We start from the raw sequence: 51,699 nt of genomic DNA, 5'->3' as shown, positions 1-51,699 counted from the left end.
ACAGACTGCTGATCAGTGCGGCAGAACATCTTCATCACCTCATCATGACGAGAGCAGATGTTGTCCTGGAGGTTCTTGGAGGGCTCCACCAGCTTGTGTTTCTTCAGTCGAGGCACATCATAATGAAGCTGCAGGTGTTTCTTACAGTATGAAGCCAAACACTGCATGCAGGATTTGAAGGCTTTCAGTTTTCTTCCAGTGCAGACATCACAGGCCACATCTTCAGGTCCAGCATAGCAGTGATCAGCGGGAGCAGCTTGGAGTCCAGCCTTCTTCAGCTGCTCCACTAAATGTGCTAACATGGTGTTTTTCACCAGGACAGGCCTCGGTGTGAAAGTCTTCCTGCACTGAGGGCAGCTGTGGATTCTTCTCTCGTCCTCTCTGTTCCAGTGGCTTTGAATACAGTTCATGCAGTAGCTGTGTCCACAGGGAATCGTCACCGGATCCTTCAGTAGATCCAGACAGATGGAGCAGCAGAAAGCTTCCCGCTCCAGACAAACACTGTTGTGGTTCATGTCAGCTCTTGATAGCAGGGACACAGATGAAGAACTGTACTTAAACCAGCACCTGCAGAAGACAGCAGAATAAATCGATTATTTCAGTGAGTCATGATGTAGAATTTAACCTGGTGCACCTGGAACAGTGTGGGAAGTTCTGACCCTCAATTCACAGTAATGTACCACATTTAGCTGCCATCAGCTCCCTGCACAAGCTACCTGTGAGGGAGGGAACTACGGAAGCCCAGCAAGATCAGAACTACACGCTATTTCTTTTCATGTTTTATTGTCAGTTAGTAAAGGGACAAAATAAAGGAAGTGTAACCGCCTCCAGCTGCTGCGGAGGCTGACTCCTCTGTTACTGACAATACAAACAGTCAGAACATGCTGAGTTCAGCTTTTTCATAATCAATAATCATAAATACATCGTGATAAACTCGGGTAAGAACGTGAATAATGGATTGGTCCAACTGTAGCTAACATGTGAACAAAGTGGTGAACTTACAGAGCACTTGTAGCAGCAACAGCTTCACTGTCCGAGTCCTCTTACTCTTCTTTGACCGCAGAGATGAAGAAAGGCGCGATAAAGAGTCTGCTGACGACCTGATTGAGACCGTCGCGCTGTTGATGACGTCAAAAATCACAAAACAAACATTTTGTGATGAAGTACATGCAACACGGTTACATTCATATATAAACGCGAACAATCTAAAACACTTTAATTCCAGTATGGACACTGGAGAGCGGCCTTTTACTGCAGCACGTCCAGCTGCTGTCACTTCCTGCAAAGGTTCCACGTGACGGAGGGAACTACGGAAGCCCGTGGAGTACAGAGGGCGCAGCTCTGCAGGCGCCTCTTTCAAGAAGGAGGTCCAACACACTGATCCAGCCTCCTCATGGCCTTTGATAAAAGAACATGTCGATGTCATTATTCACTCAGTCTCCACAAAATGTGCCTGATAAGACGTGAACGAATGAGCAAGTGAACCGGTGACTTTAAAAGTGGGGGAGTCAGAGACAAACGGGGTTTATTGAAGAAAACCTGCTCCAGACCAGGTTATGTTTAGACTTAGGCACCGTGGCAACAGACACATCTGAACAACACGAACATCTCGGCCTCATTCAGTCGGTGTCTGGTCTGTTGATGGTTAAACACACAACATGTATTTACATCCACAGCTTCACAGTAAACAGAGGCTTCAGTGCAGCAAGGTGTCATACACAGTACAACCACTAGGGGCAGAAGAGTTCCACTGAAACTTCTTTTTATAACAAAATCACTTGTGAAGTCTCTCAAGCTCATTAAAAATAACAAACAGATGTGTTTAGTTTGGTTTTAATGTCTCTTGTCCTGTAATATCGAATGTAGATCTGTAGTTTATTATTGTTGTTCTTATTTTGGATGATCTCAGTGCAGTTTTTTTATGTCTTGGAAAGTTTTCAATAAAACTTTATGGATAAAACAATGAATGTGAGACTGACACATGGAATAATGATGTAAACCATCCTTTATCACAGTGATGAAAAACAATTTTAGATTCTTTGTGATTGAAACATCTGGAATCATGAAAACAAACTCGTCCTCTGTATCTACAGAAAAATCAATACATACAAAAAACCAAATAATCACATTGATAAACTGATCATGTGTCAATCAAAGGAAGGTTTAAGGCTCAAAATACACTCAAATATCCATGTGTAAGAGCTCAGACAGACCTCCATGTTGGATTTCATGTAGACATGTTTCTATGTACTCACACATGGTGTTTACAGTGTGGTGAACATCAGAGAAAATACAAGTTATGAAGCCAGCTTGTGATGAATCTGAACCTCCAACATTTCTGAAGCATCAAGAGAAGAGTTCCACCTGAACTCATGACCTCTACGATTGATCTGTTCTACTCCACACTGCACAACTCACCTGAGGAGAAAAGGCTGACCCAGAGTCCAGCATAGAGCGGCTCAGTGAATGTGGTCTGGACTCTGTGGAGGAGAGTCATGGTTTCAGAGATGCTGTAGAAGGACAGAATACCTGCTCTGTGATCCAGGTACACTCCTACTCTGGGAAGGAGGACCTGAGACCTCAGTGTCCATGCTGTTGTGATAAAACCTGTACCTGTTTTGGTGACAATCTAATGCCCAAGATTTGTCATTGTATCCAAATCCACATTCAATCCCACTCCCTGCTCTGCTGATACTTTTGTATGCAACTGCTACATAAACTCCTCCATTCCACTCCACCTCCCAGTAACAACGTCCAGTCAGACTCTCTCTACTCAGGACCTGAGCCCGCTTAGTGAATCTGTCTGGATGATCAGAATAAGGCTGTTGTTGTGTCACAAGTGTTACTTTTCTGTTCCCCTCTGATAGTTCCAGATGTCTGTATGCTGTGTTTGGATCCAGTGTGAGTTCACATGAATACTGTAAGAATCCAGCTCTGGTCTGTAGCTCTGACAGTAAAACATCCACCTCACTCAGTGAGATGTTTGTCCATGTCTGTCTCAGAGTGTCCTGTAGTTTGTCTCTGAGCTCTGACACAGCTGCTGTCACATCCTCAAAGTACCGCAGAGGACGGATGTTGATGCTGGATGAGTGTGTGGACTCACTGAGTGCTGACAGTGGGCGGTAGTTGTGTAGAAAGTGGATGTGGTCCTCTGTGTGTGAGAGTTGCTCCAGCTCAGCAGCTTTCCTCTTCAGCTCAGTGATCTCCTGCTCCAGCTCCTCCTGACGCTCTCTGACTCGACTCACTTCAGCTTCCTGCTGGGATCTGACCTGCTGCTTCACATCAGAGCTTCTTTTCTGGATCAGACGGATCAGCTCAGTGAAGATTTTCTCACTGTTCTCCACTGTTTATCAGCAGAGCGACTGATGGCCTCCACCTGCTGTTGGAGCAGCTTCACATCTCCCTCTCTGTCCTGGACTCTCTGCAGGATTGTTGGAGATTCTCCTGGAGCTCTCTCTGCCTCTCAGTCCTCTCTGCTGCAGCTGAGACTGTATCGTGGCCTTTATGTCCATCCACAGAGCAGAGGATAACAGACAGAATGCTGATCAGTGCGGCAGAACATCTTCATCACCTCATCATGACGAGAGCAGATGTTGTCCTGGATGTTCTTGGAGGGCTCCACCAGCTTGTGTTTCTTCAGTCGAGGCACATCATAATGAAGCTGCAGGTGTTTCTTACAGTATGAAGCCAAACACTGCATGCAGGATTTGAAGGCTTTCAGTTTTTCTTCCAGTGCAGACATCACAGGCCACATCTTCAGGTCCAGCATAACAGTGATCAGCGGGAGCAGCTTGGAGTCCAGCCTTCTTCAGCTGCTCCACTAAATGTGCTAACATGGTGTTTTTCACCAGGACAGGCCTCGGTGTGAAAGTCTTCCTGCACTGAGGGCAGCTGTGGATTCTTCTCTCGTCCTCTCTGTTCCAGTGGCTTTGAATACAGTTCATGCAGTAGCTGTGTCCACAGGGATCGTCACCGGATCCTTCAGTAGATCCAGACAGATGGAGCAGCAGAAAGCTTCCCGCTCCAGACAAACACTGTTGTGGTTCATGTCAGCTCTTGATAGCAGGGACACAGATGAAGAACTGTACTTAAACCAGCACCTGCAGAAGACAGCAGAATAAATCGATTATTTCAGTGAGTCATGATGTAGAATTTAACCTGGTGCACCTGGAACAGTGTGGGAAGTTCTGACCCTCCGTTCACAGTAATGTACCACATTTAGCTGCCATCAGCTCCCTGCACAAGCTACCTGTGAGGGAGGGAACTACGGAAGCCCAGCAAGATCAGAACTACACGCTATTTCTTTTCAGGTTTTATTGTCAGTTAGTAAAGGGACAAAATAAAGGAAGTGTAACCGCCTCCAGCTGCTGCAGAGTCTGACTCCTCTGTTACTGACAATACAAACAGTCAGAATATGCTGCAGAGTTCAGCTTTTTCATAATCAATAAGTCATAAATACATCGTGATAAACTCGGGTAAGAACGTGAATAATGGATTGGTCCAACTGTAGCTAACATGTGAACAAAGTGGTGAACTTACAGAGCACTTGTAGCAGCAACAGCTTCACTGTCCGAGTCCTCTTACTCTTCTTTGACCGCAGAGAAATGAAGAAAAGGCGCGATAAAGAGGTCTGCTGACGACCTGATTGAGAACCGTCGCGCTGTTGATGACGTCAAAAATCACAAAACAAACATTTTGTGATGAAGTACATGCAACACGGTTACATTCATATATAAACGCAAACGATCTAAAACATTTTAATTCCAGTATGGACACTGGAGAGCGGCCTTTTACTGCAGCACGTTCAGCTGCTGTCACTTCCTGCAAAGGTTCCACGTGACGGAGGGAACTACGGAAGCCCGTGGAGTACAGAGGGCGCAGCTCTGCAGGCGCCTCTTTCAAGAAGGAGGTCCAACACACTGATCCAGCCTCCTCATGGCCTTTGATAAAAGAACATGTCAGCTGATCATTATTCACTCAGTCTCCACAAAATGTGCCTGATAAGACGTGAACGAATGAGCAAGTGAACCGGTGTCTTTAGAAGGGGGGGGGGGGTCACAGACATGTTGGGACATGTCTATGTTCAGATTTAGTTATCATGGCAACAGTCAACATCTGAACATAACGGAACATCTCGGCCTCATTCAGTCGGTGTCTGGTCTGTTGATGGTCAAACACACAACATGTATTTACATCCACAACTTCACAGTAAACAGAGGCTTCCGTACATCAAGGTGTCATACACAGTACAACCACTGGGAGGCAGAAGAGTACAGAACCCTGTGGAACACCATGATTAGCCCTTTTACCTGTGGAAGAAACATCGTTAGCATGAACAAAGTGAAATCTGTCAGATAAATATGATTCATAGACTGAAAAACTAATCAGGAAGGCTGGCTCTGTCATTGGCTGCAGACAAGAGACATTTGAAGCAGTGGTGGAGAGGAGCACCTGGATAACCCTGACCACACTCTCCTCCCTGTACCGGACAGACAACGGAGCGTCTTTTCCAAAAGAGTCAGACAGCTTCGTTGTCACACAGAACGCTACAAGAAATCTTTCCTGCCTCATGCCGTAAGACTGTAAAACACCTCATCTCTGTGCCAGAGATAACACGGACTCACTGCTGTAAGGAACAGGTTTTGCACAAGATTTTCAAATTGCACACTGTTGTTCTTGTATATCATATCATTTCACACCAAACTGCACAATCCGATTGGAGACATGGTTCTGCACCTATGTTTATTTTTTTATCTTGCTGTAAATGATGTTTATACTGTTTAATTTTTACCATTAGAGGTATATTTTTTTATTTTTTGGTATGCTTGAGTGACTGTTTATTGCTGCTGCAACAGTGAAATTTCCCAGCTTGGGATGAATAAAGTATTTTCTATTCTATTCTATTCTATTCTAATTGCCTTTTATTATGATCCATTTAGCAGCCTCTCTCTACACATGATGCCCACAGCCTGCACCATCACACAGTTATCACACATTAATTCTAGTGTACAAGCCTTCTATTATTTTATAAAATAAATAATAATGGGGAATTTTTCTTTACCATTTGTTATCATCCATTTAGCAGCCTTTCTCTTCACTTTCTCAGTCTGCCCCATGACACAGACTTGACTAGTTGGCCATAAGTGGTTGTGGGTATACTGCATTTAGTGCTCAGAGGGAGGTCTCATGGGGGAGTAATTAGGGCCTGAGCATGGCTCTACAGCCCCCCCTAAAGTGTGAAAATATTCACCGCAAGTGCTACAGACCTGAAACTCGGTACACTGATGTATCGCCTCGTGACAAGAAAATAAGCCTCTTGGACAAAAATTCAACAAGTAATACATTTAAATCAGTCCTCACCTATTTGTAAGGCCTGTGCATTATTCATCACAGCTACCATTTCCAGTCCTTCAGACCTACGGTAGATGTGCAATTGGTTTTGACATTTGTTTGCATGTGTTTGTGCAGGTTGTGTGTGTCTATTAAGCGTGCTTATTTAGATGGATATTCATGTTTGAGCAGTTCTGCAAAACCCCCACATCATGAAAAACATTCTGTTCCTGAATGGATGCTACATTACCGTGCACTCCATTTGGAATCAAAATGAATTTGTGCCAGTGCCCTTGAATGCACCATAATGAAATAAATATTGTTTTCTGAATGGGAACTGCAAAGGCTTCCCAGAATTCCTTCTAAGCAAAACAGATTTCCAATATTAATTTATTGATCATATATAGGATAGCAGTGTTTTTCTTAATGATACTGTATTGTCATAATGCCCCTTTAACAACAACAATGTGCAGGGTGCCCAATTTACACAGACTAAGATCACCAGAATGAACCCACAGTCATCACTAATGAATTGGCCTCACTAAATTCAAGCTGCAGCTAATTTCACTCTCATCATGAGGAAATCAGTGAACCAATGCTGCTGGCTCACTCATCGCTTCGGACAAATGTCAGCTAATTGCTTGAAATGTCATGTATATGAGTATTGCAATTTTTAATTTGCAAAACATTGTCTCAGCTTTGCTAACTCACAAGACTGCACAGACTGACAACAGGTCTTTTAATTTAGCTTTATCTTACCTAACTAATGAGTAATAAGTGGATAAAGTAGATACAGTATGACTTTAAATCAGCCTTTGAGATATGTCAAAACAGTTTATTGACTGATCAGTTAATTTACTCTTGAAAAGGTGGAGAAGTCTTTATCCTTGATGAGATAAGGAACATCCTTGAGGATAAGAAAGGCGAGAAGGTTAAAGCAAATATGGGTTGTAGTAGCTCTGGCTGATCCAGTTTAGTGGCTGTGTTTATCGTGATCTTCCAGACCTTGTAGCTGTTCACAAGGAAAGCCTTGGGAATGCATGTGTGTGGGAGCAAAGAAATTGAGGCCAGTGAGAAAGGAGGGTAAGCCAGGTTTTTAGGCTACGTTTCTCTTGGGACACACTGCTTGTGAACAGCACTGTGAAAATTACTATTCATTCACAAGGGAACACTACAGTACTCATGCACCAGTCTCGTATACTAGTGTTGGTATTTATACTAACCTTATTACAAACACTGGGAATTGGCCACATATTACTGATCACAATCTTGTTTCTTAGCCACTGACAAATTACATTTTCACAAGCCTAAACAGAATATGAATATTTTGCTAAAGTTATGACAACGACTTGGCCTTTGTGACTAGCTCTGTGGTTCCCTCCCTTGGGTTGGTTTATAATATTGTTTTAAGATTTACATAAAGAGAACTCATGTAAAGTATTACAACAACCTGGCTTCTGTCCCTCCTTTTGGATTCACCTTACCTGCCTTTTATAGAAGAAGAATGCCGCGGCCACAACATTTTTGAGAGAAGTCCAAAATGTCTCTGGCTCCTGACCTGTCTTCTGAAGTCTTTCAGATGTTGTGGTGGTTCGTCTGAGTGTGTTTGATATGTTTACGCACATCAAAAGTCTTCCTGCATCACAGCAAGGGAGCTCAACTCAGTAATCTGAGCACAGCATTTTTCTCTTTGCTGCTCATATTTATTGTTTCTTTACTATTGATAGTGATCGACTGGGTATACAAGCAAGTTATAGGACCCACACATTGACCCTTGTCACACTTTCTTTGTTCCTTCTCTGAATTACTGGTTATTATTATTATTATTCTGTACGTTCTTTGGCTCAGCATATCTTCAGAATGCATGGGCCGATTCAAACCATTCAAACATCAACAGATTCAGCTCATTCAGGACATTCCCGGAAACCGTCAATAATAACTGCAAATATTATATTAAAGATATTAAACATTTTCCATGTCTTCTGCAAAATGCTACTCCTCCTACAAATTACAAGATGGAGAAACCATTCGAAGCTTAAAATACTTCCAACATCTTGGTCTTCAAAACTTGCATACAGAATTTGGAAATTCAGCTCCGTCTTCAAATGGCCGGGGACTTTGAGGTCTCCTCTTCTGTTACCATGGTGACAGACTGATGCTACTTTCAGCTCCATCTTCAAATGGCAGGGGATTTTTGAGGTCTCCTCTGCTGTTACCATGGTGACAGCAGAGTTTGTTTTTTGGTAAAAACAAACTTGCTGTGGCAACCAAACTAATAATTCTTTATACATTTGACCAGGTTGGTTTACAGTCTGCAATCTCATTCTGTTTTTTTCTCCTACTCATCATTTCATTGAGCTCTAATTAACACAACAAGGGTTCAGTGTCCTCCAATGACATCACTCAGAGGGCATTTTCACACTCTCTAACTCTCAATAACTTTCAAGGCAAAAACAAAGCCGGCCCGTCCACAGTTTAGGGATATGCGTGAGCTGGTGTGTCTAGTTATATAATTATTATCTTAAACTTAAACTTGATGTATAGTTTAGAAGTCATCAGTGAATTATATAATGTTACAGCAATCAGATTTAGATCTTTAACTAGACTGTTGAATAAAGTAACCCAACTCCACCAGTGACTTAGTGACTAATTTTAGTGTCTGTTTAAAAACTGAAATGCATCAAAGTGGTGTATAATGTTGTGGAACTTTTTCTGTGTCTTTCAGAGCTCTCTTCACACGTTCGTCTGAAGCTGACAAGAAAGTCTTCAGTATTCCTGACCTCTCCTCAGACATGATGGAGCTCATCCTTGAGTTTGCATACACCGGCTCTGTTAACGTGACAGAGTCCAATGCACGGAGGCTTTTCATGGAAGCTGATTGCCTTAATATAGTGAAGCTGGTGCAAATATGCTGCAACTTTTTTGAAAAGACGCTCTGCCCACACAACTGCACCGGCATCTGGCAGTTCACAAAAAACTACCACGTCCCTGAACTGCACCTCAAGGCTTTCCACTATGTCCTCAGTCACTTTTCGGCGAAGAGTTCCTGCAGCTCTCTGCCCAAGATGTCATTGACATCATCAGCAGTGACGACCTCAATGTGAGACAGGAGGCAGCTGTGTTTGAGGCCATCATTCGGTGGATCACACATGAACCTCAGGAACGAGAAGGATACGCAGATCTTCTCTTGTCAGAGGTACTGTATATCATACATTATAATTTTCATATTATAGGTTAATCTATTTCAAGAGAGTGACTGAAGCCAACCTCAGCCCAATTGAGGGTTATCAGTTATTAGATGTGCTCCATGTCATGATGATGGCCAGTACAACCATCCTTTACCCTTTTATAGGCCAGAAGGTGCAACATCATCTATTCTGATGAGTGATAAATAGAAAGCAACACAGACTACCTGAGTGACGCATTGTGCTCATGTGAATGCTGGTCTTCTGGGTGACTCTGAAAATTGAGAATTTATGCAAATCATCATCCTTTCCAAAACCTTACCAAGCATTTGTGGTGTGACAACCTACCTATGAAAGAGCAACAATGAAAATATGAGAAAATGAAACAAAAGTTACTAAACCTCCTGTTAAAGCTGGACGCTGGCACAAGCATTTATAATGATTTATTATTATTAGTACAAGTACATAAGCTAACAAGTTTGATTGCTGCAGCTGAAGCATTGCTTTGAATGCATACAATTAACAAATGCATGTACAGTCAGGGTTGTGTTTCAGTGTGGACACAGATGCAGAGAGCAGTGCAGGTAAAGCAAACAGTCTTTTATTTTACGACACCCGCAGGGCAAAAACCAAAAATACCAACAAACTAAGGATCACACGAAGCGTGGAAAAAAGTTCTTAGCATAGATTCACAATAATACAAAACCAAAGCAAGGCTTAGTCACCAGGAGATCTCTGAAGTCAAGGCTGGCAAGGCACAAGCACAATCCCAAAGTGACTAGCACCGAGTGCAGGGAGGACAGACTAAATACCAAAGGGTACAAAGGGATCAGGGAGGACAATTGGACACAGGTGGGACACATGATGGAGGAGCAGGTAATCACCGGGAGGAGGAGGGAGAACACAAGGAGGGGGAAGTCAAGACACCTGAAACGAGGGGAGAGTCAGTGAACAACAAAACAGGAAATGCCAAAATACAGGAAACAGGAAATAACACAAGCAAAACCAAAACACAAAACAAAAAACCTGAAACCCTGACATGTACACTATGAAAAGTGTGCCTAAAAGAATGTCTGATAATTTAATTAGACTTTTTTTCTCCAGTCTCATCAAATGTTAATTATTTGTTTTCTCTGTTTCTTTCAGTTGCAGGCAAAGCCATGTAAGACTTTGGTCTTTTGCATTTTGCATCACCAGTTTGCTACAGTGCTGATACTGTTATGCACTTTTTCTTCGTGCTGAGGTTTTTTGTTGTTTTTGTGGACAATTAAACATTTCGATTAACTGATTAATCAATAAATTAGTCCATAGATTAATTGATATAGAAATAATTGTTAGTGACCTTAGTTCTGTTTTCTGACTTCTGCTCCGTCTTTCCAGTTAATCAGCTAGTATATGAGACCGTTTAAACTCTTAAATCTGAGCTTTAACCCATATTGTAGTGCAGGTTGTTTACTATGGAAAGCTGTATGTTCGCTGTATTCATGTATTTACTAATTTAGACATTTATTTCCAAATAGTTTTTATTTCTCACTGTTTTGTATTTATTTTCATTCCTAATATGCCAATGAGGGGCTGTCTTTAGACCAGAGCAGCTGTTGCGCCCCTCTCATTGTAGAAGTCCGACAATAGCATTAGCTAACCTGCTGTGCTGGTTTTGCCAACTACCAGGCTAATAAGGATAAGGGGTCGCAAATGTTTTGCTACAGGATGTAGTGATGAAGTTTACAGTTCCACTTCCAAGCTCTGTGGTGGTGAATGCTTCATTGGCTAGCAGAGCTGTAAGTAGTTGTTGTAATGCTCCCGTGCTTTTTTCATTTACAATTGATTGTTTATTGTTTTTTTCTTAACAATGCAAGGTACAGGAAGAGCAAGAAGAAAAGTATCATCATCAATATGGTGCATGTGAAAGCCAAATGAAGACATAGAAAAAGCATCACAACAATACTCAGTATGTTCCACATTTTACACATGAATCATAGCATGTAAATGTATGTGAAAAACAAGGTGACATTCTTCTGGTGTTTCTGCACTGTTAAGAATAAAGGAGCTGAAATCCTCTAATAGATCATCTATGAAAACCCTGTTGGTTAAAATGTGAACCTGAAAAATATGATGCTTCACTCTGAGGTGACTCTTTTAAAGACTCTCTCTGCATCTTCAGCAAGCTCATTAGGGAAAAACTGCAGAGCTCTGTAGGTTGTGAAGGAAGAGAGGCCCATTGCTAATGGGATTCCAACTAATGGAATGAATCGTGTTCCTTCCTCTATTGCCAGCAATGCAGCTGTGCCTGCTAATGAGGCCAACACCTTCAGGACAAGATCTTCGGTTATTTGTTTTGCTGACAGATGAGAATGAACAACTTTAACCAGATCATCATATGGCACACCTGACCTGGCAGCGAGTTTTTTCATTGTTGAGACATCAAGACCAAACCCAAAGACATACTGTGTGATAGTAGCAACCAGTATGCCTACATCAACAGCAAGTGAAAGACCAGGAACAGGAACAGTTGCTCCAGCTGCAGATCCAAGGGCATAGTATTTAATTTGGGACATAAAAGCCTTTTTCTTTTTCTCAATGACCCTCAGATTGACAATGGGCATGGCAAACAGCAGAGCTTTCCTCTTGTGTTCAGGAAGTTCTCTCTCTAATGTCTCCTGTAGCAGAGAGAAGTCAAACTCATGGAGTTGAAAGCTGGACACCAGGAAGACCTGTGGAGACTCAAAACCTTCTTTCTGAAGACCTGTGAAAAAAGTGTAGTATGTTAACAAGGTTGCCACATGAAGAAACAGATGTAAATACAAATGATGAGGTTGAGAGATGTCCTCAGTGTTTCCGTTACTTCAGATTAACTGCCTGTGACATCGCACACTGCCACATTGGCAGCACTTTAAGAATAGCTCAGCAGCTGTGCTCTTATCTAAACTCCTGTGCAACTCACATCTCCCTTCAAGGACAACTGATGAACTGGCCTGTAAACAGCTTGGCAGTCTCAGTCATATAATCGCAATCACTCTTCATGAACTGACGCACATACATTCCCCTTCATACCTCCACCCTCCCTTCACATCTGCCTTCGTATCTTTGTTTTCCTCCCTCACCCTCTGTATTCATGAAAAAATTCCAGCACGTTACCACATGTACTGTGTTCAAGTGTCATGTCATTATGTGATTGTGTTAAATGTATGTATTGCAACTACAAACCATTTTTTGTGTGGCACGCCTTGCATGTCATTGTATGACATTGCATAGCAGCAGCCATAAAAGCAATTTCCCTCCAAGGATTAATAAAGTATTTCTGATTCTGATTCCCAAACTTTAAAGACCTGGCTGCATATTACCTAATGAGGAGTTGCAGGATTGTCTCATGCATAGAAGTGAAGAGCACTAAACAATGAAAACGATCATTTCATAATAATTAATTTGCTGCTTGTTTGTATCTAATGTTTGAACTGATTTTAATGTATTGGTGCACTCTTACCTTGAATGCAGTTCTCTCTGATTTTTATCAGAGTCTTCTCTCTGTCAAACTCTCTCTGACTCCTTTCTTCATTTTGTAAATCACTGTCGATCTTTGAGCGGACAAAGTAGAACCTCTTCCCCATCTTCTGAATCTCCTGAGCAAGTTTGACGTCATTTTCTCTGAAGCGAGTGGCTGAGACAATGATGAAGAAGTCAAACTTCTCCAGTCCAACATGCTCCAGATACTTGTCAGCTGGAAACTTGGTGGTGCCGATACCAGGGAGATCCCATAAGGTCACATTAGGATAGTTTGGATTGGGGTATTCTGTAACTTCTCTGGTGGTTTCTACACAACCAGTGGGTGCAGCTCCCTCATCTCTGTTGTCTAGGCCCCTGAAGGCATTAACAAAACTGGATTTACCAGAGCCAGACTCTCCAGTGACAGCAATGTTGACAGGTGTGTTGTTCTGCTTGTCCAAAAGCTTCTTAATCATTTCAACAGCCAGGATTTGATCACTGTTATGGAGTGCTTCTTTAATTTCAGGATCAAGGTCAGCATCCATGATGAATCTTGATATCTGCAGTAAAAGAGAGGTAAAAATAATAATTACCTTCCATGACATAGTGAAAAGTCTATGTCATTTAATGTCTTGCAGATATTGTTTTCTTAAATTTGTTGATCAGTGATAATGGAAAAAGAACTTGTGTGAACTAGTGAATAATGAGTGGTATACTAAAATATAAAATGAATGATTAAAAAAATATAAAACCAAAATGAAAAAAACTTACAGCTGCCTCACAACATTAAAGGTTTGCATTTTTAAAATACTTGCCTTGATCTCAGCCTTTGAGCCCTTCCACACCGGTGGATTTGTCTGGTTTGAAACAGTAGTTTCACTTTGTGACATATAATGTGGGATACAGGGGCGGTGTCTTTTTTGTGGGTGGAGAGGAAGGAAATTAGTTATTTATTGTTTTGGGTGAGATAAAGACAGACTAATGATGGAAAATATGTTGCTAACAGGCAGTAAAAATGTGACCATTCAGCAGGGGTGTCCAACCTTTTTTGGGGAGGGTCACATTTGATAATGTGAAAGTCTCCGAGGGCCAACAGTCGCCAATGACATTATTTTATTATTTTAAAAATGTGTATGCTGTTATGTAATATATTTCATTTCACACAACAAACAAAATAACATCGTAGCATTCAGATCAACAGATCAGAACATGTTATATGAATTTACAGCATAAATTTAAAACTTTCAGAAACTGTGTGGTTGTGATAACAGAGCAACAGGCAAGTTATCGACTCTACTGTGCAGGTGAGATCTGATCATATGTGGCAGGTCTGGTTTAGGAGCAGCAGACATCAATAAAATGTCTGGTAGACTAGGTGGGAGTCATTTAGTGCTGATCTCAAAGGGTCTGGTAATTTAATGTTTACACAGGTTTGCAGTGCATGCCAACGAGACGTAAAAACGTGATGACATGCCTTACGACAGATGCGTACTGAATGACCGCATCTACACTCACTGTACATCTGACAGTATAACAACAGATATTGTTAACAAGCAAAGAAGGACTGCTCATTGCTGCACCAATAAAACATCACAGTTTATAACAGACAGTCTGCTCCCATGACACTAACTAATTAATTGTTTACAAATGTTCGCATTTCTGGAGAATTGCTTTTATCCAGCTGCAGGTACAAAGACACTAACAGGCTCCCCGGCCAGGACGCAGCCTCCCGTGCAGCAGGGAGCGATGAGCGTCCCTCTTCCTCTCCATCGTGTTGCTTTGACTCCTCTTATGGCAGGGAGCTCCGCTCCACTCCCCTGCCTTCCTGGAGCTCCCCAGTGCTTCAGCACATTCCCCAGGGAGGGATGCTCATTGCTGCATGGGGAGGTTGCTCCCTGGCCGGGCAGCCCGCTCCCAGACCATGAATTATAATAGGGCTACTACTACTACAACTAAAAAAACAATATTTCGTGCGCATGTTATACATCATTTGTGGCCACAATTTATTTATTTTTCAACCATGTCACAGAGGGGCTCCGTAGTTTTGGAGAACTGCACTTGTACAGATGCAGAAGCATGTTTAGTCTCGGGGTGAATTGTGTCGAAGTGCTGAACTGGTGTTTTGCACCATCAGAGCCCTCTGCGTAGCTGTAACCAACAACCAAGCCCTACAGCACTGTGACGCTCTGTGACGATGCAGACAGAGAGAGAGTGATAATGTTCTGCTCAGAGAATCATGCAAATGTTACACAATGAGTTAGAATGAAAATAAGAATTGTTGATTTTGTATGATTTACTGTGTTTGGCTGGCGGGCCAAAAATAACACATTTTAAGATAGAAGCTGTCTAATCCTACCGTGGGCTGCAGTTGGCCCGCGGGCCGTAGTCTGGACACCCCTGCCATAGAGGGAAGGATTTAGTGAAGTTTTAATAATTGAAAACACTCAGGTAAGTCCAAAAACAGAGAATAATCCTAAGCAAAAATGTTGTGACGCAAAAACGGCGTGGCTGGCTGGAGGCTGGTTGGAGTGGTTTGCTACAGCATCTAGGGAAAAAGAACAAAAACACAGAGTCATTAGTTGAATCACAAAAAGTATTCACAGCAAATACGTCACAAAAGTGGTTTCTAGGTGGAGTGAAAGTTACCAGACAGACACACACTTATATTGAGAAAGAGCACAGATGGAGCGGAGGTGTGCCAGCCTCCAACCAACTGGAAACCATGCCCAGCCTTCCTGAAAAGAAAAGAACTGCCCATAGGGGGCAGAGCAAACCCAAAAAACAACCAACATACAGCCCAAAGTACATCATAACAACTAACCTGGTATATGCAAATTATCGATTCATTCATTAATCGTTTATTAAATGACCTTATCGTTAGATTAACAATTCATTGATAAGCTGTGATTTTCCTGAGAGCCTAAATTTCCCTCAGGGATGCCTGCCTTCCTGTATTAATCCATCCATCCATCTTCAACCGCTTATCCGGGGCCGGGTCGCAGGGGCAGCAGTCTAAGCAGGGACACCCAGACTTCCCTCTCACCGGACACACACAGATGCCTGGAACACCTCCCCAAAGAGGCATCCAGGAGGCATCCGAAACAGATGCCCGAGCCACCTCAGCTGACTCCTGATGTGGAGGAGCAGCGGTAATCCTACCATTTAGTGTAAATGTTGCACACTGTCCTCAAATTGTTCTACCATAGTCAGCATCCATCCATCCATCCTCTTCCCTGAATCCGCTTCCTCCTGCAGTGCAGGGTCATGGGGGGCTGGAACCTATCCCAGCCTATCAACCTATCTACAGGTCACCAGTCTATAATAGGGCAAACATGAACAAACAAACTTAATTCACACTTACGGGCAATTTAAATTAAACTAACAAGTCTTTGGTATGTAGGAGGAGGCCAGAGCAAACCAGAGAAAACCCACACAGGCACAGGGAGAATGTGCAAACTCCACAAAGTAAGGCTGCAGCTGGAATTGAACCAGGAACCTTTTTGCGACATGGCTAACCGCTGCACCACAGTGCTGATACTCAGCATTCATATTTCTGCAAATTTGCAAAAACCTCCACACTTCCTGTTGATTTATCCACCATGTCTGTTAGTAACAGGGAACTTCATAGTTTCATATTAAGTCACAGCAGAATCTTACTAGTAAACTTTTGAAGCATCACAACTGAAGTGATGAAGTGAAATGATGATCTATTCCACAAGTCCGGGGAATACAACACAGCCCAGAATAGTGGAAGGAAGGAAAAGTCTGAATATTTGCTTTGACTCCTCACTATGTCAACAACATTATGTTATGAAGAGCATGCCCTTATCGCTTATTTCACTTTTCCACATTAACATATTAAAAACTGCTCTGAATTGCTAAAGAAGCTGAAATTTGTTGGCAGGAGACAGAAGAGAGGACATTGTCTCCATTGGCTTTACTGCTTTACTTGCCAATGCAAACATCCTTTCCAATTCTATGTTGACTTTCCATTTTAATTGATGGCTTGGACAGACAAAACTGTACACTGATGATTGATTGTTTTTTTCTGCACTTAAAGTGATGATTTCCCATTATCAGTGACCTTACTTAGTTTTTTAATAAATGGACTGATAGGTAAGAATAATTTGATTTAAGAAAATGTGAATGTTCCTGTTGCATGATTCAAAGCTATCTATTCCATTAATGGATGGATTCACAAGTTAAAACAGCCAGCAGGTGGCAGTGGAGACTCTCCAAGGCAACAAAAAAGGTTCCTGACGAGAGCATATAGTTGAATTTCACTTCATGTTTGTAAATCATTCCACATTGTTTTCTGGTTATATTTTATTAAAAAAAATGAACTGTCTAAAAAATATGTTTGTGATCTGAGGATCAAACAAATGAATTCATACGTTTTATTTGACCCCACCCAAACTTCACAGGATGAGTAAAAGGCAGACTTCTGTGCGCTCACATAGCTGTCTGGAATTAGCGACATATCGACCAATCAGAAAATAGAATTCCTTGTTGCCAGGTGAGGTCTGAGGTTCAGGCAGAGGCTCAGCTGCAAGCACACGTTCCGTGAACATGCGTGTCATCTATGCTTGGAATGCAAAGTGTGGACAAGCTGGAGGTGGAAGAGAACCATCAGGAGAGGGACAGAACAGCTGCCATTATATTTGTAATGGGACGTCAGGACGCAAGGCTAACTAGTTGTATATTTTTTCATAGATAACTCGCACCTGAGTATACCCCTGAGTATAAGTCGCATACCCAGCCAAAGGATGAAAAAAAAGTGCGACTTATAGTCTGGATAATACGGTAAACAAATTCTGGGATTTTGAAACATTACTATTGCACAATGGGTGTGGTGAGTCGTAGCCCCCTGTACAATATGCCCCCTAGGTAGCTATGAGGGGCCGTACAAGACATAATGCAGTCTGACACTCTCACACACACATATTCTCCCTCTCACATACATATATTCTCCCTCTCACATACATATATTCTTATTTTACATTCATATATGTGTGTGAGAGTAAGAATATATGTGAGTGAGAGAGAAAGAATAGTGGAAACGGATGTAGGTAAGAATATATGTGTGTGAGAGAAGAATATATGTGCTGGGAATGGATGGAATCACTGCATTATAAGTGGTAGAAAGACGATGTCTGAGGCCACCACCTCTGTTAAGGGAAGGTTTTTCCAGCTTAATGTGGCGACACGCTGGCGAGATGACCAGCTTACTAACACGTGACAAATACGCCACCTCGGGAGAGTGCCCGAGGACTCCAGTACTCCAGTGAGGAAATCACAATTTTTAAAGAGAAACGTACTCAGGTTCAGTACCCAGGCAGGCAAGGCACAAGGTTCCAAATCCAAGAATACAATTTTATTACAAATGGACAATAAAAATCAGTGGTTTAAAAGGCTAAAAGTTTCTCAATTTAAAAGGATAAGAGCAGGTGGGGGCTTTCTGGCTGTGGGTAGGAGAAGGACCAAAGCATCAACCGCAAGCTCTACTTCCGACTGTATCCTGGGGAAGCCACTCCACGCCTGTATGGACTCCCCAAGATACACAAGTCCCCCTCAGACCCATCATCAGCAGCACAAACTCAGTCACATACAATGTGGCTAAGCACTTGGCTGAACTCCTGACACCACTGGTGTCACCTCCCTGTTCACCTGAATCTCTACATCAGAAGCCACAGAGGAGATGCCTCACACAAGACAACACACTCAAGGAAAGAACTTGGTCAGAAAACACATTACATAACTGAGGTAGAAAGTGAGTGTGATACAACATGAGTTGAAGGAGACAAACAGAGGTCTGTCAATATTGGAGTGTGCTGTGTAATATCAAAACAATGTGAGAGTCAATAAGGGAGAGGCAAGTTCAGTTTTATTCAAGGTTTCTATGAGAATGAGTAGAGGTCCAAAACCAGAAAGGCAAAAAATGAATAAGTAATAATGCTGGAGGATGTTGCAGGCAGCAGAATGTTCTCGATGGTGTCTCCAGACTCACGTCTAACACATGCTCAGTGTGAACCTGCTCTCATCCGTGAAGAACACAGGGCGCCAACGGTGAATATGCCAGTCTTGGTGTTCTCTGGCAAATGCCAATCACCCTGCATGGTGTTGGGCTTAATCTGAATAGATTCTTATATTATTTTTTAAAGATCGATTTATATGTTAATATGATTAATTAATCATATTAATACATTTTCCCCAGTGAACTTTTTTTCTGTCTCAGAGTGTCCTGTAGTTTGTCTCTGAGCTCTGACACAGCTGCTGTCACATCCTCAAAGTACCTCAGAGGACGGATGTTGATGCTGGATGAGTGTGTTGACGCACTGAGTGCTGACAGTGAGCCGTAGTTGTGTAGAAAGTGGATGTGGTGAGGTGACTTGTCGCCACCTTGTGGACTCTTATCTGTTGTTGGTTTCTTTGTGTGTGTTTTAGGTGCACTGATGAGGCTGCTGTGGTTGCTGGGCAGAATGCTCTCTCTCACTCTCACTCTCACCGAGTATTAGAAGCAAGTTTAAGTCCAACCAGGTTAAACCTACCCTCATCTGTTACCTCCTGCACTTACAGCTGTCATGTTTTATTCAAAAATATTTTGAGCCATTTGTCCAGTTTGAACAAGTGAGTTGCTGAATAACTGAGAGAAATCACTGTGTGGAATCACATCAGTAATTGTTGCAGTTTCAGTCATGAAAACAGAATAAAAAGAGCAGGAAAGTTGAAGAAAAGACTTGAATTTGACATTGAATATATTAGCAATAGATTGATGTGACTGCTTCATACACATGATATATGCCTCTATCCTCACTCTTGTCCTGGCTGCAGTGTGACACCCTGATATGTTGACAGCAGCATTCTGCAGTTCATCCAGAAGAAAGGTGATGGAGGTGTGCTCTAAGGGCAGCAGGTTGAGGTCAGCTTTGAAGCCATGATGCAGCATCCTGCAGCACCTCCACTGTTAGAGCTGAGTCAGATGTTGTAATTGTACCTACTGAATGTGAAAGTGTAGAACTTCACCTAGTGTTAGAATATGTTATAGGGTGCATTGATTGTTTGATTAAAAAATCAAATATGGTTATAAAAATAATTTTTTGACATCTATGATCAAAAAATGTCCATATGACATTTTTTGTATCTGTTGTAGTTTCTCACAGTCACCACTGGAGGCCAGTAAACTCACCACATTGTTACAGTCAACAATATCCAAACAGTTGAACATTTTGCTCACATCCACATGAATTCAAAGTTTATTTTTAATATTAAGATAAATGTTGCATATTGATTAAAATAATAACTAGAAAAATAATTTCCTGAAGAAAATGCAAGTTTGATTGCAGGAGCTGAAGCATTGCTTTAAAAGCTTATTTGAACGATTGCTTTGAATTCTTAAAATATGAAAAAACACATCAGAATGCATATGAATAGAAGCTGAATGGCAGAACAAGAGTTGAATTACTCTGAACAAAAGCTGAAATTATTATACAAGCTGAATCATTCCTAAAATCCTCATTTTACTCCTCTCAGGGCAGATCCCATGTATTTTAATGGGGGTTGCACCCTCCAAACAATCACTTTGTGTGTCCAAACACAAGTTTATGTAGTTTATATGTGTGTAGTTTATAAACTGAAAGCTGACCTGTCTGAAGTGAAGATTCAGACAGTGCTGCTGTGTAGTTGTCAGTTGCTTATTTGGGTCTTTAAGGAAATGATGTGTATATTTTAACTAATACTATGCCTCTTTGTCCCTTGAAATAATGCTGCAAATTAATTTTTATGGCATATTAACTCAACAGTATGAAGCCGATCCACACAGGACACACAGAAACTAAATATGACATGCTTTGTGGCATGTATCTATATTAGAGCTGCTCAAAGGAGGAGCTAACCACCAGCAAACTGTTAAGATAGATCTAGCCTGTTATTATCTGAGTGGAGGTTATGGCAGCGCCAGTGAAGAGGAACATGTGTGGCAAACAAACAACAGGAAGCTAGAAAGTGACCAAACTATAGTAAATATTGGACAATGTTACACTTGTTGTGATAGCTGAAAGAAGAAAACGGATGCAAGACTGATGGCAGTGTGGCTTTGTTGCTGTTGGATATGTACGTGATAAAGTGTTGGTGTTTTGTCATTGACTTTAATGTAGTGAAGTTCTCCACTTTAAGTTCACATGTTACGCCATTCCCTGGCAGTAATTGCAATAATGGCATTGTGCTTCCTTTTTTTTTCCAAAAGGGGGAATGCCCTCACATTCTCTCAGTGTTGACCTCCAACTACTTGTGCATATAAAGACCATAGATATGGTGTACCCCTCCATGGACCGCCACCTTACTGTGGTGGAGGGGTTTGAGTGCCCAGATGATCCTAGGAGCTATGTTGTCGGGGGCTTAATGCCCCCAGCAGGGTCTCCCAAGGCAAACAGGTCCTGGGTGATGGGCCAGACTAAGAGCGGTCCAAAAACCCCCTTATGAGGCAAGCAAAATCAAGGACCGTGACGTCGCCCGGTATGGCGCAGCCGGGGCCCCACCCTGGAGCCAGGCCCGGGGTTGGGGCTCGAATGCGAGCGCCTGGTGGCCGGGCCTTTCCCCACCAGGCCCGGCCGGGCTTAGCCCGAAGGAGCGACGTGGGGCCGACCTCCCATGGGCCCACCACCGGTGGGAGGAACCGTAAGGGGCCGGTGCAGAGTGGATTGGGTGGCAGTCGAAGGCGGGGGCCTCGGCGACCTGATCACCGGACACAGAAACTGGCTCTGGGGACATGGAATGTCACCTCGCTGGGGGGGAAGGAGCCTGAGCTTGTGCGGGAGGCCGAGCGGTACCGACTAGATATAGTCGGGCTCGCCTCCACGCACAGCTTGGGTTCTGGAACTCAACTCCTTGAGAGGGGTTGGACTCTCTTCTATTCTGGAGTTGCCCATGGTGAGAGGCGGCGGGCTGGTGTGGGCTTGCTTATAGCCCCACAGCTTAGCTGCCATGTGTTGGAGTTTTCCCCAGTATGTGAGAGGGTCGCCTCCCTGCGCCTCCGGGTTGGGGAGAGGTCTCTCACTGTGGTTTCGGCGTATGCGCCGAACAGCAGTGTAGAGTACTTGACCTTCTTACAGTCTCTGGGAGGGGTGCTGGATGGCACCCCAACCGGGGACTCTGTCATCTTGCTGGGAGACTTCAACGCCCACGTGGGCAGTGACAGTAACACCTGGAGAGGCGTGATTGGGAGGAACGGCCTCCCCGATCTGAACCCGAGTGGTGTTTTGTTATTGGACTTCTGTGCTGGGCATTGTTTGTCCATAACGAACACCATGTTCGAGCACAAGGTTGTCCATCGGTGCACCTGGCACCAGGACACCCTAGGCCGGAGGTCGATGATCGATTTTGTAATCGTGTCAGCCGACCTTCGACCTTGTGTTTTGGACACTCGGGTGAAGAGAGGGGCTGAGCTGTCAACTGATCACTACCTGGTGGTGAGTTGGATCCGTTGGCGGGGGAAGAGGCTGGACGGGTCCGGCAGGCCCAAACGTACTGTGCGGGTCTGCTGGGAGCGTTTGGCCGAACCCTCCGCTAGGGAGATCTTCAACTCCCACCTCCGGGAGAGCTTCACCCAGATTCCGAGGGAGGCTGGAGACATTGAGTCGGAGTGGACTATGTTTTCCACCTCCATTGTCGATGCAGCAGTCCGAAGCTGCGGCCGCAAGGCCTCTGGTGCCTGTCGTGGCGGCAATCCCCGGACCCGGTGGTGGACACCGGAGGTCAGGGATGCCGTCAAGCTGAAGAAGGAGTCCTATCGGGCCTGGTTGGCTTGTGGGACTCCTGAAGCAGCTGATAGGTATCGGCAGGCCAAGCGTGCTGCAGCAAGGGCAGTTGTAGAGGCAAAAACTCGGGCCTGGGAGGAGTTCGGGGAGGCCATGGAGGAGGACTATCGGTCAGCCTCAAAGAGATTCTGGCAAACCGTCCGGCGCCTCAGGAGGGGGAAGCAGTACTCTGCCAACACTGTATTCAGTGGAGGTGGGGAGCTGTTGACCTCGACTGAGGGGGTGGTTGGACGGTGGAAAGAGTACTTTGAGGGCCTCCTCAATCCCACCAACACGCCTTCCATTATGGAAGCGGAGGCTGATGACTCAGTGGTGGACTCGTTCATCACCTGTGCTGAAGTTGCCGAGGTAGTCAAAAAGCTCCCCGGCGGCAAGGCACCGGGGGTGGATGAGATTCGCCCTGGGTACCTTAAGTCTCTGGATGTTGTGGGGCTGTCTTGGTTGACACGCCTCTGCAACATCGCGTGGCAATCGGGGGCAGTGCCGCTGGACTGGCAGACCGGGGTGGTGGTCCCTCTTTTTAAAAAAGGGGGACCGGAGGGTGTGCTCCAACTACAGGGGGATCACACTCCTCAGCCTCCCTGGGAAAGTCTACACCAGGGTACTGGAGAGGAGAATTAGGCCTATAGTCGAACCTCGGATTAAGGAGGAGCAATGTGGTTTTCGTCCTGGCCGCGGAACACTGGACCAGCTCTATACCCTCCGCAGGGTGCTGGAGGGTTCATGGTTTTGTGGACTTGGAGAAGGCGTTCGACCGTGTCCCTCGCGGCGTCTTGTGGGAGGTGCTCTGGGAGTATGGGGTCCGTGGCCCTCTGTTGAGGGCCGTTAGGTCCCTGTATGGCCGGAGCAGGAGTTTGGTTCGTATTGCCGGCAGTAAGTCAGACCTGTTCCCAGTGCATGTTGGACTCCGGCAGGGCTGCCCTTTGTCACCGGTTCTGTTCATAATTTTATGGACAGAATTTCTAGGCGCAGCGAGGGACCGGAGGGGATCTGGTTCGGGAACCATAGGATTTCATCTCTGCTTTTTGCAGATGATGTTGTCCTGTTGGCTTCATCGAGCCGGGACCTCCAGTGTGCACTGGGACGGTTTGCAGCCGAGTGTGAAGCGGCTGGGATGAGAATCAGCACCTCCAAGTCTGAGGCCATGGTTCTCGACCGGAAAAAGGTAGTCTGTCCTCTCTGGGTCGGAGGAGAGCTCCTGCCCCAAGTGGAGGAGTTTGTGTATCTCGGGGTCTCGTTCACGAGTGAGGGGAAAATGGAGCGGGAGATTGACAGACGGATCGGTGCAGCTTCCGCAGTAATGCGGTCGCTGTACCGGTCTGTTGTGGTGAAGAAGGAGCTGAGCCGGAAGGCGAGGCTCTCGATTTACCGGTCAATCTACGTTCCTACCCTCACCTATGGTCATGAGCTTTGGGTAGTGACCGAAAGAATGAGATCGCGAATACAGGCGGCCGAAATGAGTTTCCTTCGAAGGGTGGCTGGGCGCTCCCTTAGAGATAGGGTGAGAAGCTCAGTCACCCGAGAGGAGCTCGGAGTAGAGCCGCTGCTCCTCCACATCGAAAGGAGCCAGCTGAGGTGGCTCGGGCATCTGGTTCGGATGCCTCCTGGACGCCTCCCTGGGGAGGTGTTCCGGGCATGTCCCACTGGGAGGAGGCCCCGGGGAAGACCCAGGACGCGGTGGAGAGACTATGTCTCTCGGCTGGCCTGGGAACGCCTCGGATTCCCCAGAGGAGCTGGAGGAAGTGTCTGGTGAGAGGGAAGTTTGGGTGTCCCTGCTTAGACTGCTGCCCCCGCGACCCGGCCCCGGATAAGCGGTAGAAGATGGATGGATGGATGGATAGATATGGTGTATTTCGAACTCAAATTCAGATCAATGACACATTTTTTGTGTGAATGCTCCAACCGTACCCAGACCCCATTTAAAACGAACCTAGAAAGTTTGCTAAAAAAGTCTGCAGTATGGTTCACCTAATCAGCGCATTGTGAACATTGTGAACGTGCACTGGGTCCACTTTGACTTTTTCACTGTATTATAACCTTCTTTACTTGCCGTAGTGACTGTAGTCGGTGAAAACAAACAAAGCATGGCAGCAGCAGGTCGTGGTCGTGGCAATGGCAATAAACAATAATTATATAAAATATAATAATTATTATAATTATTACTATTATAAATGCATAATTCGAATTATATAAATGTAATTTACATTTTATAAACAAGTTATTTAGACACCCAATAAAAAATAACTATGGCAATAAATAATGTAAATCTTTCCACTGTGTTCTCCCTGTGCCTACATTCTAAAGATGCTAGGTCAATTGGTCACTCTAAATTGCGAGTGTGAGGGTTGTTTGTCTGCATGCCTCTCACCTATAGTTAGCTGGGATAGGCTCCACGTGACCCTGCACTGCAGGACGAAGCAAGTTAATGGATGATGGATGGATGGACATGTAATAATTTAACAAGCATTACAGTAGATATTTTGCTTCAAGTGAAAACTACCCAGAGTTCAGTGCACTTGCGGTGTGAGAGCTCTAGAGGATCTGGCATGAACAGAAAGAGGACTGAGGCCCCAACAAATCTGAAATAGTGAGGTGAAACTTGCAGTGTGCAACAAAATAAATGCAGTGATTCTAACATGCTATACACCTACGTAAATGATTACAATTACAATTGTAACTATACAATACAATCGCAATAATAAGCATTTTATAACATTTACACAATAATATCTTATTTTTCTCAAATTTCCTGTCCTGCACTAATAACATAAATGAGACTGATTGAGGCCATAATAAAGTGATTAATCTTTATTTCAAATCAAGTCAAATATAGTTTTTATTTTTTTAAAAAAAACTATATTTGACTAAATTCGCAGCTGGTATTCAGTTAGAAACCGTATGATGCATCACACTGAGGTGTCCACACCCAGAGCCTTTATAAAGACTCTCTGTGCATCTTCAGCAAGCACATCCAGGAAATGATTCAGAGCTCTGTAGGTTGTGGTGAAAGAGAGGCCCATTGCTACTGGAATTCCAAATATTGGAATGAATCTGGACCCTTCCTCTGCTGCCATGAGCACAGCTGTGCCTGCTAATGCGGTCAACGCCTTCAGGATGAGCTCACAGGTTATTTTTTCTGCAGCCAGTGGTGATTTAATGACAGATCTCAAATCATCATATGGCACATCTGAGCTGGCAGCAAGTCTTTCCAGTGACGACTTATCAAGACCAAGCTCAAGTATATACTCTTTGAGAACTCTAAGCAGTAGAGTTAGATCAACAGCAAAAGACAGGTCAGGAACAGGAACAGCTGCTATTGCTGCAGATACCAGGGCATGGTATTTAATGCTGGACTGGAAAACTTCTTTCTTTTTCGTGATGATCTCCGAGTTGATGGTGGGCATGGCAAACAGCAGAGCGTCCCTCTTGTGTCTGGGGATTTGTCTCTCTAATGTCTTCTGTAACAGAGGGAAGTCGAACTTACCGAGTTTAAAGCTGGACACCAGGAAGACCTCTGGGGACGTAAGGCCTTCAGCTTTAAGATCTGTTTGTAGTATACAAAATGTTTCAGAGTTAATATAACTCTTAAGTCAACTCACCAGATTATCTGTAAACAATGTACAGTAATTAATGTGTGCTAAAATGAGGAAAGTGATTTAAATCGAGGCAACTGGACTTGAGGATTGTTTTTTTTATGATACATATCAGGATATAGATCAAATAACTCTTTCTGTCAAACTTATTTTTTTAATTTTATGAAAACACACAAATATTCTGATGAACACTACAACTGTATTTAAATAGATGCAATATGTATAGATAATAAGTAAAATCTGAATTCTGACAAAATGAATAACTATCGTTTGGTCAGCTCAACATTTCAAAACAGTTAAAATATGTAATACAAAAGAAAAGGACGAAATTATGAAAAGAAGTTTGTGCCACGAGGGGGACATTAGGGGGCTGCAACCCCTGCATTTTATTCTGTGTGGCTCCTCATTTGCAGGAACATGATGTCTGAAATATAATATAATCACAGCTTTTTTTAATGTTTTTTTGTTTTTACATACATATAACACGGGTCTTAAATTGTGTCTCTATTTTGAAGTATAGCCGCTGTAGCAGCAATACAGAACACAACAGTCAGTTCTGGCACTACCAGTGTGCCATATCTGTCACACTGTGATGCTGCACCAGCCTACCCCTCCATGCTTAGGATAATAAAAAAGTGTATGCATGCCTGCATTTATGTTCAGACACTGCCAGTGCACACTAATCTGCTTCTTGTTGGCCTCTAAGGCCACAATACTCCTATAGTATTAACCTGAACATTAGCAAACGTGTTGGCCGCTGGCTGCTACTCATCTGTGTATGTGCGCCAGCCCAAACTCTTTGTAAATGACACCTATGCAACTGCATTTTAACACTGTAAGAGGATAACATTCAATATTAATTCAGAAACTTACTTTGAATGCAGTTTTGTCTGATTTCCATCAGAGTCTTCTCTCTGTCAAACTTGGTCTTGAAATCCTGCTCTTCATTATATAAATCACTGTCAATCTTGCAGCGGACAAAGTAGAACTTCTTCTTCATCTTCTGAATCTCCCGAGCGAGTTTCACATTGTTTTCTGTGAAACGAGTGGCTGAGATGATGATGAAGAAGTCAAACTTGTCCAGTCCAACATTGTCCAGGTACTTATCAGCTCGAAAACCTGGGGGGTGCCAACTCCAGGGAGATCCCATAGGATCACCTTAGGATAGTTTGGATGGGGATATGCTGTAATCTCTGTGGTGGTTTCATTACAACCAGTAGGTGCAGCTCCCTTATCTCCACGTTTTAGGCCTCTGAAGGCATTAACAAAGGTGGATTTACCAGTTACCTCAACACTGTTGATACATTATTAAAGAATAAATTGCAATATTAGCAGATACTTACTCATACAGACATTTCCCTTATGAAATAAGTTCCAATGAGGTTTATGCAGGTCAGATCAACTACCTGTTATAGGATTTTATCACAATGCAGTGACCAATGAAAACGCTTCAGGTGGCATAGTCTAAGCCATCAGTTCTCAAGTAGGAGGTGATGTTTGTAAAACACCTGATTTACAAGAAGTAGGCTACAGAAGGGAGGGTTGTGTCAAAGGAAAACAAATTGTAAAAAACATTGTAATAGGGTAACATTGAATATTGGTGCACTCTTACCTTGAATGCAGTTCTCCTTGATTTTTATCAGAGTCTCCTCTCTGTCGAACTCTCTCTGATTCTTTTTTTCATTATATAAATCACTGTCGATCTTTGAGCGGACAAAGTAGAAGTTTGACATCGTTTTCTCTGAAGCGAGTGTCTGAGATGATGATGAAGAAGTCAAACTTCTTCAGTCCAACATGCTTCTTGTACTTATTAGCTGGAAACTTGGTGGTGCCGATACCAGGGAGATCCCATAAGACCACATTAGGATAGTTTGGATGGTGGTATGCTGTAACCTCTGTGGTGGTTTCTACACAACCAGTGGGAGCAGCTCCCTCATCTCCATTTTTTATGCCTCTGAAGGCATTAACAAAGGTGGATTTACCAGAGCCACATTCTCTAGTGACAGTGATGTTGAGTGAAATGTTGTTCAGCTCCTCCAAAAATGCATTTATCTTTTCTACAGCTAGGTTTTGCTCATTGTTCTGCAGGGCTTCTTTAATTTCTTCTGTTAATGGATGATGTTCTCACTGTCTTACTATCTTACCTGCCACAGACAAAATCCATGTCAGTAGTAATCTGAGTACATAATTTCAACTACATAAGATTAAACGGAAGTAGAATTTTGGCAGATACTTACACAGGAGTCCTGTTAAAACAGACTGAGCAGAGACGTTTGTGATTTTTAAAAGAGTTACAGTAAGCTGTATGAGTTCAACTACTGGACAACTTTATACAGTCATCAGAGGGCAAACAGCCTAAACTAAATACCTAATCACGTGATTTACAAGAATGTATGTAAAGTATTCACTGCATATTTGAGACTGAGGAAGAGTTTGAGTATTCTAAAAGAAGAAAGTTGACATAAAGACCTCCAGGTAGTCATCAGCTGGGCATACATATATACTTACAAACACAGGCAGCTTTTTCTTCCATGAATGGCAGCATGAATGTCAAACTGGTGTATCAGAATTCTGGCATGTGTGTAATAGTTGTGCAAGCAGGAAGGCTGAACTGGGCAGGCAGATAAGGAGAAGTGGAGAGAGAGTGCAAGGCGAGGAGAAAGAACCTGAAAACTGAAGGAAATAGGTAATTTTGTGTGTAGATGACACTTTATTTGAGCAAAGGAAACATGTTTTTGTCTGCTCAAATTCAGTTATTGTGTGCTCGAAAATATTTTTTCCTTACAGTATTACATTTTCTCCTCAACATATAATTGACATGCTTGGAGTTTTTATTCGCCTGCGCTCACAATAAATTCACAAATATTATGCCATAGCTGTCTCTATCAACCTTTATTTAACCTGATAAAATATATATAAAATGATAGGTCAGCAGCACATGTCAATAAAACAATTACAAAATGTGACAATTAAAACATACAATTTGACAAGTGAAATTGTGTTTTTGACAAAAGTGCAGGAGCTCAACAAGCCACAATAAGTTTAACATTTAAATCACAGGCACTGTTCAATGGTGTTTCTCTGCCTGCCCTGAGGATAGAACAGAACTGTCGTGCTGACTGTTTCACTCTGCTTGCTGCTGCTGCTGTTTGCAGTCTGTGTTAATGTGTATCTGAGAAAAGTCGTGATGCTGAATTATCTGTGTATTTACCAACTCAGCCGTCATCATAGTGTAAGATATTTGATATTTGATCATAGTGCTGGTTTGCTGTGGTTGTGTGCTCGCTGTTTCACCCTCCATGGTTCTGAAGTGTGGCCGATGGCTTCTTAGCTGTGTTCATGCTGCTGTGTGTAGTACAGATGAAAAGTAGTTTAGTGTGGCAGCAGGAAGGAGGTGACTGTCAGGCTCTATGCACCCAGACTGTGACGTGTCAAATGACCAGCATCATTATCAGTGGGTCTGTTGCAGGTGTGTGCGTTACACTCATGAACAGGTGTGCAGAGCCGTCAGAGCTTCTGTTTCTATTGAGGACGTAGTTCAGTGTAACTAATAGAGGATTTACTATTTGCTTCACTTTTAGTGTTCACTAAAAGCACCTGACTGGCCACATAAGTTATAATCAGACACTCAATATAATAATACAGTGGTGAGTGGTACCTACCTGAAATTCCTTCTGGTGAGCACAGACAGACAATTTATACTGTGGTTAACATCATTCCATCCAGACAGTCTGCAGGACAACACAAGCAGGGGGTGCCAATTGATTGGCACTCCCCTCTGTTAAGATAAGCCAGCTGAGTGGTACCTACCTGAAATTCCAAACATTGTTTTTGGTTAAAGAAGAAATGGCAGAGAAGAAGGATTAAAACAATGCTGTTCATTGTTTTAATAATTACAAATCGCAATCATTTCATCTGTTCTTTTTCCTCACCACGACCACTAGAGGTCAGCAAACATTAATCACAATTAGTCTTACAGGCGTCAGACAGACTCAGTAACACAGTACATCAGTGAATTATGTCTTGTGAAAAAAAATCATGTGCACTAATGTGACTACTTTATACCTACACAGGAGAATCATATTTATTTATACAAGAGAGGGGGACATAAATCAAACGTACAAGAACAGAACAAAGAGATATCTGGGTTATTATGGCTGTGGTTGGTGGATGTTACATATTACTAACATTGTAGTGACTATTTGTCGAAAATATTTGAAACTCTAACTAAACAAAACCGATCAACTAAAATCAAACAATCACTCATATGCACCGTGGGGATTTGGCAGAAAAAACTCAATGTCCATTCCAAAAAATCATTTTGATGGCAGGTTTATTTAGTCCGTGTTCAGGCAGACACCAGACAAACTTGTCCCTGCTGTGTCTCTTGCGCTGGTAAAAAACCATTAGCCCACCCAGGGCATTCTGGTCTACCTGTGTCTACCTGCTTACCTAATAAATATAACCTTGGTGCCCCCTAGTGACACTAAATTGCAACAATAAATTAAACTAAATCAATAACTAATTTACATTAAATAAACATGCGAATAATACCCACTAACTAACTAACCCAAAAAATAAACAAATTATTCCAATAAACAATTGGCAAAGTAGCTCCTACTAACATCATCTGCTGTAATGTACTGAAAACTCCACACCTCCAGACCTTTTTACAGTGATTGTGTGACATAATGGAAAAAACCTGACAGAAAGCAGGAAGCCTTAACACACTGAATATCTATATCAGCATATGTTTACGAATATGATGCATCACTCTGAGGTGTCAAAGCCCTTTTAAAGACTCTCTCTGAATCTTCAGTGAGCATGTCGAGGATATGATTCAGACCTTTGTAGGTTGTGATAAAAGAGACGCCCATTGATACTGGGATTCCGAGAATTGGAATTAATCTGGAGCCTTCCTCTGTTGCCATCAGTGCAGCCGTGCCTGCTAGTGAAGACAGCACCCTCACGACAAGGTCTCGGGTTACTCTTTTTGCAGCCAGCGGTGAAACTGTGACAGACATCAGATCCTTAAAAGGAACATTTATCCTTGCAGCAAGTCTCTGCAGCGTTGAGACATCGAGACCAAACCCAACCACGTACTGCGTGATAGCAGCAATAAGTATGCCTACATCAACAGCAATAGAAAGACCAGGAACAGGAACAGCTGCTCCTACTGCAGAGGCAGCAGCATAGTATTTTATTTTGGACTTAAAAGCGTTTTTTTTTTTTCTTGATGATCTCCAGGCTGGTGATGGGTTGTGGTTCTCAGGAGAGCATCCTTTTGTGTTCAGGAAGTTCTGTCTCTAATGTCTCCTGTAGCTGAGGGAAGTCAAAGTCATGGAGGTTAAAGCTGGACCCCAGGAAGACCTGTGGAGACTCAAAGCCTTCTTTCTGAAGACCTGTGTTAGAAAAGAAAAGAAAAATAAAATTAAATCAGTCTGTTTGTGGTCACTGTGCTCATTAAAAAGGACTTAAGGACCAAATCTTAGTAAAGACATCTGGCCTTAATACACCATCATAATGGTCAGAATGAAAAAAGGAAATTGTATTTAATATTATGTCATATGAGAAAGAGTGTTTGTGACTATAGAAACTCAACATTAAATTTGCTTCTAGTAAGATCTGTAAGATCACAACATTAGACTGTGTGAGTGTGTGCAGTCTGGAAGCTAGGGTTGTGTGAGCATGATGGCGAACACCATCACAGGTGGGAACATGTCCTCAGTGTGAACTAACCTTGAATGCAGTTGTCCCTGATTTTGGTTAAAGTCTTCTCTCTGTCAAAGTTACTCTTGCACGTAATTTCTTCTCACTTTGTAAATCCCTGTCGATCTTTGAGCGGACAAAGTAGAACTTCTTCTTCATCTTCCTGATCTTCTTAGCCAGTCTGACGTCATTTTCTCTGAAGCGAGTGTCTGAGATGATGATGAAGAAGTCATACTTCTCCAGTCCAACATGCTTCTTGTACTTATTAGCTGGAAACTTGGTGGTGCCGATACCAGGGAGATCCCATAAGACCACATAGGATAGTTTGGATGAGGGTATGCTGTAACCTCTGTGGTGGTTTCTACACAACCAGTGGGTGCAGCTCCATCATCTCCATTGTTTATTGCCTCTGAAGGCATTAACAAAGGTGGATTTACCAGAGCCAGACTCTCCAGTGACAGCGATGTTGAGTGGAATGTTGTTCTGCTTGTCTAAAAACTCATTGATCTTTTCTACAGCCAGGGTTTGATCACTGTTCTGGAGTACTTCTTTAATTACTTCTGCGAGTGGCTCAGAAGAAGGTAGACCAGCCATTGGCAACTGAAGGAAAGTATAGGAAGTTAGAATTTGAAAAAAGAATCAACAGATGATCATCATATTTAAAAATCTCCACCTATTCTACCTGATTTAGGAATAATCTAAGTAATAATCATAGTAAAGCGAGTTCTACTTAGTTACATACAGCACCATCAAAAGGATAAATCAGAATATTAGCAGGTACTTACACTGGAGTCCTGCTCAAACAACCACTGAGTGAGCAGCAACAACACCTTAATCTACACTGATATTTGTTAGACAAGCACTAGGCTGTCATCAGCTGTCATTGACCTATCAAACACTTTAGGTGACTCAGTATAAACCAATCAGTTGTCTTCATTTCAAGGTAAACCTGTAATACATGTCATTCCCAGGAAGTACACAGGGCGGAGCTGCAAGTATTCTGTAGGTGTGTAGGCGGGGAGAGTTTGAGTCTGTAAAGGGCTTTATGCACGCTATGGGTAAAACATTTTTATGTTTTAATGTTTAAAATCATTCATGGTCTGTCTTGTCCTCCACTTGGACAATTTATAAGCTGCCCACGGCTTATAAATAATCAGACCTGCCAACATGAATCTCCTTTGTCCTGACTTCACCTTGCTCCTGCCATCTTGTTTAAATGTCTTTTTATGTATTTTATATGTATATAACCTGAACAGTTATATGAATGATTTATTCAAATGTTGATGCATTGGCATGTAGTTTTTAGGGTGACTTTTTAACATCTGTTAGAAAATTCTAATCTGATAATGATTGTTACATAAAGTCAAAGGTGTGGTGATGTTTCCCTTGTTCCTGCTCATGGCTTCTTTGATTTGATGGTACAGGTTTGACCACTTTGTGAAACACAGACTCTTTGTATGACTGAACTGAACTTAGAGTGTTTACTCAGTTTCCCGGTCTCTGTCTCTCTCTCACCTATGTGTGGTGGTGTTAGAAATGTTACAATTAATAAATTGATCCCCCTCAAACTCATTAACCTTGACTCACTATCCGTGAAGACTATACAGAAGAACTGTTTTTCATTACAGCACACTGCTCATCCACTACATAACTGTACTGGAGTTATGTTTTGATCTTGTGTTTATGGCCTTATGCCTATGCCTGCTATCTATGCTCTTCCTCTCGGTGAGAGGTGTTTTTGTTTCAGAGTGGCTGGGCGTGGTTTCCTGGGTGCTGGCTGCTGGTACACCTGGACCTCATCTGGACTCCCTCTCCTGCCCACAACTGCCTCCTCTGCTGTCGTTTAGTTCATTAAAGAAACCCTCAACCTAAGCTGTCAGTCTGCTTCTGGGTCTTGCTGCTGTTAGTGTAAGTTTGTGCATGGCTAATAATAATGATATCAACAAATAATCAAATGATGCACATCTCTTTTTATTTGTATTTATTAATGTCATGACAGTCAAAAAGGGAACACATCTGTAATCTTTTTTCAATCTAACATGTAATCTTACCACAGATTATCAGACACACAGAAACTCAGTGCATTTGTGCAGACAGGCATGCAAAGATGACCTGAGAAAGTGGAGACCATGTCTAGTGAGCGGAGGTTCTGTGTTAACGGTCAAACTGGTTGGATGTGGTGGAAAGGCAACAGGAACAGTTCTTAAGGCATGACATGATTTACAAGAAGTATACAGTGGAGAGATGCTATATACAACATCCAGCTTTACTGAGCTTTGAAAGGACACCAAAGAATGAAGAATCTTTTTGTTTCTTCTCAATTAAGACTTGTTTGTGGTCAACGTTTGATTTCATCTCACACGCACATGCAAGATTCTGGTCTAATAATCATGGGTGCAATGGTACTGTTTCTCTGGTACCTGCTGGAAAAATGTAACTCATCAATAATCATGTTCAGTTTACTGGTTTATGCTTTGTATATATATTGTTTTAGGTGATATGCTGAGAGCCAAACAAATTAAACACATTAAAATGACAATCTGTGTATATGCGCACCGGGCCCATGTGTGCAGACAGCAGCAGTGAATTATAAAAACACCACCATGTAGAGACAGAAACCACATGTCATCGTGCAAATAAGGTAAATAAGGTAAATAAGGTAAGTTGGAGGGGTTGGCTGCTCCCTAATTTCAAGGATGGGAAACACTGCTTTGTGTGTGTGTGTCATGTCGTGGTTGTGTTGCAATATGGTGAAAAAGGCAGAGCAGCAGTCTAGCAGTTAAAAATAACCTGGCTATTGAAATAAAAATAATAAATGTATTGATAGGGAGAGATGCACAAGCAAACTTGGCAAGAGAAACTGCATGAGGATGGATACTTATATAGTGGCACTGACGTCCAGGACAAAGGTTGTGGTTGATTTGTTTGTGTGTTATAAATAATTGTCCAAATGCTTGCATATGGGGCCAATCTGCTGCAGCTCCTTCAGACTTAATAGCCAGTGAATCTGCGATTTTCTGTGTTTTTTTTTTCACCTCCCGTCCTGAGCTGGAGCCCTCCAGCTTTCTGTAACTTAATGGGGTTTTATTTCTCGAAAGATACAGGCTGGGGTGTTAACCCAACCTTTCCCCATGCACATGAAATGATGCATTAGTCTGGGTCAGTGAGCACAGCTCTGACAGATAATTAAAAAGCCTGATCGTGGATTGAAGGTGAACACTACCTGCAAGCTCACACCATTGCTTTAATTGCCTTTAATATCACCCCAGGTATATAAGTTCTAGTATTTGTAAACTTAGGCAGAAAAATCTAAATACATACTAAACACATACTTTAAATTTAAACTGTAGGTGTACAAGAATATTTTAATAACTTAATAATAATTTTATTGTTTTACCCATGTTTCCTGCGGTGCCCTGTTGATGGCACATGTCCAGTAGTTACACAATGATTTAATGCCATGCTGTGCTGTACAAGCCAATTACATGTTATTTGTAATTTGAAGGACTCTTGTTGTTTTGATGGTTGTCATGGTTTTAGGAGAAAATTCTAGAATATCATCGGTTGTCATGACATCCTTAAAGTTATGTGTCATGCGTAACAACCGTTGTGTGTTTAAAACACAGAAAATGTCAGGGTACTTACTCACAAACTTCATCGGAGAGGGGAGCTTTGGGACCGTGTTGAATGGTTACAGGCTTCCCAGTCTGACAAATGTGGCAGTAAAATGTATTAGGAAAGAATATCGATCGATGGCCATGAGGGAGATCAACGTTTTGAAGAAACTCAGATGTTTGGATCCGGACAAGTGCAATTTGGTAAAGTGTTATGGCTATTTCAAGCAAGGCAGCTACACTTATATTGCAATGGAAAAGTTAAATACAGATACACAACTACATGGAAAACCACACATACCTACCTGTGGATGAGATTCGAGTAATCCTGCACCAGACCCTGTGGCTTTTGAATGCACTCAAGAGCATTGGTCTTGTACATTTGGATATCAAACCAGACAACATAATGCTTTAGTCATGAAAAGCCGTTAAAGGTGAAACTGGATTGATTTTGGTTTAGCCTCTGATGTGTCAGAGATAGAGCAAGGTTTCCACATACAACCTACTGGTTACACAGCGCCAGAGGTAACCTTGGGCCTCCCAGTGACCACGGCTGTGGATATGTGGTCTCTCGGATGTGTGGCGGCTTTCATGTATATAAACTCCCATCTGTTTCCTATCCAGGATCCATTTGAGGAATTAAGCATCATTATAAGATGCAAGGTCAGCCAGCTAAACATGTGCTGGATAAAGGGATGTACACTAAAAGGTTTTTCTGGAAGAAAAAAACATGGGAAAGCAGCACACATGGCAACTGAAAACCAGGGATGAATACATGACCACAAACAGTATGCACAGCGAAGACTATGGTGGTATTTCTGAAGACTTTCATTGTGGTGGATGATCTGCTCAAGATGCGCCAAGACCCAGAAACAGTCAAGAAGTGGAAAGACAATAGGCATTTTTAAGCCTTCTTAAAAGGATGTTACACACAGATCCTGCAAAGAGAATCACGCCCATAGAAGCTCTGGGGCACCAGTTTTTTGACCATGAGACACTTTCCTAACAAGAGTCCCACAGACCCAAGTGAACTTCCAGATGTTGAAGAACCCACACCTTCAACTTCCTGCAGCTTTGTTGGTCAAAACAACATTGGCACTAATACAAACAACACAAACAACAGTACACCCAAAGGGAAACTCGAGAAGTCCACTCTGAAGAGGATGACGTGGAATATACCTGACAAGTCTAGACCTGGAGATAAACCTGACAAGGCTAGACCTGGAGATAAACCCAACAGCCTCTTTGTGGTGATAAAACTGACAAGTCCTGTCTAGAAGATAACCGAACAAGTACAGTCAAGAAATCCACAGTCAACAACACAAGTCAGCAGTGACAGAGAAAATACAGGTTTAGCACAAATAAAACCCAGAAGACACTGCTGACGAGGATTAGAAATTTCTTTTCAGGATATTGAGGCCTGAAGATGAACTCAACAAGTCTTGCACAGAAGATAAAACGAACAGGTCTAGTACTGGACATCAACCCAGAATGTCTCAGTGAGTGATTCTTCTCTCGGCACACATGGCAGGCAGCCGCATAAGCTCAGTTGGCAGGACAGGAAACAGATATGATTCGTTCACCGAAGTCGCCCCCGGATCTTCGTTCTTTTGTCACATGACGACCAAGCCACTCAGGCTGTGGTGGCATCTGACCAGCAGCAAATGATCAGCAAACGAACGGACGTTCGTGATCGTTCACAGATCATTCATAGATTGCTCATTTGCTGAAGCTCAGCTGCGGGGCTGTGTACTGAGAAACAAACAAGGAAATGAATCTGATATCTGACCTCCTTCATTTGTGACAACCGGCATACGCTATCATAACTAATTAGTGGTCTTTGGTTCTTGTTGATGTGTAGAGTTATTGTGTATATAATGTAAAGTTGTGTCTGTATATAATGCTTTCGAAAATTATATGTTTTAGTGTTATTCGCCATTAAATAATAAAATATTAATAATACATACTTTAATAGTTCCTGTACTTCATCCTCTCCGCTGCACATATGTGTTCATTTAATGATAAATATTTTTTAACTTTACCAGTGTGTAAGAAGCAGTTCTCCTTCTCGTCCGTCGTTCATTTGTCATGCGATAGGCTGCTCAGGCTGCACAGATCAGAGCTGTGGATTCCTTCTCGTTCTCGTTCTTTCGTTCATTCTGTCACGTGACGGGCTTCCACACACGCTGTGTGGGAAGCAGCACACTCTCGTTCATGGGCTGTTTTAGAAATGAGAGAAAAGAGGTTATATTTCTCATCACATATAAATGTCATGTATGTTATTTGTCACCTGCCAATCTACGCTGCGGAGGTGTGGGAATATCTGTGCGGAACATTTATATGTCTCTACGGAGGACACACGGGGGGAACTCAGGAGACACACGGAAGGCACAGGTGGACGAGTGGACCTTTCCCTGGCTGGATTTACCGCGATTTAAGTGGAATCTACGGACAAATGTAGATTTACCAAAGACAGTGGATTACCCCAGGACTAAAAAAGGATTTACCCGAACGACTGGAGTTTGGTGAGATCGCGTTTATTCTTTTTTTAATGAGCGACGTCTCACCGAGGAACTGCTGATCTTGTCCTCACGGAGGGACACGGGTCATTTGGACCGTTCTCTCGAACTCTGAACTATAAATATTCTGTATATATTATTTGGGACTGATCGGGTTGCACTAAACTCTGGGGGTACAGGGGAGAAGCTTTGTGGAAAAAGACCGGTTGTGTCGCGCTGCTTGTGTGCGGAGCTGATCACCTGAGCTCTGCCTGCAACACAGCGTGAACTCTAAACAATCGATCTCTGGCTCCTCTGGGTTTTTGTAAATATTGTTGGATTTTGGTGTGGTGTGTGTGGCCTAGCCTGGCGGTTTTTATTAACAGATAAACCAGCAGCAGCAAAAATAAGACCCGCCCGTGAGAATAGTGCGTTGTGCCGTTTTCCTGATTTAAAAAAAAAACAGGTGCTTTATTGTGGTGTGTATTTGCTCTCTTATGTGTTCACATGCTTTGAATTGCTTGTGGTAGTTGTGTATTATACTTTGTCAGCAAAATTAAATCAGTCTGTTTGTGGTCACTGTGCTCATTAAAAAGGACTTAAGGACCAAATCTTAGTAAAGACATCTGGCCTTAATACACCATCATAATGGTCAGAATGAAAAAAAGGAAATTGTATTTAATATTATGTCATATGAGAAAGAGTGTTTGTGACTATAGAAACTCAACATTAAATTTGCTTCTAGTAAGATCTGTAAGATCACAACATTAGACTGTGTGAGTGTGTGCAGTCTGGAAGCTAGGGTTGTGTGAGCATGATGGCGAACACCATCACAGGTGGGAACATGTCCTCAGTGTGAACTAACCTTGAATGCAGTTGTCCCTGATTTTGGTTAAAGTCTTCTCTCTGTCAAAGTTACTCTTGCACGTAATTTCTTCACTTTGTAAATCCCTGTCGATCTTTGAGCGACAAAGTAGAACTTCCTTCTTCATCTTCCTGATCTTCTTAGCCAGTCTGACGTCATTTTCTCTGAAGCGAGTGTCTGAGATGATGATGAAGAAGTCATACTTCTCCAGTCCAACATGCTTCTTGTACTTATTAGCTGGAAACTTGGTGGTGCCGATACCAGGGAGATCCCATAAGACCACATTAGGATAGTTTGGATGAGGGTATGCTGTAACCTCTGTGGTGGTTTCTACACAACCAGTGGGTGCAGCTCCATCATCTCCATTGTTTATGCCTCTGAAGGCATTAACAAAGGTGGATTTACCAGAGCCAGACTCTCCAGTGACAGCGATGTTGGTGGAATGTTGTTCTGCTTGTCTAAAAACTCATTGATCTTTTCTACAGCCAGGGTTTGATCACTGTTCTGGAGTACTTCTTTAATTACTTCTGCGAGTGGCTCAGAAGAAGGTAGACCAGCCATTGGCAACTGAAGGAAAGTATAGGAAGTTAGAATTTGAAAAAAAGAATCAACAGATGAGCATCATATTTAAAATCTCCACCTATTCTACCTGATTTAGGAATATCTAAGTAATAATCATAGTAAAGCGAGTTCTACTTAGTTACATACAGCACCATCAAAAGGATAAATTCAGAATATTAGCAGGTACTTACACTGGAGTCCTGCTCAAACAACCACTGAGTGAGCAGCAACAACACCTTAATCTACACTGATATTTGTTAGACAAGCACTAGGCTGTCATCAGCTGTCATTGACCTATCAAAACACTTTAGGTGACTCAGTATAAACCAATCAGTTGTCTTCATTTCAAGGTAAACCTGTAATACATGTCATTCCCAGGAAGTACACAGGCGGAGCTGCAAGTATTCTGTAGGTGTGTAGGCGGGGAGAGTTGAGTCTGTAAAGGGCTTTATGCACGCTATGGGTAAAACATTTTATGTTTTAATGTTTTAAAATCATTCATGGTCTGTCTTGTCCTCCACTTGGACAATTTATAAGCTGCCCACGGCTTATAATAATCAGACCTGCCAACATGATCTCCTTTGTCCTTACTTCACCTTGCTCCTGCCATCTTGTTTAAATGTCTTTTTATGTATTTTATATGTATATAACCTGAACAGTTATATGAATGATTTATTCAAATGGTTGATGCTTGGCATGTAGTTTTTAGGGGGACTTTTTAACATCTGTTAGAAAATTCTAATCTGATAATGATTGTTACATAAAGTCAAAGGTGTGGTGATGTTTCCCTTGTTCCTGCTCATGGCTTTCTTTGATTTGATGGTACAGGTTTGACCACTTGTGAAACACAGACTCTTTGTATGACTGAACTGAACTTGAGAGTGTTACTTCAGTTTCCCGGTCTCTGTCTCTCTCTCACCTATGTGTGGTGGTGTTAGAAATGTTACAATTAATAAAATTGATCCCCTCAAACTCATTAACCTGACTCACTATCCGTGAAGACTATACAGAAGAACTGTTTTTCATTACAGCACACTGCTCATCCACTACATACTGTACTGGAGTTATGTTTTTGATCTTGTGTTTATGGCCTTATGCCTATGCCTGCTATCTATGCTCTTCCTCTCGGTGAGAGGTGTTTTTTGTTTCAGAGTGGCTGGGCGTGGTTTCCTGGGTGCTGGCTGCTGGTACACCTGGACCTCATCTGGACTCCCTCTCCTGCCCACAACTGCCTCCTCTGCTGTCGTTTAGTTCATTAAAGAAACCCTCAACCTAAGCTGTCAGTCTGCTTCTGGGTCTTGCTGCTGTTAGTGTAAGTTTGTGCATGGCTAATAATAATGATATCAACAAATAATCAAATGATGCACATCTCTTTTTATTTGTATTTATTAATGTCATGACAGTCAAAAAGGGAACACATCTGTAATCTTTTTTCAATCTAACATGTAATCTTACCACAGATTATCAGACACACAGAAACTCAGTGCATTTGTGCAGACAGGCATGCAAAGATGACCTGAGAAAGTGGAGACCATGTCTAGTGAGCGGAGAGTTCTGTGTTAACGGTCAAACTGGTTGGATTGTGGTGGAAAGGCAACAGGAACAGTTCTTAAGGCATGACATGATTTACAAGAAGTATACAGTGGAGAGATGCTATATACAACATCCAGCTTTACTGAGCTTTGAAAGGACACCAAAGAATGAAGAATCTTTTGTTTCTTCTCAATTAAGACTTGTTTGTGGGTCAACGTTTGATTTCATCTCACACGCACATGCAAGATTCTGGTCTAATAATCATGGGTGCAATGGTACTGTTTCTTCTCTGGTACCTGCTGGAAAAATGTAACTCATCAATAATCATGTTCAGTTTACTGGTTTATGCTTTGTATATATATTGTTTTAGTGATATGCTGAGAGCCAAACAATTAAACACATTAAAATGACAATCTGTGTAGCTGCGCACCGGGCCCATGTGTGCAGACAGCAGCAGTGAATTATAAAAACACCACCATGTAGAGACAGAAACCACTGTCATCGTGCAAATAGGTAAATAAGGTAAATAAGGTAAGTTGGAGGGGTTGGCTGCTCCCTATTTCAAGGATGGGGAAACACTGCTTTGTGTGTGTGTGTCATGTCGTGGTTGTGTTGCAATATGTGAAAAAGGCAGAGCAGCAGTCTAGCAGTTAAAAATAACTGGCTATTGAAAATAAAAATAATAAATGTATTGATAGGGAGAGATGGCACAAGCAAACTTGGCAAGAGAAACTGCATGAGGATGGATACTTATATAGTGGCCTGACGTCAGGACAAAGGTGGTTGATTTGTTTGTGTGTTATAATAATTGTCCAAATGCTTGCATATGGGGCCAATCTGCTGCAGCTCCTTCAGACTTAATAGCCAGTGAATCTGCGATTTTCTGTGTTTTTTTTTTCACCTCCCGTCCTGAGCTGGAGCCCTCCACTTTCTGTAACTTAATGGGGTTTTATTTCTCGAAAGATAACAGGGCTGGGGTGTTAACCCACCTTTCCCATGCACATGAAATGATGCATTAGTCTGGGTCAGTGAGCACAGCTCTGACAGATAAATTAAAAGCCTGATCGTGGATTGAAGGTGAACACTACCTGCAAGCTCACACACCATTGCTTTAATTGCCTTTATATCACCCAGGTATATAAGTTCTAGTATTGTAAACTTAGGCAGAAAAATCTAAATACATACTAAACACATACTTTAAATTTAAACTGTAGGTGTACAAGAATATTTTAATAACTTATAATAATTTTATGTTTTACCCATGTTTCCTGCTGTGCCCTGTTGATGGCACATGTCAGTATTTACACAATGATTTAATGCCATGCTGTGCTGTACAAGCCAATTACATGTTATTTGTAATTTGAAGGACTCTTGTGTTTTGATGGTTGTCATGGTTTTAGGAGAAAAATTCTAGAATATCATCGGTTGTCATGACATCCTTAAAGTTATGATGTCATGCGTAACAACCGTTGTGGTGTTTAAAACACAGAAAATGTCAGGGTACTTACTCACAAACTTCATCGGAGAGGGGAGCTTTGGGACCGTGTTGAATGGTTACAGCTTTCCCAGTCTGACAAATGTGGCAGTAAAATGTATTAGGAAAGAATATCGATCGATGGCCATGAGGGAGATCAACGTTTTGAAGAAACTCAGATGTTTGGATCCGGACAGTGCAATTTGGTAAAGTGTTATGGCTATTTCAAGCAAGGCAGCTACACTTATATTGCAATGGAAAGTTAAATACAGATATACAACAACTACATGGAAAACCACACATACCTACCTGTGGATGAGATTCGAGTAATCCTGCACCAGACCCTGGTGGCTTTGAATGCACTCAAGAGCATTGGTCTTGTACATTTGGATATCAAACCAGACAACATAAATGCTTAGTCATGAAAAAGCCGTTAAAGGTGAAACTGATTGATTTTGGTTTAGCCTCTGATGTGTCAGAAATAGAGCAAGGTTTCCACATACAACCTACTGGTTACACAGCGCCAGAGTAACCTTGGGCCTCCCAGTGACCACGGCTGTGGATATGTGGTCTCCTCGGATGTGTGGCGGCTTTCATGTATATAAACTCCCATCTGTTTCCTATCCAGGATCCATTTGAGGAATTAAGCATCATTATAAAGATGCAAGGTCAGCCAGCTAAACATGTGCGGATAAAGGGATGTACACTAAAAGGTTTTTCTGGAAGAAATACATGAAAGCAGCACACATGGCAACTGAAAACCAGGGATGAATACATGACCACAAACAGTATGCACAGCGAAGACTATGGTGGTATTTCTGAAGACTTTCATTGTGTGGATGATCTGCTCAAGATGCGCCAAGACCCAGAAACAGTCCAAGAATGGAAAGACAATAGGGCATTTTAAGCCTTCTTAAAAGGATGTTACACACAGATCCTGCAAAGAGAATCACGCCCATAGAAGCTCTGGGGCACCAGTTTTTGACCATGAGACACTTTCCTAACAAGAGTCCCACAGACCCAAGTGAACTTCCAGATGTTGAAGAACCCACACCTTCAACTTCCTGCAGCTTTGTTGGTCAAAACAACATTGGCACTAATACAAACAACACAAACAACAGTACACCCAAAGGGAAACTCGAGAAGTCCACTCTGAAGAGGATGACGTGGAATATACCTGACAAGTCTAGACCTGGAGATAAACCTGACAAGGCTAGACCTGGAGATAAACCCAACAGCCTCTTTGTGGTGATAAAACTGACAAGTCCTGTCTAGAAGATAAACCGAACAAGTACAGTCAAGAAATCCACAGTCACAACACAAGTCAGGCAGTGACAGAGAAAATACAGGTTTAGCACAAATAAAACCCAGAAGACACTGCTGACGAGGATTAGAAATTTCTTTTTCAGGATATTGAGGCCTGAAGATGAACTCAACAAGTCTTGCACAGAAGATAAAACGAACAGGTCTAGTACTGGACATCAACCCAGAATGTCTCAGTGAGTGATTCGTTCTCCTCGCACACATGGCAGGCAGCCGCATAAGCTCAGTTGGCAGGACAGGAAACAGATATGATTCGTTCACGAGTCGCCCCCGGATCTTCGTTCTTTTGTCACATGACGACCAAGCCACTCAGGCTGTGTGGCATCTGACCAGCAGCAAATGATCAGCAAACGAACGGATCGTTCGTGGATCGTTCACAGTCATTCATAGATTGCTCATTTGCTGAAGCTCAGCTGCGGGGCTGTGTACTGAGAAACAAACAAGGAATGAATCTGATATCTGACCTCCTTCATTTGTGACAACCGCATACCTATCATAACTAATTAGTGGTCTTTGGTTCTTGTTGATGTGTAGAGTTATTGTGTATATAATGTAAAGTGTGTCTGTATATAAATGCTTTCGAAAATTATATGTTTTAGTGTTATTCGCCATTAAATAAATAAAATATAATAATACATACTTTAATAGTTCCTGTACTTCATCCTCTCCGCTGCACATATGTGTTCATTAATGATAAATATTTTTTAACTTACCAGTGGGTAAGAAGCAGTTCTCCTTCTCGTCCGTCGTTCATTTGTCATGCGATAGGCTGCTCAGGCTGCACAGATCAGAGCTGTGGATTCCTTCTCGTTCTCGTTCTTCGTTCATCTGTCACGTGACGGGCTTCACACACGCTGTGTGGGAAGCAGCACACTCTCGTTCATGGCTGTTTTAGAAATGAGAGAAAGAGGTTATTATTTCTCATCACATATAATGTCATGTATGTATATTTTGTCACCTGCCAATCTACGCTGCGGAGGTGTGGGATATCTGTGCGGAACATTTAGATGTCTCTACGGAGGACACACGGGGGGAACTCAGGAGACACACGGAAGGCACAGGTGGACGAGTGGACCTTTTCCCTGGCTGGATTTACCGCGATTTAAGTGGAATCTACGGACAATGTAGATTTACCAAAGACAGTGGATTACCCCAGGACTAAAAAGGATTTACCCGAACGACTGGAGTTTGGTGAGATCGCGTTTATTCTTTTTTTAATGGAGCGACGTCTCACCGAGGAACTGCTGATCTTGTCCTCAACGGAGGGACACGGGTTCATTTGGACCGTTCTCTCGAACTCTGAACTATAAATATTCTGTATATATTATTTGGGAACTGATCGGGTTGCACTAAACTCTGGGGGTACAGGGGAGAAGCTTTGTGGAAAAAGACCGGTTGTGTCGCGCTGCTTGTGTGCGGAGCTGATCACCTGAGCTCTGCCTGCAACACAGCGTGAACTCTAAACAATCGATCTCTGGCTCCTCTGTGTTTTTGTAAATATTGTTGGGATTTTGGGTGTGGTGTGTGTGGCCTAGCCTGGCGGTTTTTTATAACAGATAAACCAGCAGCAGCAAAATAAGACCCCCCGTGAGAATAGTGCGTTGTGCCGTTTTCCTGATTTAAAAAAAAAACAGGTGCTTTATTGTGGTGTGTATTTGCTCTCTTATGTGTCACATGCTTTGAATTGCTTGTGGTAGTTGTGTATTATACTTTGTCAGCAAAATTAAATCAGTCTGTTGTGGTCACTGTGCTCATTAAAAAGGACTTAAGGACCAAATCTTAGTAAAGACATCTGGCCTTAATACACCATCATAATGGTCAGAATGAAAAAAGGAAATTGTATTTAATATTATGTCATATGAGAAAGAGTGTTTGTGACTATAGAAACTCAACATTAAATTGCTTCTAGTAAGATCTGTAAGATCACAACATTAGACTGTGTGAGTGTGTGCAGTCTGGAAGCTAGGGTTGTGTGAGCATGATGGCGAACACCATCACAGGTGGGAACATGTCCTCAGTGTGAACTAACCTTGAATGCAGTTGTCCCTGATTTTGGTTAAAGTCTTCTCTCTGTCAAAGTTACTCTTGCACGTAATTTCTTCACTTTGTAAATCCCTGTCGATCTTTGAGCGGACAAAGTAGAACTTCTTCTTCATCTTCCTGATCTTCTTAGCCAGTCTGACGTCATTTTCTCTGAAGCGAGTGTCTGAGATGATGATGAAGAAGTCATACTTCTCCAGTCCAACATGCTTCTTGTACTTATTAGCTGGAAACTTGGTGGTGCCGATACCAGGGAGATCCCATAAGACCACATTAGGATAGTTTGGATGAGGGTATGCTGTAACCTCTGTGGTGGTTTCTACACAACCAGTGGGTGCAGCTCCATCATCTCCATTGTTTATGCCTCTGAAGGCATTAACAAAGGTGGATTTACCAGAGCCAGACTCTCCAGTGACAGCGATGTTGAGTGGAATGTTGTTCTGCTTGTCTAAAAACTCATTGATCTTTTCTACAGCCAGGGTTTGATCACTGTTCTGGAGTACTTCTTTAATTACTTCTGCGAGTGGCTCAGAAGAAGGTAGACCAGCCATTGGCAACTGAAGGAAAGTATAGGAAGTTAGAATTTGAAAAAAGAATCAACAGATGATCATCATATTTAAAAATCTCCACCTATTCTACCTGATTTAGGAATAATCTAAGTAATAATCATAGTAAAGCGAGTTCTACTTAGTTACATACAGCACCATCAAAGGATAAATCAGAATATTAGCAGGTACTTACACTGGAGTCCTGCTCAAACAACCACTGAGTGAGCAGCAACAACACCTTAATCTACACTGATATTTGTTAGACAAAGCACTAGGCTGTCATCAGCTGTCATTGACCTATCAAAACACTTTAGGTGACTCAGTATAAACCAATCAGTTGTCTTCATTTCAAGGTAAACCTGTAATACATGTCATTCCCAGGAAGTACACAGGGCGGAGCTGCAAGTATTCTGTAGGTGTGTAGGCGGGGAGAGTTTGAGTCTGTAAAGGGCTTTATGCACGCTATGGGTAAAACATTTTTATGTTTTAATGTTTAAAATCATTCATGGTCTGTCTTGTCCTCCACTTGGACAATTTATAAGCTGCCCACGGCTTATAAATAATCAGACCTGCCAACATGAATCTCCTTTGTCCTGACTTCACCTTGCTCCTGCCATCTTGTTTAAATGTCTTTTTATGTATTTTATATGTATAACCTGAACAGTTATATGAATGATTTATTCAAATGTTGATGCATTGGCATGTAGTTTTTAGGGTGACTTTTTAACATCTGTTAGAAAATTCTAATCTGATAATGATTGTTACATAAAGTCAAAGGTGTGGTGATGTTTCCCTTGTTCCTGCTCATGGCTTCTTTGATTTGATGGTACAGGTTTGACCACTTTGTGAAACACAGACTCTTTGTATGACTGAACTGAACTTAGAGTGTTTACTTCAGTTTCCCGGTCTCTGTCTCTCTCTCACCTATGTGTGGTGGTGTTAGAAATGTTACAATTAATAAATTGATCCCCCTCAAACTCATTAACCTTGACTCACTATCCGTGAAGACTATACAGAAGAACTGTTTTTCATTACAGCACACTGCTCATCCACTACATAACTGTACTGGAGTTATGTTTTGATCTTGTGTTTATGGCCTTATGCCTATGCCTGCTATCTATGCTCTTCCTCTCGGTGAGAGGTGTTTTTGTTTCAGAGTGGCTGGGCGTGGTTTCCTGGGTGCTGGCTGCTGGTACACCTGGACCTCATCTGGACTCCCTCTCCTGCCCACAACTGCCTCCTCTGCTGTCGTTTAGTTCATTAAAGAAACCCTCAACCTAAGCTGTCAGTCTGCTTCTGGGTCTTGCTGCTGTTAGTGTAAGTTTGTGCATGGCTAATAATAATGATATCAACAAATAATCAAATGATGCACATCTCTTTTTATTTGTATTTATTAATGTCATGACAGTCAAAAAGGGAACACATCTGTAATCTTTTTTCAATCTAACATGTAATCTTACCACAGATTATCAGACACACAGAAACTCAGTGCATTTGTGCAGACAGGCATGCAAAGATGACCTGAGAAAGTGGAGACCATGTCTAGTGAGCGGAGGTTCTGTGTTAACGGTCAAACTGGTTGGATGTGGTGGAAAGGCAACAGGAACAGTTCTTAAGGCATGACATGATTTACAAGAAGTATACAGTGGAGAGATGCTATATACAACATCCAGCTTTACTGAGCTTTGAAAGGACACCAAAGAATGAAGAATCTTTTTGTTTCTTCTCAATTAAGACTTGTTTTGTGGTCAACGTTTGATTTCATCTCACACGCACATGCAAGATTCTGGTCTAATAATCATGGGTGCAATGGTACTGTTTCTCTGGTACCTGCTGGAAAAATGTAACTCATCAATAATCATGTTCAGTTTACTGGTTTATGCTTTGTATATATATTGTTTTAGTGATATGCTGAGAGCCAAACAAATTAAACACATTAAAATGACAATCTGTGTATATGCGCACCGGGCCCATGTGTGCAGACAGCAGCAGTGAATTATAAAAACACCACCATGTAGAGACAGAAACCACATGTCATCGTGCAAATAAGGTAAATAAGGTAAATAAGGTAAGTTGGAGGGGTTGGCTGCTCCCTAATTTCAAGGATGGGGAAACACTGCTTTGTGTGTGTGTGTCATGTCGTGGTTGTGTTGCAATATGGTGAAAAAGGCAGAGCAGCAGTCTAGCAGTTAAAAATAACTGGCTATTGAAAATAAAAATAATAAATGTATTGATAGGGAGAGATGGCACAAGCAAACTTGGCAAGAGAAACTGCATGAGGATGGATACTTATATAGTGGCACTGACGTCAGGACAAAGGTTGTGGTTGATTTGTTTGTGTGTTATAAATAATTGTCCAAATGCTTGCATATGGGGCCAATCTGCTGCAGCTCCTTCAGACTTAATAGCCAGTGAATCTGCGATTTTCTGTGTTTTTTTTTTCACCTCCCGTCCTGAGCTGGAGCCCTCCAGCTTTCTGTAACTTAATGGGGTTTTATTTCTCGAAAGATACAGGCTGGGGTGTTAACCCAACCTTTCCCCATGCACATGAAATGATGCATTAGTCTGGGTCAGTGAGCACAGCTCTGACAGATAAATTAAAAAGCCTGATCGTGGATTGAAGGTGAACACTACCTGCAAGCTCACACCATTGCTTTAATTGCCTTTAATATCACCCCAGGTATATAAGTTCTAGTATTTGTAAACTTAGGCAGAAAAATCTAAATACATACTAAACACATACTTTAAATTTAAACTGTAGGTGTACAAGAATATTTTAATAATATATAATTTTATTGTTTTACCCATGTTTCCTGCTGTGCCCTGTTGATGGCACATGTCAGTATTTACACAATGATTTAATGCCATGCTGTGCTGTACAAGCCAATTACATGTTATTTGTAATTTGAAGGACTCTTGTGTTTTGATGGTTGTCATGGTTTTAGGAGAAAATTCTAGAATATCATCGGTTGTCATGACATCCTTAAAGTTATGATGTCATGCGTAACAACCGTTGTGTGTTTAAAACACAGAAAATGTCAGGGTACTTACTCACAAACTTCATCGGAGAGGGGAGCTTTGGGACCGTGTTGAATGGTTACAGGCTTCCCAGTCTGACAAATGTGGCAGTAAAATGTATTAGGAAAGAATATCGATCGATGGCCATGAGGGAGATCAACGTTTTGAAGAAACTCAGATGTTTGGATCCGGACAAGTGCAATTTGGTAAAGTGTTATGGCTATTTCAAGCAAGGCAGCTACACTTATATTGCAATGGAAAAGTTAAATACAGATATACACAACTACATGGAAAACCACACATACCTACCTGTGGATGAGATTCGAGTAATCCTGCACCAGACCCTGGTGGCTTTGAATGCACTCAAGAGCATTGGTCTTGTACATTTGGATATCAAACCAGACAACATAATGCTTAGTCATGAAAAGCCGTTAAAGGTGAAACTGATTGATTTTGGTTTAGCCTCTGATGTGTCAGAAATAGAGCAAGGTTTCCACATACAACCTACTTTACACAGCGCCAGAGGTAACCTTGGGCCTCCCAGTGACCACGGCTGTGGATATGTGGTCTCTCGGATGTGTGGCGGCTTTCATGTATATAAACTCCCATCTGTTTCCTATCCAGGATCCATTTGAGGAATTAAGCATCATTATAAAGATGCAAGGTCAGCCAGCTAAACATGTGCTGGATAAAGGGATGTACACTAAAAGGTTTTTCTGGAAGAAAAAACATGGAAAGCAGCACACATGGCAACTGAAAACCAGGGATGAATACATGACCACAAACAGTATGCACAGCGAAGACTATGGTGGTATTTCTGAAGACTTTCATTGTGTGGATGATCTGCTCAAGATGCGCCAAGACCCAGAAACAGTCAAGAAGTGGAAAGACAATAGGGCATTTTTAAGCCTTCTTAAAAGGATGTTACACACAGATCCTGCAAAGAGAATCACGCCCATAGAAGCTCTGGGGCACCAGTTTTTGACCATGAGACACTTTCCTAACAAGAGTCCCACAGACCCAAGTGAACTTCCAGATGTTGAAGAACCCACACCTTCAACTTCCTGCAGCTTTGTTGGTCAAAACAACATTGGCACTAATACAAACAACAAACAACAGTACACCCAAAGGGAAACTCGAGAAGTCCACTCTGAAGAGGATGACGTGGAATATACCTGACAAGTCTAGACCTGGAGATAAACCTGACAAGGCTAGACCTGGAGATAAACCCAACAAGCCTCTTTGTGGTGATAAAACTGACAAGTCCTGTCTAGAAGATAAACCGAACAAGTACAGTCAAGAAATCCACAGTCAACAACACAAGTCAGGCAGTGACAGAGAAAATACAGGTTTTAGCAAAATAAAACCCAGAAGACACTGCTGACGAGGATTAGAAATTTCTTTTTCAGGATATTGAGGCCTGAAGATGAACTCAACAAGTCTTGCACAGAAGATAAAACGAACAGGTCTAGTACTGGACATCAACCCAGAATGTCTCAGTGAGCGATTCGTTCTCTCGCACACATGGCAGGCAGCCGCATAAGCTCAGTTGGCAGGACAGGAAACAGATATGATTCGTTCACGAGTCGCCCCCGGATCTTCGTTCTTTTGTCACATGACGACCAAGCCACTCAGGCTGTGTGGCATCTGACCAGCAGCAAATGATCAGCAAACGAACGGATCGTTCGTGGATCGTTCACAGATCATTCATAGATTGCTCATTTGCTGAAGCTCAGCTCCGGGGCTGTGTACTGAGAAACAAACAAGGAAATGAATCTGATATCTGACTCCTTCATTTGTGACAACCGGCATACGCTATCATAACTAATTAGTGGTCTTTGGTTCTTGTTGATGTGTAGAGTTATTGTGTATATAATGTAAAGTGTGTCTGTATATAAATGCTTTCGAAAATTATATGTTTTAGTGTTATTCGCCATTAAATAATAAAATATAATAATACATACTTTAATAGTTCCTGTACTTCATCCTCTCCGCTGCACATATGTGTTCATTTAATGATAAATTTTTTAACTTTACCAGTGTGTAAGAAGCAGTTCTCCTTCTCGTCCGTCGTTCATTTGTCATGCGATAGGCTGCTCAGGCTGCACAGATC

At 42.2% G+C, this 51,699-nt stretch overlaps 3 protein-coding genes across 3 annotated transcripts; all 3 read right to left on the bottom strand.

Moving 5' to 3' along the window:
* Positions 1-11,324: 11,324 nt before the first annotated feature.
* LOC114429639 (interferon-inducible GTPase 5-like) lies at positions 11,325-14,152 on the bottom strand. Its single transcript, XM_028398340.1, has 3 exons — positions 13,814-14,152; positions 13,000-13,558; positions 11,325-12,261 (listed from the first exon to the last, which is right to left on the bottom strand). The coding sequence occupies exons 1-3, from the start codon at positions 13,886-13,888 to the stop codon at positions 11,636-11,638; spliced, it is 1,260 nt and encodes a 419-aa protein (XP_028254141.1). The 5' UTR covers positions 13,889-14,152; the 3' UTR covers positions 11,325-11,635.
* Positions 14,153-25,716: 11,564 nt separating this feature from the next.
* On the bottom strand, positions 25,717-29,704 carry LOC114429636 (interferon-inducible GTPase 5-like). The gene is made up of 4 exons (XM_028398337.1): positions 29,698-29,704; positions 28,226-28,508; positions 27,277-27,536; positions 25,717-26,354 (listed from the first exon to the last, which is right to left on the bottom strand). The coding sequence occupies exons 1-4, from the start codon at positions 29,702-29,704 to the stop codon at positions 25,717-25,719; spliced, it is 1,188 nt and encodes a 395-aa protein (XP_028254138.1).
* Positions 29,705-44,749: 15,045 nt separating this feature from the next.
* On the bottom strand, positions 44,750-46,811 carry LOC114429637 (interferon-inducible GTPase 1-like). Its single transcript, XM_028398339.1, has 3 exons — positions 46,762-46,811; positions 46,010-46,577; positions 44,750-44,866 (listed from the first exon to the last, which is right to left on the bottom strand). The coding sequence occupies exons 2-3, from the start codon at positions 46,569-46,571 to the stop codon at positions 44,826-44,828; spliced, it is 603 nt and encodes a 200-aa protein (XP_028254140.1). The 5' UTR covers positions 46,572-46,577; positions 46,762-46,811; the 3' UTR covers positions 44,750-44,825.
* Positions 46,812-51,699: the final 4,888 nt, after the last annotated feature.

Source organism: Parambassis ranga, unplaced genomic scaffold (genome assembly GCF_900634625.1).
Source record: "Parambassis ranga unplaced genomic scaffold, fParRan2.1 scaffold_184_arrow_ctg1, whole genome shotgun sequence".
NCBI classification, from domain to species: domain Eukaryota; kingdom Metazoa; phylum Chordata; class Actinopteri; family Ambassidae; genus Parambassis; species Parambassis ranga.
Note: the sequence above shows the minus strand (reverse complement) of the source record. Positions and strands in the feature narration are given on the sequence as shown.

Excerpts from the sequence above, each read along its gene's own strand:
- LOC114429639 (XM_028398340.1), bottom strand. The coding sequence starts at position 13,888 with ATGTCACAAAGTGAAACTACTGTTTCAAACCAGACAAATCCACCGGTG. Across the intron at positions 13,559-13,813 it reads GCTCAAAGGCTGAGATCAAG|ATATCAAGATTCATCATGGA; the intron begins GCAAGTATTTTA and ends CTTTTACTGCAG. Across the intron at positions 12,262-12,999 it reads CAGAGAGAACTGCATTCAAG|GTCTTCAGAAAGAAGGTTTT; the intron begins GTAAGAGTGCAC and ends CTTTTTTCACAG.
- LOC114429636 (XM_028398337.1), bottom strand. Across the intron at positions 27,537-28,225 it reads CCTGGTATCGGCACCACCAA|TTGGCACCCCCCAGGTTTTC; the intron begins GTTTCCAGCTAA and ends ATCTCCCTGGAG. Across the intron at positions 26,355-27,276 it reads CAGACAAAACTGCATTCAAA|ATCTTAAAGCTGAAGGCCTT; the intron begins GTAAGTTTCTGA and ends TACTACAAACAG.
- LOC114429637 (XM_028398339.1), bottom strand. The coding sequence starts at position 46,571 with ATGGCTGGTCTACCTTCTTCTGAGCCACTCGCAGAAGTAATTAAAGAA. Across the intron at positions 44,867-46,009 it reads CAGGGACAACTGCATTCAAG|CCATGAACGAGAGTGTGCTG; the intron begins GTTAGTTCACAC and ends TTTCTAAAACAG.